The following is a 71,680-nucleotide window of genomic DNA, read 5'->3' as shown; positions in this document are numbered from 1 at the left end:
ATAGCCTCACATGTACTTTAACAACAACAACAATAATAATAATTTTATATACAACAACAATAATAATAACATTTTTTATATAACAGAATTATTATATAAATTGAGCCAAAATTCTATAACAATATTTAGACATAAGGAAATCTCATAATACAAAATGATATTGAAAACAGGTAATATATTACCCAACTAAAAATTAATTACCTAAACTATCATATTGCAGTATTGCACAAGTCATTACTTTTCTTTTTCACCTTTTTAACCAATATAACACTACTTAACAAAAAAAACTGTATTAAACAATATATTTATAATAGTGGAAAAGATGATTAAAGTACGCCAAAGGGTATGCAGCCTAAAGAAATCTATAGTACATATATATATATATATATATATATATATCAACCGTTACAATGGCAAACATTTCTCTGGAAAAAAAAAAAAGTGTCAAAGAATGGAGGAAAATCATTTGAGAGCCTTTTTGGGGATAATATTTGGATTGATGGTTATCCAAGTTGTGGTCAAATCAGAAGATCCTCCCCCTCCCTCTCTTTCTCCTTCACTTCTTACTCATCTTCCACCCTCTTCAGGTGATGAACTAATCACTGCCATTATTAATCTTTATACAAAATATCACCTTGGCACGAAAAATAATATACATTTTCGATGTATGATTCAAAATCTTGAAAAATGCATACATCATAAAACAGGAAAGGAGTTCGAAAATTGTATGGATCTTCAGATCTATGCATGTGTTAGAAAACACAAAACCGGCATACATTAATAATGTACTTTGATGATTCGAAATCTACTACCGTAAATGCTACATTAGGTACGTATAAAAGTGTTACTGTACTCTCTTTCTTCATTGATATATGATGAATATTGTTAATAATGGAGAATATTGATGGAATTTCAAATCTTGTTAATTGCTCAAACTTTTCATAAAATTAGATGTCAAATTGTGATAGAAAATGTGGGCATTAGTGTTTCATTAATTGTTTATAAGGCACTTATAGTAGCTCTTCTACTTGAGAATATTTGAGATTGTATAGATAGAAAATGAGGTTGAACCTTAATTATGAAGGAATGATACAAGATACAAATAGTGTGTCATATATGTGTTATGTAAATCCTATGTGGCTTCTAATTTTGAAATTGGGTTGCACCTATTAAAGAAAAAGTTATAGTGTTAGACTTTATAAAAAATCAATGTCAGGGAACCAAAATTTATGTTTAAAGAATTTGTTGCTACTTCGTCCATTGTGGTGGATTCTTCATCTACCGGATCCTCTGCAAGATATCCATGGCGATTCTCCAGCTCCTCGAGCGCCTTCCAGAGAACTTCAAGGAAACGTTCTTTCTCAGACAATTCCTCTTGCGATTCCCCAGATTTGTATCTTGTGCTAGAATGAACCTACATTGTGTGGATTTTGGAATTGGACTGTATACTCTTTTGGGATCCAAATGAGTATAAAAGTCATGTTTCAATCAATTCTTATTTCTATAGGAACTTCTATTGTAAATTTGTAATTTTTTTTTTTTAATAAAATTCACTTTGATCAATAGCCATTTGGTCTAATGGATGATAGGCAATTCATCTCCCTTTTGTAAGAGAAGTATTGAGTTCAAATATCATGTGCTTGTTTGATAAAAAAAATAGTGAGAGGAGCATTTAGGGCTTGTTTGACGATGCTTTTAGAAGTCTTAAAAATGCTTTTAAATAGTCAAAAACATTTTTTTTTTTGTGTTTAGAAGAAAAAAAAAAAAAAAAGCATTTTCAGATTATAAAAGTATTTGGAAGCGCTTCCAAGTATATTAACAAAAAACACTTGTAATTTTTTCAAAAAAAATGCATTTCTAGTGAAAGCGCTACCGAATAAAAGCTTTTCCTACATAAACACTCTCAAGAAGCCCTGAAGCACTCAATTATTTTTTTGCCCAATGGGTAAAATTCAAAAAAGCCACAAGGGCTAAAACAAACAATACAATTGAGGAAATTGATAGAAGAAAGAAACAAGACAGCAGAAAGAGCAAAACAACTAAAACAACATAACAGACCAAAGAAAACTAAAAAACTGTAGAAATAGTATTTGAGGATTGATCAAAGCATGGATCATAGACTGAGAATCAGATTCCACAATTATCTTATCCAAACTAGCTTTTTAGCATAACTCAAGCCTTCTTTGACAGCCATAGCCTCAGCAATCTCCACTGATTCAGCAAAACAACTCATATCATAACCACCAATCAGTTTACATCTTCTATCCCTTATCACAATACCAAGCCCAACCTCCTTAGAATCTTTAAACCAAGAAGCATCAGTGTTTACCTTCACAAAAGGATCATAAGGAGGATTCTAAGCATCAGGAATAAGAATATGAGATGGGTCAGCTACTTGCACTTTAGAGGTCTGTGAATTAAGAAATTCACAGCAAGCCCTTTTGATTGACAAAGCTAACAAATACTGGATCAGGTTAAGTGTGTTGAAACAAAGCTTTGCACCTATATTTCCAGATAGACCAGCAAATAAAACAGATCCAAGTCATAACATATGCTAAGTCTTCTTTCCAAGCATCCAAAACCAACAACAACCAAGAATCAAATGTGGTGATAAGAGCCTGCTGAATTTTATAGCCCAAACAATCATACCAGATAGGAACAACCCAATCACATAATAGCAAAATATGCTTTATAGTTTCTTGACACTTCTTGCAGATAGGGCAAAGGGAATCTGGAATTATTTTCTTTTGAAATAAATTTTCTCTAACAGCAATAGCATTTCTTAATACTCTCCACAAAAATACTGAATTTTTGGTAAAGTTTGAGCTTTCCAAATCAACTTCCACACTTTTGGATCAATCTGATGAGAATGATGAGAGGGAACCAAATTAGGGATTTGTCTATGAACATGTTTCCAATGGTAACCAGACTTTACTATGTAAGCACCATTGGATGAAAGGGGCCACATAAGCCTGTCACCCAACCTTCTAGGCGCTAGATGAATTTCCTCAATTCTTTTATGCATAACCTCATCAATATAAAAATTCACCTTACTGAAATCCCAAGTCCAAGAATCCCTATCAATTAATGAGATCAGAGACTCTAGTAGGAATATCGGAAGCACCAGAAATCTCAGAGTCAAACAGAGGAGACTTAGACCCTGGAATCCAATTATCAGCCCAAATGTCAACAAAGACCATTAGAAATCATCCATTTAGAACCAGAAGCAAGTAGGTTTCTTCCATCAAGTAAACTAGACCAAGCCCATGTTGCTTTTCCACCTTTCTTAGCATGCCAAAAATCTGAGTGAGGAAAATAAATTCCTTTCAAAACTCTGACCTATAATGAATCTGGCTCTTGTAACAACCTCCAGGCTTGCTTTGCCAAAAGAGCCATATTGAAATCCTCTAGATTTCTAAAACTCATCCCCCCCCCCCCCCCCCCCCCCCTCTTTTTTTGGCAACCCCAACCTGTCCCAACTCACCCAATGAATCTTTCTATGTTCATCTTTTTGACCCCACCATAAATTAGCCATAAGAGAGTTCAACTCATTACTTACAATTTGAGAAAACTTGAAAATAGCCATGGGATATGCAAGAACAGCACAAGCCACAGATTTAATCAAATTTCCTTACCAGCATTAAAAAGAAAGGCATGCCTCCAATTCTTAACTTTCCTTGCCACAAAATCTTTCACATAGCTAGCCTAAAGCTTCTCTCTTTGACCTTCCCCAAACAGTTGGCAACCCCAAATATTTACCTGGATTTGAAGCAGCAGCCAGATTCAAAGTTGAACAAATCTCTAAAACAACTTCTTCGCTTGTGTTAGGGCTGAAATAAATAGTTGATTTATCATAGTTAACTCCTTGACCAGATGCCTGACCAAAAATTTCTAGGATTTCCTTCATTTTCAAGCAACTATTATTTGAAGCCTTCAAAAAGAAAAGAGAATCGTTTGCAAGAAATAAATGCGAAAGAATAGGCCCATGTCAACTCAAACGAATGCCCTTGAGGCTACCATCTGAAATTGCATCTTGAACCATATGGGAAAGAACATCACCTACAAAAAGGTAGAGATAGGAGGATAGGGGATCCCCCTGTCTTAAACCTCTTGAGGGAACAAAAGGAGAACTAGGCTTACCCTTGATGGTGATAGAAAGTGAAACAGTAGACACACATTCCATGATTAGCCTCACCCATCTAGCATCAAACCCCATTTTCAGCATGGTAGCTTCTAAGAAATCACATTCAACTTGATCATAAGCTTTATTCATATCAACCCTCAATCCTAATTTTCCAGCAATACCATTCTTCTTCAACTTGATATGGTGAAAGCCTCATGAGCTATCAAGATATTATCTTGAATTTGTCTATAAGAAACAAAAGCCCCTTGAAATTGTGAAATGATATCAGGTAAAAATCCTTTCAATCTATTAGCGAGTACCTTTGAAAGGATTTTGTAAGAGAACTTACAGCAACCAATGGGTCTGAATTGAGTGAATTCTTCAGGTGCAATAACCTTTGAAATGACTACCACTAACATTTGGTTCATACTGCCAAGAATAGAACCATTCTCATAGAATTTCATTGCAGCTCTGTTAATAACATGTTGAATAATCTCCTAATGCTTATAATAAAAAATCTCAGAAAAGCCATCTGGGCCAGCTACTTTAAAAGCACCTAAATTAAACACTGCAATCTTGACTTCCTCAATAGACACAGGAGCTAGAAGAAAGTGATTCATCTCGTCAGTGACCACTGGCTTGACACACTCAATAGCTTTGGACCAGTCCCTAGGTCCATCTGAGGAAAATAATTTTCTAAAATAATGCAAAAAGCCTCTATGGAATTATGGATATCTTTTTCCTTTTCCTAGCCAAGAGCCATCCTCATTCCTCACACAAAGAATTTTATTAAATTGCCTCCTCTGATTCAGCTGTCCGTGAGCATGGGCTAGAGGGGCAACCGACTAGGGCCCATCTTCAAGGAGGGCCCAAATATTTTATATATATATATATATACTATACAATAAAAATATAAACTAGAATTAAAGATATGTGATTTGTACAAGCCCTATAAAAGTGTACAATACCTTATTTCTAAAAGGTCCAAATTTGTAAAAATCCCAAACTGATTTTTTAATAACTAACTAGTAAATCAATTTATGTTTTAGAATTTCAATTCTTCATTGAAAAATTTAAACATCAAAGTTTTCTTTTATTAGAAGAACGTGATTTCTTTCTCTCTCTCTCTCTCACTCACTTTCTCTTTCTCCATTCCTTGCATCGGATCGGATCTTAAATTCTTTAAGCTTCAGCCCGAGAGCTCTTCTTTGATTCTATCTCAATTTAGGGTTTCTCTTTTTTAGTTCCCATTCCATCTAAAAAAAAAAAAAATTAGGGTTTACAGTAATTAATTTAATTAGTTTGGGGTTTCTCTTTCTTAGTCATCATTAACTCTTCAAAGCTTACATGTTCAAAGACCCTGAAACTTTATTTATTTATTTTTTTTTTGCCAAGGGCCCTGCAACTTTAATTAATTTTGTTTAAAGCTTGTATGATCAAAGATCCCACAACTTTAATCATTTATTGTTCAAAGTATGTACAAACTATAATATTATTTCATTTTTTATGATCAAATTCTCATTTTTCAAGAAAAAGCAAATGGAAAACATCTCTACATAAATTTATAATATTTTTTTGAGAAAAATTTACAAACATGACACATACTTTGATGATTGTTTTATTTTAGAACATTAATTTTGTTTTGTGTTAATGAATGACACATACTTTCATTTTGTGTCAATTAAAGACCATGTTTTTTTTTTTTTTCAGTTTTTATCTTAACTTTGGCCTAATGTTAGATCCATCAAAACTCTACCAAATTCAGAAAAATTATATTGGGTTTAAAAATATGCATCTCCTCTTTACAATCATATAAAGATCACCCAAATCATATCTCTACAACTCCAGATAATTGACCCCAAAGTAGGGTACTTGAAACTATCCGATTTTTCAAATTTTTTCTCAGAGGTTCGATTGGACAATTTCAGGTACCCTACTTTCGGGCCAATTATTTGGAGTTATAGATGTCCGATTTAGGTGATATTTTTATAGTTGTAAAGAAGAGATGCATAACTTTAAACAAGTATAAGTTTGCTACATTTGGTAGAGTTTTGACGAGTCCAATGTCGAGCCAAAGTTGAGATAAAAAAAGGTCTTCAATTGACACAAAATAAAAATATGTGTCATTCATTAACACGAATCAAAATTAATATTCTAAAATGAAATAATCATCAAAATATGTATCATATTTGTAAATTTTTCTTTATTTTTTTTCATAAAACTAAGATTGTGTATAAAGGGGTTCGTTTCATATTTTCGCCCGGACATCCAAAAAGTCAGAAACGGTATTACTGGCTCTGAATGGTAGATAAGTGAAAGAACTCGGTGTTTTTATTACCATGCTGAAGCCAATTGATTCTTGAAACATTGCTTCCAGTATAATTTTTTCCCAACCTATAAACGCTTAATTTGCATTATAAGAGAACCAATCTTAGCCATATTCACTGAAGCACTCAATTCAGTGGAGGGAGAATATCAAAGCGCTACCTACATTATCCATAAACCCAACCCCTCGATCCCAATTTCCAACCCAATTGCAATTTAGTGGAGGAAGAATATTACAATACCAAACTCACACTCCAAAATTCAAAAACCCAAAAACTGGGGAACGTCATTTCCAGGCGCTCCCGCAGCCACCGGAGATCGACGGCGATGGCAGGCACCGCCTCTTCCGCCGCCGCAAAACCCCTCCCTTCCTTGCAGTTGTTGGCCGATTCTCCGCCGCCGCCGAGGCACCCACTCACCGCCGATCAGCATCAATACTGCTCCCAGGCTCTCAAATTCTTCAAAGACAAGCTCCAGACGCCTCACCAGATCAACCAGGAGTTCGCTCACTTACAAGTCTGTCTTTGTTCGCGCTTTATTTTATTTTATTTTTCACAAAATAGATTGTTAAATTTGTCATTAATACTAGGCCAAGAGGATAACACCATCTGAGATGAAGATAAATTGCACTGTGGCTCTTGACAACGTCAATGAGAGTAAAAACCGCTACACGGATGTCATACCATGTATGTGTCATCAATTTGGCTCTATTTGCATTTATTACATGTTGGGAATTAGATTTCGTAGTCGGGGTTTGAACTTTGATTTATTGTTGTTGCCTTCAGTTGACAAAAATAGGGTTGTTCTCAACTCTTGTAAGGATTACAGACCTGCCGCAAGGGGCTACATCAATGCAAGCTTCATCACGGTGAAAACTTTATGCCCCCCTAAATAGAAACTTATATGTTAATTTAGCTCATGTTATGGTGAGCAACACGGCCATGCAACGGCACGTTATTGGTTATTGGTGTGGTTGATTACACCGCATGCGCAGTTGTCCACCATAACATGGGCGAGCTTCCCGCCATACCAATTCTGTTTGGAACCATCTTCCCCTTATGACTTTTCAGTAATGGCTCTTAATTGTAGACTTGTTCGTCTGAAAGCATTTCTCGGTTTATAGCAACACAAGGTCCACTTCCGCACACCTATGAGGATTTCTGGGAGATGGTAATTGAGAACCGTTGCCCTGTGGTTGTCATGCTTACTCGCTTAGTCGACTATTCTAAGGTACTTCCCTGTGTTGAGTTACCAGGTGTCTTTTGTGACTTTGAGTCATATTTATTGATTTGAGTCTTTGGTATCAGCCATAGTTTGTCTATCCAAGACAGCATCTAGTTGTCTTCTTGTTTTTCCTTTCTTTCTTTTTTTGGTTACATTTGAAGGAATCGAATTCTAGACCTATCCTAATCCTCACCATTACCCCACCCTCACCATTTGGGCTAGCGTCTAGTTTTGTTTGACATGTGATGTTTGGTGTTTAAAGTCTCAAAGGTTCCCTTTGTATGATCATTCTTTTTATAAAGGCAGTACCTATTTAGTCCTGTAAAGAAGGATTTTTAGTAATATCTTTTTCCTCACAGTGCCTTCAAAATCCATTTAAAAGGCAATAAAATTAGGAATTCGAAAAATGGTGGTGTTAATAACTGGTACTGTGTATGCTTCAATTCTTGGCCATCTCCTCATTGGAAGATATACAGTTAAAGAGACCTTGGTTACCATGACAAACTGGAATAAGCATCTGTAATCTAGGTTTTGAAACCCTTCCTGAAGGATCCTACGAACTGATTCTCGAATCTCTATGACATATTTTCATCATAACAAAACATTGGTATTAGTGTAAGTTTGTTCTTTTATGATTTTGAGTTTATAACAACAATTTCATTTTGAGATTAGGTATGGATAAATAATTATACAATTTTTATTTTCTCCTGATTTTTTTAATCTTTTGCATGTATGTGCAGATGGTTAAATGTGGAGATTATTTTCAGGCAGAAGATGGCCCTAGAGAATTTGGTAATATATGTATAGCCACTAAGTGGATAAGAACTACTGACACTTCATTAGAATTGCGCCTTTTGGAGGTGAACTGTAAGGAGGTAAGGCATTGCATAATTTGCATTCCTGTCCAGGATAAGTATGGCTATTGAATCAACTGTAAAGCATATATGTAGAACTTATGCATTATAGAAATTTTTTTTATTTGTTTTTAAAGAAGTATAGATAGGATTGATTACTTCTACTATAGGAATTTGACAAGGTTTGATAGAAAATAGGGAGCCCTTTGGTACATATCAGGATTTAAATAATGCAATAGCCTTTTTTTTTTTTTTTTTTTAATTAATGGGGGGTTTCAGGTTTCAGGTTTCAGGTTTCAGGTTTCATTTAGTATGAGGTAACCTGAAGATTCAATGTCAGTTTTTGTTAGAAGAAATAAATGACTTATTAAAGCTAACAAAAAGCACACATCAGTGGACAAGGAATCCATTCAATGAACATGCAGAGAAAAAGAAAAGAACAATCCTAGAACCATCCCACGCCCCAACCAATACAAAACAGAGTTGAGACCAAACTTCCCCAACAATCCTGGCTAAATAACTCTTACAAACAGCAGTCTTCCAATTAAGGACTACGGAGAATAGTAGGAAGGGTGCTGTCTTTAAATTCTGTGGAAATCCCAAAGTGATGACCGAAATCTGACCCTAAAGTTCATCCTACCCCAGCCCTCTAAAATCTTAAAAAGAATCTTCAGTTTCTTCATCTTCAGCCCTCTACCACACTGCATCCCCACAAAAGTTTAGCTTTTTCCCACCTTTACAGACCAATGTTTTCACACATCAAAGAATAACAATCCTTGGGAATAACCCAACTCACCCCAAATTTCAGCCTTCATTTAAAAAGACTCAATGTCATTTTTAAATGTCATTTAAGAGTCTCTGTCTTTTAAGTGTGATTTAAGAGTTAGTCAAAGTCTCAAATAGGCAGTCTAATCGTTCATGTCAAGCGTTATTAAGAGTAAATGTAATCGGATCTTAGAAGAGCTCAATCTCTTTTTAAGTTTACGAATATTCTTATACTCCTTAATGAGTCTTTTAGTATTTCTAGGAGTGTTTTGGAGTTCTATATGAAGCTTATAAACAGCGCTCTCTCTTGTAAAGTAAATCAGATTTTGATGAGTAGTAATTAAGTATTGGTGAAACCTACCTGTGAAATGTGAGGCGATTTACTAGGGGAGCTGTAAGCCTTGTGGACCTCAAGTTTTATAACTGAAAATATATAAAAAGAGTTGAAAAATTATATTTGGTTTATCATTGACCCAATATAATAAAACATATACTCAAATAATTTAATCTCTATAAAATGCATTGTAGTAGTTTGTCAAAATCAGAAACCATTGCCAACACAATTAGGCCATAAACAAATGAATCTTTTTTTTTTTTTTTTCCATAGTATGCGAATAAACCTAAACTTTGTTTGAGAACAATGATTGCTAGATGGGCTAGTTTGAGGCCTCTCGACTTTGGTTGACTGGATTGAGTTGAAGTTTAAGTGTGAGTTTCATGGTGTTCTGTTTGCTGTAGAAGGACAGTTAGGCTTTCCATACTAGAAACCTCTTCGTCAAAGGTTTTGGTCCTATATCTCCTTTCTTCATTTTTGGCAACATCAAAGGGGAACCTCTCACCAAAAGTGATTTATAATAGGATAAAAAGGGGTTGAATAAAGTATGGAGCTGCTGCTGCACTATGGCATTAGGGAGCTGTCAACGATGGAACAAACAGAGGGCGAATGGCATTGGGCCTGGAATGATCAAGAAATTGGGGTTTCATTTTAGGTTTTTTGAATGCCACGATACCCGTGAAGCATATGCCTCAGGGGTAAAGGTGTGAGGCTTATACCAAAGGTGCTTCTGTTGCTTCACCCTAAGGCACACCTTGATGCCTTTAGAACACTGCTGAACCCTATGACATCCATCCTAGATATTATGGATCTTTGTTCATGGCTTTTGTACGTTGTTAATTTTGTTTTAATAAGTTTACCTAATTTTTGTAGTCAAATTTATTTTGGTAATCTCCAAATTTTGTTGGATTTATATGCTTGTATATATGGCACTTAATTTTGTCTAGTTACCTTAATGGGTATTTATGTGTGGTCTTTAAGTGTCTTTACCCTTTACATTTAGAAATGGATCTTAAGATGCCTGACCTTTAGTTCACATTCCGCAAGGCACTTTTAGATTTTGTTTGGAACCAAAAAAAAAAAAAAAGTGGTACTTTGGTTCTTGTACAATACATGTTCACTCAGCTTTTTGAGGCTTTTTGAGATACAAAGGCATTAGGAGCCACCTTCTCTTTTAATTAATATTAATAAATGTTTTAATGGAGGCATGTTAACCTTCTCTTTTAACTAACAACCCTAATATATTTTTATGTAGGCCTGTCATCCTATAACTTCATACGTTCAGTATTACTATTTGAGTGCATTGTTGTTGGAACTATGACCTTCATAGACTCTTTAAAATGTTGAATGTGCAATTGAAACCTACCTGGGTCTCTTTTTCTTTGTGGAACGATTTGATTGGTATTCCCTCTTATTCTATTTGTTATTGTTGCAGTCAGATGAACCACCCATGTCTGTGTTGCATATCCTGTACCCTGAATGGCCTGACCATGGAGTTCCCATGGACACAATTGCTGTCCGTGAAATCTTGAAAAGAACATATCAAGTACCACCAAACCTTGGCCCAATTGTGGTGCACTGCAGGTTAAACTCATTCTTATGACTTGCATATATGTTAATGATGTTTGGCAAGGCATATACATGTTTGTCTGACATGCTCACTCTCCTTCTCAGTGCAGGTATTGGGAGAACTGGAACATACTGCACAATTCATAATACAATCCAGAGAATTCTTTCTGGGGACATTTCTGCTTTAGATCTTGCAAATACAATAGCCACATTTAGGTCTCAGCGAATTGGAATGGTCCAGACACTGGTATCTTCCCCCTCTATTGTCTAAATATTACTGTTTCTCTATTAAGGTTCAAAGCGGAATAGCTTAATGATTACCCATTTCCTTTGGTTGAGTTATTCTCTATCTACAAATTTCTTGTAGCTTTGAGGGTAGAATAGGAAACACCATGAAAATATCACTAAAGTCCTAAGTAGGTTTTTGACAATCATACGAATTCCCCAATTCCTATCTCGAAGTATCTGTGCAAAATTAATTTCCCCTTGGGTTATAAATATATTCTGTGGCAACACCGTGGAGGTATGTCTCACTCTCTCAAAAGCTCTTTTATTCACCTCTGACCACTGACTTAACGAAATGAATGAGGAGAAACCTCCTATGGCGCCATTTATGTTTCTTAACAAACCTGCCATGTGAGCCTCAAAGGATAGCTAAACCATAGTTTGGCATTAATGTTGAAAGGAGCCAACTAAAGCTCCATAAATCCCAGGGAACTGGGCAATGCAGAATACATAATTTTAACATCATTGTGGGATATATTTGGGGTCTATATGAATATTATACATAAGCAGGGTTCTTTCTGTAATTTTAGAAGTCTGGGATAGTTTTTTCATTTAGAAGTGTGGAAAGCATTGAAAATTAAGAGTCACATTTGAACAGAGGTTTCCTTTAGAAAAAAGAAAAAAAAAAAAAAAAAAAAACACATTTGAATAAAGGTAGTAGTAATTATGTCAGAGGCATATGATCTGGTAACTGTCCATTTAAGTTTACTGTTTTGGTGGCCTCTGATTCTGCATTTGCCTTCCAAAAGTATGATGTGCATTTTGGAGGCACGGGAGATTCTTTGCATGGAATCCATGTTTTATTAGGAATTTGAACGTATGGGAGTTGTTTGAGGTGCTTTATGGGGGTAGACAAGTGGTATGGAAGAGGATGTTGTGATCTGGACTTCGGAGTTTATCCGAAAGAATGTCTTTGATGTGAAATCCTATTGTTGTCTTTTTCCTGGAGACCAGCCAGAGTTTCATTTCCTTGGAAGGAGGTTTGGGGTGCTAGTGTTATACCGAAAATTTGTTTTTGACAATCTAGCGCTGTCTCCTTCTGGTAATGCATTATAGGCTGTCTTCCTTAGCGCATGCACTTGTTAAGAGTGAGGGATTGTGCTAGTTGATTGCTGCTATATGTACTAGTGCTCTACTGAAAGTGTAAATGAGGTGCTAGGGATAGGATGCAACTATGCAATTTTGTCACTGTAGGGGGCTGTTTGGGTCATGCCAACATAGGTTAGTGTATAAAGTGTTGGTTGGCATGTCCAATTTGTGACGAAAAGTGGAAGCAAGGTTTGGATGGCCATTCCCTTGTTCCTATTGATATGACCGGAGATAAATAGTAGAGCATTTGAGTGGAGCATTTTTTCATGAAGATCAAGCCCAATCTTTTTTATTGTTATTTGAGTGGGACTTCGCAGATTCTTTATAGAAGAGATTTTTAGTAAAAGTGATTAACACATCTTTTTCTGTAACTGTAATATTCATACTACGATTTTCACAAAAGAGATTTTAGTAATACTCATACTACAATTAACAGTTTGGTATATTCAAGTTTTACATTTATATTCAAATTAAAAGTGCTTGTTTTGTGATAAATTTACGTAGCATCTTGATAAAATAATTATTGTAATTTGTAAAAGTTCTAAAAAAATGATTTTTTATCTTCTAGAATAGATATTCATAAAACATTGTAGGTTTTGCATCATAATTATATTAACCGTGATTTATATTGATCTATAATTAGTATTACTGAAAATCAGCCGAAAATATCGAAAATAAACCAAAAAACCGAAGCTACTGAAATATACCGAGCCTGAAAAATTACCAAAATCAATTTTAGAACCATAAAATACTAATATTACTAATATTTTATAATATTTATAGGTTAGAAACTTAGAACTGACCGAATGACCCTCCTAGTTTATACCAAATATTACTAATATAATAATATTTCATAATATTTATATTTTTTTTGTTAATATTTCAGAATACTCTTTTCTGTCTCATTTTCTGTGCCAACCTTTTCTTCAAAAATTATTCAAACTCTCTACGCCAACCTGTGTTTCTGTAGGATCAATATCGTTTCTGTTATTCTGCCATCATTGATGAATTGGAAGACCTCATCTCGGAGTTGAATAGTGAAACTAGCTCAAAAGAGGTATGTCCCAAAATTCATGTCTTTTAAGAAGATTGTCCACTGCATGGTTCAAATTACTTTTGTAGAGCAATTGATGTGTAGCTTTAGTGTGAATCATGAGTAAAATATCCGCTGCTGCTTTTTCTTCTCTCTTTGGCAGCCAGATCAATAGCAGCAATGCTTAATAAAGCCGAAAGTAGTCCATCTACTTGCTTATTGAAGAATTGTGTAATTCATCGTAAGCTTCTTTGCATATTTGTTTCTTCTCCAAGCAGCAATGTGATGCATCAATGTTCTGGTGGAACATACAACTGCTAACAGTAATTAAGTCTATCTCCCTTTATCATCCGATCCACTCCCTATGAACTCAAACACACCAGGGTGCTGAATAATTAGACATTTCAAAGGTCCTGTTTGTCGCATCATTCCGACAAGTCGACCCTGTACTTGTAAGGTTCTGTACATTGCTAATTGTCATTCATGGTGAACATTTGTTTGTTTTCTTTTTAATTTTTCAGTTAGTACAAAGGCTGGTAGTGAGGGGCGACCATAACGTGAACTTGTTACTTTCACATCTAGATGTCTAATCTTGATGTAATTATTCTATGCTTTCATATCATGGGAAGAGCTTTTGTCTGATGCCTGAGAAGTTTGTTGCACAATATTGGTTTTGTGAATATGGATTACTAAAATTTGGACCTCAGTCTCTTTAGCAAATATTTAGCAAATAAATATGAAAAGAGGAAATTACAGATTTGGTCCACTTATTTTATACCTAGTTCAATTTTGGTCCATAATCTTTTTTAAGTTCTGTTTTGGTCCACTAATTGTTTCATTTGTTCAATAAAGGTCCAGATTTATGACTTTAAATCCTTTGGGTTGTGTTTTCTTTAATTATAATTGAACTATAAGTTATATTTCATCATTTCTTAGTCATAAAAACAAATTTGGAGTATTATAATCTAAAAGAATTGAGATTGGGTGAAGTTTGAAAAATTGGCAGTTTCGGGTACCCTACTTTGGGGTCAATTATCTTGAGTTTTAGAACTCCAATTTGAATGATTTTTATATGGTTTTAAAGAAGAAATACATAGCTTTAAAACAAGTATATGTTCGCTGAATTTGGGTGAGATTTGATAGGATAAAAAGCATGCCAAATTTGAGAAAACAAATATGGACATTTACTGAACAAGTGGAACATTTAGTGGACCAAAACAGAACTTAAAAAAGATTGTGAATCAAAATTGAACTAGGTATAAAATAACTGGACTAAATCTGTAATTTCCTCAATATGAAAATGAAAATTGAAATTGAAATTAGTTTTAGAAAAACCATAACGTGGTTTTACAATCTCTCATCAAAACATTTTCTTAAAATAAATATATAATTTATCTCCAAATTGACAATTTGAGTTTGTTAAATAAAATTGTCTTAAGATTTTAATTAATATAAAATACATGTACCAAATGTGGAGTTTTCGGAGTAAAACACATAGACTAGAAATGTTTTTTTCCTTTTTTAAAACCTGCCTTCCACTAAATGCATTTGAATTTTGAATGAGAAACTCCTTTACAAACTTGGACTTTCTTGGATGAGAAACTCCTTTACCATTCAACGAGATGCAGAAAAATGGAAACAATCACAATCAGTGCCTTGAGAAATTGCTGGCACTTTGTTAACAAATTTGGAAACATCGAAAATAGTCATATTCAAGCATTAAAAAAAAACAAACAAACAAACTTAACCCTATCGAGAAATTTCCCCCAACCCATGATGCAAACAACACATTCCTTCCCACATCATTGCATCAAGTGACAACCTCTCAAACTCCATTTTATCGATCTTCATAGAAGATCAGGTCAATTGACTTTAGACCAAATTTTGTTTTTGATCATTGTAGTTTGAGTTAAGTTCTATTTTGGTTCATGTAGTTTAAATTGTGTTAATTTAGTCCCGTAATTTTCTAGTGGTTTCAATTTAAGGACACATGCATAATTTTGTCATTTTTATTTGACGAAACTAGCACGTGAAACACACGGGTAAGGGTGTTTTAGGTTTTGTGCATGGTTTAGTATCATTGTCACTACTTAAAATACCCCAAATCGTACATATCACGTATTATTTTTGTTGATTAAATTGGCAATATTATGCATGTGTCCTTGAATTGCAACCATTAGGAAACTATATGGATAATTGACACAATTGAAACTATAGGGATCAAAGTGGAACTTGGTCCAAACTATATGGACAAAAAAGAGTTAATTACACTTACACCCCCTGAGGTTTATTGTCTTTTCACATATACCCCCTGGGGTTTCAAAAATTACACATACACTCTCTGAGGTTTCAAAACTATTGCATATAACCCCCTACAAGAAAAAAAAAATAAACAAAAAAGATAATATTTGTATTGAGGTTGGACCTTACACCTTGAGTAATCTTATTAGGCCATTTCACCTCTTAGCATGCTTTTTTGCATAATTTCTCATCATTTTTCATCTCATATAGGGGGTTATATGTAACAGTTTTGAAACCTCATGGGGTGTATGTGTAATTATTGAAACCCCAGAGGGTGTATGTGAAAAAACGATAAACCTCAGGGGGTGTAAGTGTAATTAACTCGGACAAAAAATAAAAAGCCTTAACTTTATAACTTGATACTCTTGTGACAATTTGGTGTATGCAAAAGAGTGATGAATTTGGAGTTTCCTACTATCATAATAACTTAAGCATGCACTTTGAAGGAACAAAATATTAAAGACACTAACTATTATTCTAGCTTTTTCTTATCTTGATTGATCTCACAGTATTTCATTTTTTTTTTTATAGCACACAAAATTTCATTTATTCATATATCGATTAATTAAGAAATCTATTTATTTAAAATTTGTCTTTGGTACAATGACTATTTGACATACAACCATATTTAATGATAGAAAATCTATACCTAATTGGAAAAAGGTAAACTCATTAACATTCAAAAGTTAAAAAGTGATTTTATGATATACAATGGCTGTATGACAGAAATTTCTTTATTTATAAAAATATATAATGCTATATGTCATATGAGTTGGTATTCCTATTGGTATCTTGGGATAGTTAAGAAAATATGGGTTGTTGAACATGGAAGGAAGATGATACAAATTGAAGGAGAGACTAATTGGCATCACAAGTCCGAATGTCTTGGAGACTGCAGACTTCATCTAAGACTTTCTCATTTTTCACATCAAGTATGTCGAGTTTAAACATATTTGTCTTGAAATGAGTTTAATTGCCCATACTTTGGCAAATCTAGACAACACTTTAGACTCCAAAAAGCAGAATCCCACCTGCTATTGTCTATAAAACTTGCTTAATTTGTTAGCTGTTGACTGTTTATAAGCTTTTTATTTGACAAGGAAAAAAACCAAGTATGGGAGAAGACAAAGAAGGGCACAATTTTCGGACGAGAAGAAGTCATAATCTTGTACAATCTTTAAGTCCTTGTATCCATCTACACGATTCCATATAAATATTATTATATGCTTTGTCGATATCTATATACACAATAGATGACATAATAAAATAAAAATTAGGGAAATTTCCTTCAAATTTACATCACTTTCATTAAAACCCATGTATTTCTTTTTTCATGTAATAATCCATTTGACTAGTTGTCAAGTCGTTTACTTTCCATATATATTTCCAAGTTAGCGTTTTTTTAAATTCAAATATTATAAATCTCTTTTATACCCTCACCTTTTGTCAGACATTTTTTTTTAATTATTTGACTCTTTATTGTTGATAACTAATGTTATTGTTTGCTTAATCTTTGATGCTTTTAATGCTCATAATTCATTTTTTGGACCCTTTTTTTTGTTAATTTCAAATATGAATTTTTCATAAACTTCTAAACAACCTACACTAATAAAATTATAATTATGTAATAAGTAGGAATCTACGAAATATATTTCAACGCACCTACAATAAGTAAATATAATAAACCTACATACAATTCTCATAAATAAATAAATAACCTACAACAACAAAGGAACAAACATTTGTATTAAAAAATAAAAAATAAAACTAAGGAACTTACATGAATTATTCAATAAGAACTTACGTTATCATAATTCAATAAAGAACCTACATTTAATTAACTTACTATAAAGAACCTACATCAAAATTATTCAATAAGAAACCTACATTAAAATTATTTAATAAGGAACCTACATTTAATGAAAATACAATAACTAATACCCCTGCACCATCAGACAAAAAAAAAATCCTACAACATAAAATCTCGCATATCTACAATAAAAATAAAAAACTCACATATCTCTAATAAAAAAAAACTTACATATCTATTACTTTCTATATTTAAATACGAACAACCATAATTCTAGTAATTTAATGATTTCCTATAGTTTAATGATTTGTGGAAGAAAGAAATTTGAAATCCATATTAATTACATAATGGCAAAACATGTAAATAATATGAAACTAATGGATTATTGTTATCCTACGCGGCATAAAATTTTGAATATGGGTTTTAGCTATTAAAAAAAAAAAAAGTAATGGTGTTAGACTATCAAAAATTAATTTAAAGAGCTAATATCTAAATATCCCATTATAAATACCATTCATAATTACAGTATGAACAAAGTTTCAAAATCATGGCTAGGCTTAATTTCGGCTATTAGCCTATTAGTGTATAGAAAGTGACATTTTGTCACTCACAAACAATATGAGTATACTAGAATACTAGATAACATTATAGAATCATTTTTTATGATGTTGTAAATTTTTCAAACACAAAAGTCAATGTACCCACACCAGAAAAATAAAAATAAAAATAAAAATAAAGATGAAAATGCTCCCAATACTAGGTACAATGAAGATGCTTGTACAGCTTGCTAACAGTCTCCATCCTAGACTCTTTCATAATGTGAAGGAAAGAATGTCATACCAAGTATTGGATTACACACGCGATGTGTATAATTTGAAAATAGTTATAATAGAAAAATGAAAATATGCAGAAGAAAGTAGGATGAAAGTAAGTAGGTTCGTTGCATTGTAGATGCGACTCGTGATTTATTATCAACTTAATTTTCAATTCATTATTTTTCAGTATTAGCTCTCAAAATTGTAATCAAGCACTACACTTTTTAGCTCAATTATCTATTATGGACAATGTCGATTGGATTGAGGAGGAGCCTCCATGGCTACCCTCCACTCTCCAGGCTAATAAGGCTGTTTATTGGCCATGTGCCTTTTTAATAATATCATCTATGATTTTCTTATAAATAAATATTAAGGTCCCTTGGTGTTACTATGGTGTCCCATAGTTCACGCAAAACCAGCTGTGGTGTGGCTCATAGACTTGCTCGTTTTGTAGTCTTTATTATAGATATGCCTCTGGCTAGGTGGCTAGGTGGCTAGGTGGCTAGGTGAGTCTTCAGGACACTCTTATAGAGGATTTGTGTAATCTCTTATTTTGAATAATATAAGTTTCATTTTAGGGAAAAAATAATACTAAATCAATAAATAAGTGAGTAGGGTAGGCAGTGTGTAATGTATATATTAATTCTATTTTTTAAATCAATTAAATATACAATAAAAATATTAATTAATAAAATTACTTAATTAATGTAAGAGAGGTATAGTTGACATTTTCCTAGACGACCATAATTAAAATCTCTTCTCTTAAAAATATAGATAATTTGAATTAGGATGTTCGAACTTCAAACATTTTCTAAATTAGCATATTCACCTTTTTTTTTTCTTGGCAATTATACACGGCAAGCTAGCTCTATCTTGAATTTTTGGTGGACTTTGCCTCTAAACTATCCCTCTAAGAGTGTTTTAGTGGATGATAGCAAAAATTTTGTTTTTTGGCTAAATTTGACTCCTTTTTCGAGAAGAAAAAAACACGAAGCCCTAAAGTCTTTGTTTGATCTTCCAAGGTACACACTTTGACTAGGTCTTTGCTGAAAACCAGGGCAACAACACATCATATATAATTTACAATGCAAAGAAGGGAACAATACAATATAGTTGCATACATTGCATAATACATTGCATGTGGGCCATCACAAAAGCATGCAACGTTCACGATTTATTTGATGAAAAATGAAACATAATTAAGAATTCACACATTATATGGGTACTATTACATAGATCACATTTGTGCCAAGAAGAATCCAAGTGGGAGATCCAAGCCCATAATTTTCATAGGACCCTACATCTCATGACTTTTGAGTTGACCAGACAAGAGTTAATGATAAATCTACAAGAAGTCCTGCAACTGATTTTGGATTTAGTTAAAGACAAAAGCATAGCATTGCTTACAAGAAAACATATATAGGTACAATTATTAATTGCTGAAAACTACATCTTCTTTGGTCGCATTGTGTAAACCTAAAGAATATTGTGTTCTTTAGCAGTATGTATGTAGGTCCTTCTCCTTGACCTTATTTGCAAGGAATTTCCAGTGTTCATATAGCTATACCAAGACCAAGAATGAATGTGAGTATCCATGTTGACATCTGCCATTTGGCACTACTTTGCAATTCTTAAGGTAAATGTAGCATGCCGTATACGTACTATTGGCTAACTATAACACAAGATTCTTCTAATTAATGCTTTCATTTTCTTATTTTTATCTTTACGATAAATTATACACAAGCCTTGTGAACTTTGGGTCATCTCTCACTTTGCTCTCTAATAAAAAAATTTGATTCATAATACTTTGTTTTGATGTAACAAAATTTTAGATTGAATTGGACGAATGACCCACATTGCAGCTAAATCATAATTTAGGGGGCAACATGAGTTAATTTTTTCTTTAGGGTATAAAGCGAGATCGATATAGCCTAAATTTTAGAGGGCACGATTGTAATTCTCCCTTTTCTTTTTTCAGAGAAGGAGAGAAAGAATGAAACTCTTGTTATGGGAGTAGAAATAAAGTATTTTATCACTATTAATATTATAAGCTCCAACCAATTAATAACTTTAGGGGCTTTTAGCAATAGCCCCAAAAAACAACTATTTTTAGCAATAAACTCATACTTCCTTTCTATTTATTTTTAAGCAATGAAAATATATATAACTACTTTTAACTTTCTATCCAATCTTTCGTTAACTACTTTGACGTTCTTAGGGCTAGTCCAACCATTTTTTCTAACCATAAAGTGAAACCCTAGTTCAATTTCTAAATGACACTGATCTTAGAACTTAGGTTTGAATTGAATAAAACTATCTGTTATCACTCGATCTTTTTAGAAAATTCCATAAATCAATTAAAATTCTTTGATAATCCAACTTCTCTTTTTTTTTTCTTCTCATTTTTGGGAAAAATTATAGGGTATAACCGATATACCGACACGTGGTATAACCAATCTAACATATAAGGGTATTATTGGACGATACATTTATATTAGTAGGGTATAGTATTAATAACATCCACTCATATTATAACACAGACTGGTTATACCACGTGTCAATATATCGGTTATACAGAATAATTTCTCCATTTTTTGTACCTAAGCTCTGACCTATGTCCTAAATTAGCACGTAAACTTTTATTTGACCTAATTGAGTACAATTTTGTGTTTAAGAAGTACCCAATTGAATTTTTGTTAAAATTGTTAACAAAAGTTAGGTGCAATATAGTCACTTTAAAAAATTATATAATTTATTTATTTTCTTTTATATGTATAAGAGTTAAAAAAAAATTTATTTGCACCACCAACCCTAAGGGCACCCTGTTGTCCCAACTTTTGTCCCCCTATCCAACAACATAGAGAGTTGTTTCTTTAGGGTACATCACGCTCTCAAATTGATTATTTCCTCATCATCCCCTTTCTTTTTCATTCGTCTAGTGTAAATGGATGGGGAATCCCTTTATGTGTTGAGAATAAGAGGAGCCAACAAACTGAAAAATACCCTTGAGAGTCAAGAGACTATAGTACCCAATTTCCTAGACATCAAATCTCATTAGTTCACCTATTAGAACTACCAAAGTCTCACTATAAGCCTGTCATCAGAAACGTCGTTCCAATCTCCAATAGTCGTTCAATCACTGGTGACACTGATGCTCACCCGTTTGAGTTCCATGCCACGTGCCTTCCTTTAAGGGCGCCTCTGGATCGATGATTCCAACCATCTAATCGTGTTGTCACCCATTTGTATGGGCAGATTAAGGACAATGTTATGGGTCGGTTCGCCGGGAGGGGGATGATTTTTCCTTAATGTACACAACTGATAGGCATGTGCACTCTTTATAGGCATAGAGAGGACCAATTAACTAGTATGCCCCTAATTCTTTTACCATCCATCACGGTAAAAGGTAAGGAAACTACTTTTTTATTTGACCAATGACCAAGGCCTAGAACAATCTGCCCACCAAGAGATAAAATTGGTCATGGCGGAGAAATCGAAGTTCAAGTGTTGATATAACAATGGTCGATAAGTTTTGCATGGAAGATGGAAGCATTATTCATCATAGTCTTAGTAAATTTTGATCGCCCAACATCATGCATGTTATAAGAATCTATCAAAGGTATCGGTATGACTTTCCTAAATCCAAATTGACGGCCTACAGTCGAGGTCCAATAAAACTCACATCCGCATGAGTATAGTTGGAAGAAATACCCTTGTTCGATCAAATCAATGCAAGCAAGCTTAAGTATAGAAAATTCTCAAATGTGTGGCAGACGAAGTATTTGAACTGATCATAAGCAAAGACGATCAAGATCATTGGTTGTTGCGTGAAAGCTAATGCTAGGGTGGCGTGGGCTGTTGGTTGCCGTAAAAGCAGCACCTAAGATGGCCTGCAAATATGGAGTGGCCAAGCGTTGGTCAAAACTTTTTGGTTCGATTTGAGTTTGGTTGATCGATGCAGGCACTAATTAACTCAAGACTATTGGGTGTGAGATGTTGCAGCGTGTGCTAAGCTTCTAGTCGATGCGAGATGGCGATTGGTGAGTGCTAGGCAAGTTCGTTGCGAGCTAGGTTATGTGTGTGGGTCAAGCATTAGCAAGTTGGTCGGCATTGGCTTGATTCACAAGGTTGGGTGAGGTACACAAAAGGCTAGTACGGACAAAAGTCTTGGTGTTTTCTTTCGAAATAAAATCCAGTTAGAGCTTGGGCTTTGAGTTTGTAATGTTTGAAATAAGTAGGTTTAGCCAGTTTTAGGATTAAGAAAGAAGGATGAGATGAGTACTTTTGATAGTTTCAACTAGAGGTGTTAAACGGGTCGGGCCGGCCCGAGCACGACACAGCACGACACAATTAAAATAGGCACAACATGACACGATTAAATGGGCCGGGCCGGGCTGAAGTTTTTAGCCCATCGGGCACGACACGAGCACGAGCATGAGCACGACACGAGCCAAGCACGGCACGAGCGCGGGCACAAAATAGGCCCGAATTAGGCATGACTATTTTAACATTGTTTTTTCCATTTTTAGAGAACTTTTCAACAAAAATACTCAATTTTTATGAAAAATAATGTTAATATTTAATTATAAATAAGAAAAAATATCATAAGATTAGTTTTATCACTCTAAAAAATAAAAATAAAAAAAAAGTCTATGGCCCGGCCCGTTTAAGGCACGACACGAGCACGAATGGCCCGCGGGCCGTGCCGGACTTAGATCTTAACTATATGAGTCAGCCCGAGCACGACACGAAAGCCTGATGGACTCAACTTAAATCGGCCCGGCCTGTTTGACACCTCTAGTTTCAACTAGGTGGTCTATGTTTCAAAACATCTAGTTTAATCAGTTTTTTAAGTTAGATAAGAGTCGAGATCCAAACCGAAGTCTTTATTTGGAAGAAAATTAAAAAATTAAATGCAAGATCAACCTAATACCTACCAAGGGAAGATTTTGAAAAGTCTCGTGGCTATGTCTCGCAGGTGAATCAAGAAGTCAAGTTGATCATAGAAAGAATAATTTTGATCATCACGTACATGACCAACAAGAAAAAAAAAATTGTGTAAATTTCTTATTTTGTTAAATTAGAAAACGAGAATGTAGAGGTTCTCATAAGTCATACCCATATATAACACATTTACCTAGTGTTACTAATCTATTTGATAATGACATTTATACATTGGACACTAAAAATTAAAAAATAAAACTTAAAAAAGAAAAAAGAAATACCCTTCCAGTAAAATAATGACACATTAAGTGAAATACAAATGTGAAAAAAAAAATGTGGGACAACTAGCATTATTGAAAAAAATAATGTTACTAATCCATCTATATTATAATAACACCCAAAAAAACCCAAACATTTCCCTTCTCTCCTATTTTTCTTAAACATAATTACGCTTTTTTTCTTTTAAATTTCAACACTCAATGTAATGTTTTATTATAGCAGTGGCCAATGGGCGACTTCGGGTTTTGACCATCTCCTCTTTCTATTCTCCCAACACAACGAAAGAGACTGTTTTAACCACCATTGAGCAAACCTAGAGAGAGATAGAGAGAGGTTGAAGCTGAAAAAAACTGACTCTTACTGCTTCTCACTCACTGTTGCTCTTTGCTGGGTGTTTCATTCTATATTTTTCTTCTTTGTTTTGTAATTCTTTTTTTTTTTGGCCACTTTTTGTTTTGTAATTCTTCGTCTGCTCAGGTTAGCCTATTTTTCTTCTGTAGCTCTCTTACAACTCTTATACTAAAAAAAGAAAACTCAGCTTTCCCTGCCTATCACCATCATTGTTATCATCATCTGCGTTTTCTGAATCTATTGGAAAGTATTACAATCCAGAATCTCTTCCATCTTCTCATAGATCCAACTGTAAGCCCCCCTTCTCTTTCTCTCTCTCTCTCTCTCTCTCTCTCTCTCTCTCTCTCTAACTGGTATTCTTTATGACTACTATTTTTGGTTTTGTTTTGTAGCTATTTGTAAAATCTCAAATTATGCATTTCATAATTTTTATCTAAATTTTGGAAGTGGGTTTTGTAGATTTCCTCCTCATTGTAGTTTTATGTTGTTTTTGAGTGTTTCTGATTAGTGGGTTTTAGGTGTTTCCTTGATTCGCAGCTTCGTGACCCAGAGTTGATGGATTGGAACTCCAACAGTGATCAGAATTGGGTCTGTGGTAATCTTGGTTGAACATGGGTCTCCATATTAATGATTTCACAGCTTTGGAGTAAATCATTCTTATTTTAGAACTCGTTAAAGATGCTTCTGATTTGGCCACTGGTTCCTTAAATCTTGCTCTTCTGATAGATAGAAATATTGTGGTCGGTTGTAATTCTTCAAAAGGCTTCAAGTTGTTGGGCTTGGATTTTGTATGAAATCTACTTTGTGGTTTCTCAGCTCAATGGGTGGGTTTTGCTCCAAGTCGAGGAGATCCACTGTAGACAATGTCCCTGTAAATAGTGTTTCCAGTAGAAGCATTCCTATTGTTAATGGCGATTCTAGTAATGGGTCTCGTGGACTGCCCCCAAAAGTGAATAGCAATTCGATGCCGTCTCCAGTTTGTGATGGCATGGATAAGCAATTACGAGACCCCTTTGCGGTGCCAGAGACAAATGATATGGTTCCTTATGGGCTGATCCCGGATGATGTAAATGATGGGATTCCTCACCTGTCGAGGGCCTTATCGCACAAAACTGGATCTACCAAGACTAAACAGGCTGTTGCAAAGGTAAGCCTAACCTTGAAGTCTTGTTTTTTTTTAATTTTTTTAAATTTATTTTATTTGCTTGAAATTGTGCTACGAATGGTTATTGGATGCGCATTTTGTTTTCTATGGCATTTGGAACCACAAACCTTTCCATGGTGAGAGTGATGGCACTGTTACTCCAAAAAGTGGAGCCATTAGAATGAGTATAGTAAAATGTTGCAGGGATGCCAATTCATAAGTTCTTGCATATTGTATCAATTTATAATTAGGCTTTACTTAGAATATGTTATTGTGAAAACTTGGAATAGGGCGTATCGTGGTTATGGTTTATAGCTGTTGAGACCCTTTGCCTTAGGATACAGATAGAAAAGTTTACCAACATATTGTCCCCAGTTTGTTTGGATCGAGGGAACTGACTGGAAATGGAGGCAATAGAAGTGGGGTACTTTTAACAGGAAAATTGTTCCCATATTTGGATAGTTAGGGGAGGTGTGGAAGTGGTGGGTAAGCTGGAGGGAGCAACTTCCAACCTTCTCACTATAGTGTTGAGAAAGGGTGGGAAATGAGTTAATCCTTTTCCTGTTTTATTTCTAAGACATGCATTATGAATATAGAATAAAGAGACCAATACAATGGTTAATAATATAACAAGGTTCATATAAAAAGACATACTTATAAAAAAATAAAAAAAATTAGAAATACATTCTGTCTTCTCAATAAGCATCCAAATGCATGAAGAGATGCATTAAACTTATCTTTTGTCTGATTCTTTTTTCACCACTTGTTTCCATCACTGCTCTTCTGGTCATTCCCAGGTTACATATAAGATGAAAATGTTGTTTCAATTCAAGACCCTATTTTCGGTAGTTGAAGCCAGTTGTAAAGTGTCATTGCAATTCAAGATACTATCCCGGGTGGTGGTTCTAGATACTTCTTCATGGAGAGTGGAGATTAGTTTTCCCAATTACATCCACTTGATGATAACTCTCTAGACAGTGATTCATAAAGTAAAGCCCATTTAAAATCAGGGATTATTCTAGATAGTTGTTTTTGGTGAATAAATATGTAGAACAAATCATTAGAACGTAGGAAAGGAGGTTGTGCAACGAAGCTGATTTGAGGTGGGTTATTCCAGCATCTTGTACTGCATTATTTGGTGAGAATCATAAGGCTGAAGTTTTTATGGAGGTGCGGAGTGAAGGCTGTGTTTTGGGTTGTGTGAATGGAAATAAATAGAAGGATCTTTAACAGTTATGCATTCAGATTTCGGTATTCCTTGTGGGTTCGGTCTTTCAAATTTCAAGGAAATCCCATTTTTGATATATATATATATATTATTTTTTTTTTCTGATTGGAGGGCTGCTGTTATATAGGGGGAGGGACATGTTGTATTAGATTCTTCATGTTTGTTTGTTAATTGCTAGCTTTGGTATTCGATGAACATCTTGTCCTCTGTTTTGTATGATTTATCAATTCTAATAAAATCTTGTTTGTCAACAAAAAAAAAAAAAAAACAAGAAACGAAAGTAGGAAATGAAGAAAACCAAGTGATAGGAAACTATACTGCTCCTCATAAAAAAAAAAAAAATCAAAGTATTCTTTGAAAATTGATGAAGAAACAGGCAATCAAAGGATGAAAGAGAGAAAAACTGAAGTTCCGAAGAATTATATGTCATCTACTATGCTATAGTAATAAGTTTCTAGCAAAATGACTAGAAGAGCCGCAGACACAAATTATTTTACAGTTTGACTAAAGAATTTCAACTTTAATACATGGCACCATATATCCAGAGTTTTCGTCATAGATTAAACAGCCACCTGTATATACCAAGGACATGCTTGTGAGTTTATTTCTTTGAAGTAAAATAAACTAAAATAAACTAACATGGGTCTTTCCTCTGAAGCCGTAACTTGATCTAACAACACCTAGATCCCTGTTTCATGTTAAAATTACATTCAGTAGCATCTTCTGTTTGTGTTAAACTCTGACTTTGTGGCTATTTTACACGTTCACTTAGTTTCTTTATGTTTTATGTTCTACATGATTGAGCATATAAAAAGTAATGCAAACATTGCATAAATTATGAACATAGACGTCAATTGAAGGGTATGAATATAGATGTCATATTGAAGAATGTTTGCATTAGCCTTGGTGTAATCACATTCTGCATGTAAGTGGATAGAATTTCCCAGCTCATCATGATTGCATAAATTTTTGCTGTTTATGTTGTACTTTGTCTTTCATTTCAGTAGGAAATATGATAGTTGGTGTTTAAAATATATATTGAAGCAATACTGAGCCAATGCTACTGCTTTGCTGTTGGACAGATATACTAAACTGTTTTTCTTTGTTTTTTACCTTGTTTGTTATAGGTATCGGAAGTGAGCTCACTTTTGGGCAGGGCTGGTACTGCTGGCCTTGGGAAGGCGGTGGAAGTTTTGGACACCCTTGGTAGTAGCATGACAAATTTAAACCCAAGCAGTGGTTTTACCTCAGGAGTGACAGTGAAAGGGAATAAAATTTCAATTTTGGCTTTTGAAGTTGCAAACACAATTGTCAAGGGCTCAAATTTAATGCAATCTCTTTCAAAGGATAACATCAAACATTTAAAAGAGGTTGTGCTTCCATCAGAAGGGGTACAAAATTTAATTTCAAGAGATATGGATGAACTCCTGAGAATTGCTGCAGCTGACAAGAGGTTGATAATTGAATATTTCCATCTATAATTTTCTGGATAATCAGGAGAAGCTATAAATATCTTTGTTATTAACTTTTACTTGGCATTTATCTTTTAAATAATTTTATATACAAAGGTTGGAGAATAATAAATAATTTTGTGCTACAATTCTGGCAGAGAAGAACTGAAAGTGTTTTCGGGAGAAGTAGTGCGTTTTGGAAATCGTTGTAAAGACCCTCAGTGGCATAATCTGGATCGCTATTTTGAGAAGTAATCCTAAAAAAATCTTGTTTATTTTCCTTGTATGTGTTCTGTTTAGTTCCTTAGATGAGGTTCTCATACTGCCACCTGTGCTATCTTTTTCGGAATTTTAGGTTGGGTTCAGAACTAACACCGGAGAGGCAATTGAAGGCAGATGCAGAGACAGTGATGCAGCAATTGATGACCTTAGTTCAATATACAGCTGTAAGTTTCTTCTCAATATACAGCTGTAAGTTAATACATGTATAGAGAATGCAACCTCTCATTTGCAGTTGTGTCCATTAGTGACTTGCCTTAGAAGTTTATGTAACAGCGTGCACCACTGTTAAAGAGAATATAAGGATATGTTTCCTTTTTGTCTCTCCTTTCTGCTGAGATATATTAATTAGCATAAGAAGGTCATCGGATCAATTTTACTTTATTTTAAAAATTATTTTGAACGAGGATCTCATATTATCAGTGGACAAGGAGTCCACACCAGATCTACATAGAAACTCTACAATTAAAGTTGAAGCACTACCCAGACCAAGACTAAAACAAATATATAAACATCCAGCTGCTGCCTTCCAATCTAACAGAATAGAAGAGAAGGACAAGTCTTTAAATTCTACTGTAATAGATGCCCACAATGAAGCCCAAAATCTTACTCTATCCCAAATCTCCTCCACCTCTGCCCCTTTTTGGTTTTCTAAGATCCTCCTATTCCTTTCTCTCCAAATAACCCAATGCACAGCCAAAACACTGTGTCCCCAAAGAACTTTAGACTTCTTCCTTCCTCCAAGAACCACATGTTTTTCACTTAATGAAGAGTAGTGTCCTGTTGAGATCACCCAGCTCACCCCAAACTCCCTAAACAGTTTCTTCCACAAGTTTAAAGCTACCAAGCAATTCACAAAGATGTGATCTGCATTTTCCCCCTGCACCTTACAGATGATGCACCAATGAGGCAAAAACAACAATTTGGCTTCCTTTGTAGCAAATCACAGGTATTTACCCTTTCATATGCCACAAGCCATCCTAAAACCTTAACCTTAGGGCAGGCCTTGACTTTCCAAATTTTCCTAGTTGCCCAAAATTCTGGATAAGAGACATCTTTACTCAAAATCTGAAAAAAGATTACAAGAAAAAACTCTTTGAAGAGTACAAAAGGGTGGGAGCGGCTGAGCTATGGGAGAAAATTCGGTTTTGGGCTTGTCTTTAGGCTTCAATGGCTGGGGAATTCGAGGAGCTTTCTTTTTCCGATATATATTTCGATTGGAGAGCAGCTGCTCGTTGATGTGGTTTCCAGTTTGTTTACTCTAGAGTCTCTGATGTCGTTTTCTTGTAGCTTTTAGTGATGAACTGATGATATAGATGTGGACTTCTTGTCCACAGATTGTAAGCAGTTGTTTCCTGATTTAAGGTTTGTTTGGCAGTGCTTTTAGAAGCCTTAAAAGTGCTTTTAAATAGTCAAAAACGTTTTTTCTGTGTTTGGAAAAAAATAAAAGCACTTTTGGGTTATAAAAGCACTTGAAAGTGCTTCCGGAGGAAGCACCTGGTAGCTAGATTCTTCAAGCAGTGCTTCTAAATACATTTATAAGAAGCACTTGGATTTAAAAAAAAAAATTTTATTTTTTTCTAACAAAAATGCTTCTAGTGAAAGCGCTACTAAGTAAAAGCGCTTCCTACAGATGAACTCCCAAACAAGCCCTTAATAAAGTATGCTTCTTTTCTTCAAAAAAGAAAAATAAAATAAAATAAAATAAAATAAAAGAGGCTATTCCTCTTTGTTTCTTTGTTTATCTAAAAATTTCTTTTGTGTTTATTGACAAGTTTCCTTTTTGCATCTTGTCAGCTGGTAATCTAAGTCATATTGATTTTGGTTTCTTGCATGTTGAATGCTAGATATTTGGTAAATCTTCCTGAAAGATTGGTATGAAGCTTATTATTACCATTAATGACTCCAAACATGAGCCTCGTCATAGTCCTCATTCTGTCGAAGGGCTTTCAAGCTGCATATTTAAATTTAGCTCCTTTCAAATGGTTACTTGTAGATGTTAAAAATATTTGTAATTAACCATTGGAGTTCTTAGGTGTCGATAATTTCATGGGATAGAGAGAAAGAGAGAGTAGTTCTGCTTCTTCTTTGTACTTTCCAGGTCATTATGCCACACATGACCCAGTTACCTTCCTTGGGCTAGATCCAAGTCTTGACCTGTGTTTATTCACTTTATTTTGTGTTCGCTTTTGGGATAATCTTAAGGAACTTTATTTTTCTTAGTAATTGGAATTTCCATTTACCCCAGGCCCTTTATCCACTTTATTTTCTATGGAAAACTATTTGTCCTGTTTGTTGTCTTCGCAGTTCCTCTATGAAAGAATGAGTTGGTATTGAGAAATTTAAGTGCAAAGCAATGGATGAATAACATATGTGGTGCAAAGAAAGAGAGTCAACTACCGTGTTTTATTCTGGTTCCACTTATTCTTAATATATTCCTATGAAAAGAGGAAGGGTGTTTGGGAAGGGGGGGAGGGGGGGGGGGGGGGTGGAAGAGAGCAAACCTCTCTTTGCAACCTCTAAATTAGAAGCAAAATCACCAAAAACAGGGTGCCCTAAATCAGGTGAGCATTGGATACAATAGAGCGTGCCTCTTTGCAAGGAGTAAGATGCACCAAAGAAAAAAGGAACAAAAGAGATTATCTGTTGCAATCTGATAGTGTGATTATCTGTTCTGCCTGACTGTACAGTGGCAACTGTCATGTTTTGATTATTCATGATGTTTCAGCTCTTGTCTGCACATTATGGTGAGAATAAGACTAATATGAATCAAGAAGTTGTAGGTTTTGAACCAACAGCCTTTGTGCTATTGCACAACAGTCATGGCTAATTGACCTAACAGGCCAAAGCAACCATAATTGGTTTATTGATCAATTTTGATTTGAGTGTATATTAATTTTAGTTTTATTGATTGATTTTGGTTTATGATTGTGCTATGATCAAATTATGCAGTCTATTCCACTTGGGATTGGACATGGCTTTATTCTTTGCACCTAGGCTCTAAGAAACTTTGGTGCCTGAAGTGTGCATGAGCCTTTAACAGCTGGTACTTAAGGCTTGTAACATGAAGGGGAGGACGAAGATGAGTGGGTACTGTAGTTGAGAACATAGCAGTACACTTTTTGGAGCACAGATTATAATCCTTGATTGCTTGAAATTAGAATGACTACTCATGCTTTGGACTGCTCTGTATGTGTGTCTGTGTACCTATGTGAGCTCTGTGTGTTTTTAGCCTCTTTTTTCTATTTTTAGTGGATACACAAGCCTTGGTGTTGTTAAAAATTGTTCTAACTGCAAAACCACTGCTGGACAGATGTTAATCCTTGGAACTTTACTGAAGGAAAGACACCTTTTTCTTGGTTACAGGAATTATATCATGAATTGCATGCCTTGGACAGATTTGAACAAGATTATCGGCGTAAGCTTCAAGAGGAAGACAACTCAAATACCACCCAAAGAGGTAACTTGCATTTTGTGTTTCCCTTACAATGTCATATGAAAATTGTCTGCGTATTTTGGTCTTGTAGGTTAAGAAAGTTGTTCTATCTTATACATATCCATTGTTTGTTCGGATGATTACTGAGGGCATTAAAGATTTAAATCCATTGATAATGTATTCAATTCGCAGTTGCTACAATATATTTTGCATATGTTTTTGTGTGGATGTGTGTGCGTGTGTTTGTAAGGTAGGCATTTGCCCAAGGCCTAAGGTGGGCCCATGGCCAGTTCTGGCTGTGCCCAAGTCTAATAATTTTGCTTCATTACTACAAGTTCTGAAATTGTTCAATATAAAAGTGATTTATTGATATGGAAATATTTGTTAATTAATAGATACGTTTTCCTCTCAACTAAGGGACTTAAATTGGGGGAAAAGTGAGGGACCAGGCATTTAATGGCTGGATTCACTTTAATGAATTGTCGATTTCAGCTGTGCTGTTAAATTCAGCATTTAGAGATTTATCAGTTATCTGTCATTTTGTTGGATTGGAGAGCTGCGGTTGGGTAGGGATGGTTTGGTCTCTCAAGTGATGTAGGAAATTGATAGAGTTGCAGTCTTTGTTTGTTTTGTTTTCTTTTGAGAGTGTCTTTGGGTTGGTTTGTTTGTAACTAGTTTTTTTTTTTTATAAGAAACAGACTTTCATTAAAAGAAGAAAAAAACAATACAAATACAATGCAGTGAACAAGATGTCCACTATCCTACACTTTCCTATATAAAAAGCTCTAGGATGATAAAAAACCGAACATACAAAAGTTAGGAGAAAGTCTCCCACTCTCCCTAATACACAACAACCCCCCAATTAGACAAGATTACAGAAAGTGAAAAATCCCAAAAAATTGGAGTAACTGATGCCCATAAAGAAGCCCAAAATCAAACTCTCCCACAGAATCACCTCTTCCTCCCACGCATCATCAAAAATCCTTTTATTTCTCTCCAACCAAATTACCCACAAAATGGCTATCATTAGCACATCTCCCCAACTCCATCCCCTTCTCTTTCCCTTCAAAAAGCTGGAAACTCCCATCTCAAACTACACTCTTCTAAAGAGTCTCTGCCACAAAGATGAAGCGACTGGGCACTGCAGCAATAAGTGATCCAAACAGCCCCCCAATTAGACAAGATTACAGAAAATGAAAAATCCCTAAAAATTGGAGTTACTGATGCCCATAAAGAAGCCCAAAATCAAACTCTCTCCCACAGAATATGCACCTCTTCCTCCTGCGCATCATCAAAAATCCTTTTATTTCTCTCCAACCAAATTACCCACAAAATGGCCATCATAGCACGTCTCCCCAACACCATCCCCTTCTCTTTCCCTTCAAAAAACTTAAAACTCCCTGACAGCAAGGCAGTGACTATATCCTGTACCTCGATGTATTTTGTTGGTGGACATCTCGTTTCCTATTAAAAAAAAAAAAAAAAGTTTCTATATCCTGTACCTTGACGGTTTGTTTTGGTAAATATCGTTTCTTATTAAAAAAATCCAACCATTAAATGCATTGTCCCTCACTTCTCCCTCAATTAAAGTCCCTTTGGTGAGCATTTCTTCTATTTTGTCTAAGTTTTTCTTTGTTTGTACGCTTTAATGCTGTGCCTGGGCACTGAAATGCGTTTTTATCGGTGATCCAAGCCAGTACATCTTTAGTTTCGGTTGTTGGCCTCATCTAACAGTGTGCCCTTAAACCTTGTATGTTTTTTAAATTTTGTTTCCTTCATTTTTTTTTTTTTTTTTCCATTGAAATGACTACAATTATCAGTAAGTAACTTTGGTTTATTGTGCCTGTATATTCTTTTCACACGTAGAATGTTATTGTTTTTGGTTTGTTTGATGATCTGATGTAGTGGACTCCTCGTCCACTTATTGTACAGATTGGTTGGTTTAATAAAATTCTTTCTGTGTCTTCATAAAAAAAAAAAAAAAAAACTACGTAGGAGACAGCCTTGCAATCTTAAGAGCAGAGTTGAAGAGTCAAAGGAAGCATGTGAGAAATTTGAAGAAAAAATCACTCTGGTCCAGGATTTTGGAAGAGGTAGCAAGTCAGTATTTCTAATTGTGTATCTCATCTAGGTGCAAATGAAGATAACTTTTTTTTTTTAATTGAATGCTGTGCTTAAAAATTGGATGGTACATATATCGGTAGTTCCTATCGAATACTATCAACGGGTATGCATTAAGGAGCAGTTGTTAATTCTCACCATGTTGAATGATGGTTCAATAATAAAACTTTGGAAGCTTCTATTTTCAGCTAGAAAAATCAATAACCTATGATTTATTGAAATTTTTAATAGCAAAAATACCCTTCTCCAAAGTTACCAAACAGGATTGTTATTAAAAATAAATAAATAAATAAATAAACATTAAACCACTTTAAAAAGTTTGTTTAAAATTTGAAAAATTAAAATAGTAAAACAAGGCTGCTCTGGCTGAAATTTTTTTTATATTTTATTTTTTCTTAGGGATGTCAGGGTGTTTTGGGAATTTGCCAGGGTGTCTTATGTAAAAGTATTATTTTTAAAAATCTGGGTCTTGGTGTATTCAACAATAATCTGGGAGCAAATAGAATTTCCCTTTTAAGTTTTCTACAACCACTCTAATATCTCATATTTGCAGGTCATGGAGAAGCTTGTGGATGTTGTGCATTTCTTACATTTGGAGATTCATGAAGCATTTGGTAGTGCTGGTATGCTTCAAAAGCTTGTATGAAATTTGTGATATTGGTCTTCTAAGAGGTCTTCTAGTTCTGCTTTAGGAAAGTAGGCTGAGAAAGATATGTGGGCATTTCTTGTCCTTGATTAAATTTGACACCTTCAAAATAAATCCGCATATAACTGGGTTAGAAACAATCAAGTTGACCTTGTTAAGTTAATAAAAATAAAAAAAGGAAAACATTAATGTTTATGGCAGGACATGATTAAGATGTGGGGAAACAGATTTATTGTCTAATTTTCTGTGGCTTGTGAAGACCTAAACTGATGCTACATTGGAATCCGCTCCAATCTGATATGATAACGTTGTTACTTTTTGGGATTGTCCAAGTGCTAACATCTCTTGCATATATTTGCGAAAGCTGCTACATATAATATTGTGTATCTCTCCTAATATTTAATCTTGCATAGCAATTATCACTGTGTTCAATTATTAAGTGACTTTTATGTGATGCTTCTCTTTATCTGGTCTTGCAGATACTGATAAACCTGTGAGAGGTTCTCAGAACAATCAAAAAAAGTTGGGGTCTGCTGGTCTTGCATTGCATTATGCAAATATTATCACTCAAATTGATACTCTTGTGAGTTTATGTTATATTCATTGCTGAAATATTCCACCTTTGCAATAATATTTATTTTTTCCTTCTCATTTACTGTAAATATTTCAGTATGTAGTGTCTTCCCTTAACAACTTATTCTGGTAGTACTCTGCTAATTTAGAGGAAAAGATGAAAATCTAATTTTCCAACTACAAGCTAGCAAGTTTTCTGTTTCGATACTTAATTATTTTATTATGGTTCACTAGTCTGCTCAGAGTGGAGCAACCAACTTGGAATGTGAGAATGGGTTGTATATGTTCTTGTGAGATTATGCAACCTCTTATTCTTATGTCTCAAAACCTCTCTCTCTCTCTCTCTCTCTCTCTCTCTCTCTCTCTCTCTCTCTCTCTCTCTCTCTCTCTCCTGGCTTTTTTTTTTTTTTTGTTTTTTTTGTTTTAAGTTTTTGCTACCACTATTTAATGAGCAATTCTATGCCTTGGGGAATTTTTTGTTTTAGGTAGTTGCTTCCCTGCCAAAACCATCCAATATGTGCATGAGTTCACTTCCTTCCTAATAAACGGACCTATATACCTTGAGCAGTAGCTTTTCTTAACTCTACAGAGTCCATACTTGATTGTTGAAAGCTGAAGAAGAATCTATTTCAAACTTGAACAAGTTGGTGTTTGAAAATCACTGCTATGTTGACTCAGCAACTAATCTACAAAACAAATCTCTAGATGCATTTGAAGTTATAACAGCCCACTTTGTTTTGTTAGGTTAATGAAATAAGGCACTCTGATTTTGATTTTTCTACCATGCATGATTGAAAAGATGCTTGTGTCTACCTTTGTTGGACATGCCTTTGAATAAATGGAAAAGATGCTCTTGTCCACCCGTCAGACACTCCATGGATGCTTGAAAGACATAAACCATGATTTACTTAAAAAGAGCCCTGAATTATGAAGGTGTTGCGCAATTTTTGTCAGGAAGATTATGAGTGCTTGTTATTTTTGTAAGTGTTGTTAAATATATGGTTCTTTTCCAAGAAAACATAGAGTCTATTTTTCTAAGAAAAATAAAATATATATATATAAATATTATAATGTTGTCTAGATTTTTGGAAGTTGATGTGTGGCATGTGTCTAACACCCAATATCGGTGTTGACATATGATACTTGTGTCATTGTCCACAAATCATAACTGTTTCTTGACCAAGTAAAACGAGAACAGTAATAACCTACTTTAGTTCAGCTTCTTTACAGCTTTTGATGGGGTCTATATAAATGTGAGCAGTACCTGTGTCTATGAAGTAGAAACTTAATGTTATGCAAGAGTGATGATGAAGATATTGGATTTTTTCAGTTGGCTTCCATGGAAGATAGTAGGATGTGGAAATGTACATGAGTATGGCCATGATTCATGAGTTAGGCATTGTTTCAGTTTGCAAGCCCAACCATACATATCTTAGCCCGTTGCACAATGAGCCTGCCTCAATTTGACATAGGTCCTGCTCATATTTCACATGATTTAGTCATGCTTTTTTTGGGTAATAATAATTTGGGCATCCTATTCATGGAGAACAACTGTACTGATCAGTCTTATTCAAAAATGAAGGGTAATTCTACTGACCCGGTCAAAGCTTAAGAGTTGTAACTTGTGAGTAGTATGCACATTAAGCTAGCTGGTGAAAACAATATTTGCTGGTTGTGAGGTGCACTTATGACATGCATTTAGGATCTGGGATACTTCATTAAGTGTTTTTTTTTTTTTTTTTTTTCCATCTCTTTGATTTTTGTTTCTTGTGTATAACATAACTTACAGATAGCTGGTTATAGTAATTATCTGGACTATAGGTGTAAGTTCCCTATTTTTTTTCAAAACTCAATAGTCATTCTTCTTTTCAATTCAAATTTTATGTTTCTGTTGTGTACCAAAATAATTTATGTTTCTGTTGGTTGAGAATTTGGGAATTTTGTGCTTTATATCGAAACCGGTCAGGGCCTATGAGTTAACTTCTGAATGTAACCAATTACCAGGTGTCTCGATCAAGTTCTGTGCCTCCAAACACACGAGATGCTTTATATCAAGGGTTGCCACCCAGTATAAAGTCAGCTTTGCGCTCAAAACTACAGTCATTTCAGGTTAAGGACGAGGTATCTATGGTTTATTTGATGCATGGAATTATTTTACCAAAATTTTATTTTTCTTATTATTTTTACTTTTGCACTTCAGAGTGAGCTCTTATTTGTTTGCCCATCCATATACTAATTTATAACTATTCTTTTCAAATGCTGTTCTCGGCAGCATACAGTCCCTGAAATCAAAGCAGAAATGGAGAAAACGTTGCAGTGGCTTGTTCCCATTGCCACTAACACAACCAAGTAAAGCTTCAAGCCCTTAAAGCGATTTTTTTTTTTTTTTTGGTTTTCTTCTGGGGGGAGGGGGGTTGTGGAGTAGTCCTGAGCCCTTTTATAAATATTTAAACTCTATGGTTGAATTAGGGAAGAGGAAGAGTACTAGTAGTTTTCCTGTTATCCCTTCTTATGTGAAATGATTGACATAGATTCAAATTTATAGCACTCTTATTTATGACTATCATATTTTCACAACTTCTGTTCAATTCCCTTCAATTCTATTTACTGAGTTGTGCTTTTTGCAATGTGGTTCATTTAGAGCTCATCATGGCTTTGGATGGGTTGGAGAATGGGCGAACACTGGGTGAGTTCTGATTTGAAGGTGCCTTTTCATTTACTTATTGCTTCCTTATATTTTCCTAATTTTATCACATTATAATTCTTTAGGTCTGAGATGAACCGTAAGCCTGCTGGTCAGACCGACTTGCTGAGGATTGAGACGCTTCACCATGCTGATAAAAATAAAACTGAGTCTTACATTCTTGAATTGGTGGTGTGGCTTCACCATCTGGTCAGCCAAGTGAGGGTTGGAAATGGTGGAATCAGATCTCCTGTTAAATCCCCTATTTACTCCCCAAACCAGAATACAGCTGAGGTATCTACGAACAAGCCCAACTGTCCATCCCCCATATTAACGGTCGAAGATCAAGAAATGCTACGATATGTAAGTAAGAGAAAACTGACACCTGGGATTAGTAAGAGTCAGGAATTTGACACTGCAAAGACCAGGTTCAGCAAGCATCATAGGCTGAGTAAGAGTAGTAGCCAGTCCCCAGCAAGTGAAAGTAGGAAGAATCCGTTCCCCATAAGGAGGCCGTCCTCTGTTCCTGTCATTAACTTTGACATCGATCGGATCAAAGCATTGGATGTCATTGATCGAGTGGACACAATCCGAAGTATTTGACCTTTATGGCATATCATGATGCACAGGCGAAGCGGCCTTGTGTGTGTCTAATAGGTCCATCTGCTGCATTTTTCCTTGTTGGGTGCTCTTAGTTTGTGGCGAGGGTGATGTTATGTTAGTAAGCAGATGCTGAGTGATAAGCCATTGCCTTTTTGAATGTTGAAATTTAGGGTGATAAATGTATTGTTCAACGTAAATTAAGTTTCTGTAGAGATGGAAAGGATGTTGGGTCATAGTTTCCCTTATATGTACAGAATATTCAATTAATAATCGAAAGTTCATGGTCCTCTCTCTCTCTCTCTCTCTCTCTAGAACCTTGATCGATAATTTAAAATCCATAGTTTAATCTTTCGTACAATTTAGTAAATTCATATTTGAATCCAAAAGTGCCTAACTTTCTAGAGGTAAAACGCCTCAACAATTCCCCCACGCTTAAGGTGCATTATTTGGCTAGAGGAAGGTCGTTCATGGTTGAACTCTTTACTTATTGCTGATGTAACCAATTTACAAAGCTCATAATAATTGCACTCTTCTCTTGTAATAAAAATAAAAATAAAAGGTGCATTATTTGTTATGTGAAAATAACTGTAAACTACCCATCAGTCACTATAAACTATTAACGAATTTGACTCGGCAAATTAATTGGAACATGATTTGTACAAACCAACAACCATACATATATACTTTAGTACAAGATCGTATATTCATATTTATGTTTTCAGCATTCTGTGTTGTGATCACAATTTTTCAGCTTATAATTTTCAATTAATTGAACCCCCTGCTATTTCTCGACAGTCCGGGTAATGAATGGGAAGAAAGAAAAGTTAGAATTTGCTGCTTTGGTATTAAGGAAGTGGTTAGTTTGAATCTGTAGGCACTGGACCTTGGAAAAAGTCCGGGCCCACTTGAATTCTCGATGTAGATTCTCCATAGTTGGTTCTAAATTCGAATGCCTCCTTTTTCCGATCTAATTCCTCTATTGACTCCAAGTCGTTGAAGAATAGTGGCGTTGCAAGAAATCCATCTACCTAGTCTTTCTTATCCCATCGCTAGCTTAACTGGAGCTATAAAATAATAATATACGTATTTTAATCAGACGAAGATGAATTCGAATTTGGGACCTCTTAATACTACTGGACCAACAATTAGTTGTGATAGCAAATTTAAAACTTCACTTGCTATCATGTTTCATGTAGCTTGAAATTGGCACATTCAAAGGCTATGCTGCAAAAAACCCGAGAAAGATATTAAAGAGAAGCGACACATAGACAAACAATCTTTTTTTTACTTATTTATAAGTGTTAAAAAATAAAGGACAAAAGAGAAATTAATGAGAAAATTCAGATTTATTTTTCCTTTTCATTAGGCCTTTATTTGTAGGCTCCCGGATAACTAGTTTTATATCAAATCCAACTTTTAAACAATAATATTTCTTGAGATAAATAACCTAATTCTCTAGACTACAACAAATAATGTCATCCACAATATTTACAACACTCCTCTAAACAACTTTTGTCTAGATCATTGAAATAGCGTTAGATGCACTTAATGTTACCTCGTTAAAAAAGTAAAAGAGTATATCGCGCATATATATGTCATGTGATGCTACCAAAAAATAGCATCTGATAGTAAATTCATATGAGCTTGGTTGTATTTGGAGTGTTTGGGGGATATTTGCAAAAGACACTATGATGCCCAAGTTAGTAAAAATTCTTACAGGGAGAGAATTAGAAAGAATTCTAAGTATGAAATTCTCACAAATGAATAAGAATTGTCACAATGATTAAAGGTTCTAAGGGCTTGTTTGATATTGTTTTGTAGGAAGCACTTTTGTTAGAAATACATAATTTTTTGTTAAAAATCAAAGTGTTTCTAGTAATGCACCTGAAAGCGCCTTTTGAGGAAACACCTACATCATTTGAAAGCACTTTTAAGTTCTTTTATAACCTCAAAGCTCTTTTAACTTTTTTGTCATAGGCAACAAAAACGTTTTCCCTATTTAAAAGCACTTTTAAATCTTTCAAAAACAAGGCCACATAGGCCATAAACGTTACCAACAATAGAAGATTTAAAACCCTATTTATAATGACAAAGGACGGCTGTTTACGACCCTCTATCATGCCAGAAAATAGTCCCCAAGTTGACATGTCAAAGAAGCGATAGTATTCGGAGAAGATAACATAATCTATATATACCCGAATCCAAATAACTTTGAGTCCATATTTTGAATAGTGACTAATGTTCACGATTTCTTTGTTATGTTGGCCACGCATCGCACAACTGGTGTTGATTTTACATGGTTCATCAACTTCAAGCTTATACAAATTCACTATAGGATCTTTTGCGAACAAGATTCTATAGTGAATTAACACCCAAAAAAAAACCACTTACCCAAAAAAAATTTATACTGTTTAGAGAATTAACCGACAATATATATCAAATGTACAACTATTTAGACCAAATAATTGGGTTCAAATTTCAAATAGCCACCCTTTGGATAATATTAGTTTTTGTAAATATAAGTTAGGACAACACATGTATCATTTGGTTTCCAATATGTCTATGATTACATCATCATATATAAGGTATAATATTATCTTTTACATATATACTTTATTCTTAATAGAAAATTAGGATTAAATACCAAATATCAATAGTTTTTCAATAAGGTAGCATAACACTAATTTTTTTTAGTTTAGGTAATAACCTAGAGTAAGACATTTTGAATTAGATCACAAATCAGTTTGTTATATAGTTGTAACTGTCGAACAGTCACAGTTGTGATTGAACTGTGACTGTTTCAAATTTATAAAAATTTAAAATTTTTAAGAGTTTAATACTTTTGATTTAGGCTTGGGGAATAAAGTCATATAACCATTAAAGTTTAAGCCTTACAAATATTAAAAAAATAACAAATTAATAAAAAAGTTATGACCGTTAGCTGTTACAGCTCGATATAACTATATTTTTTAAAACTGGTACCTAAACTGAAATTTAGTACCTAAAGTAAAAATGACATAAATATTTTAGTAATTAAGATAAAAAAATATTATAATTTGATACCTAAAATCAATATACCTTATTCTTAAATCTTGTAAGTCAAATTGTTTTTGCCCCTCATATAATTTTTTTTCTAGAAAGTCACCGAAATATATAATATTAGTCAATCGTGGCTTAGGCCTACCCTTATTTGTTAAGTAATAGACTATTTGTCATCAATAATCTCTATCCACAGGTTTGTCGGTACTTGGTAACTGCGGAGAAGAATTAAAAAAGAATAAAAGATTCTTCTGCATTACAAAAACGCGCTAAAAACATGTTATCCCCCAAAAATCTTCTTAGTCTTTTTCTCTGCTCCTTCCATTTCTCATAACCCACAAATCTTTGGTGTTTACAAATTTCTTCATCTCTCTCAAATTAGTAAGCTTCTTAACTGTATTTTAGACAATTTGGCTTTGGATTATCAGCATTTACTCTAATTTTCTCCCTCTCTCTCCCTCTCTCATATACACACACCACTTCTAATTTCTATATTTGCATTTTTTTTAATTTGTTGGAACTGGGTTTAAATTTTGAGTTTATATTCTTTTATGTTTTGTTTGATTTGAATATTTCTGAGTCATGGGTTTCAGCTGCTTTCATGTTTACAGCTTAATAACTTAGAGCTATTATGGACTGCAGCTTCCCTAGTCATCAGAATTGGTGGGTACTTTGGTAGTCTAACGAGCACCCAAGGTTCTATATTATGTGTCATGATAGAGGGAGCTTCTGATATTGCCGCTGATTTCGGTTTCAATTCTTGGAAATTCTTCAATTGCTTGGCTTTTGTGTGAAAATTGTGAATAACAAGTCAACTACATTGATTTGGGGTGATTGACATAATGGGTATTCGAACCAAGGTGACAAGGAGGCCCAAAGTAGAAGATATCACTATAGCTCTAAATATTCATCATGTTAGTAATGGTTCTGATGGACTATCCCCAAGAACAACTCCATCCCTGTCTGTTGATGATGTCAACCAGCAATTACAAGTACCCTTTTGGTTTCCATGGACAAATGAGATTTCACATGGACCGATTCCAGGTGATATCAATGACGGGATTGGTTGCTCGTTTAAGCAGACTGCTGTTGCAAAGGTAAAGTGCAACCTCCTTTTAGTGTTGGAATTGTTACCATCTTACTTGATATACTATTGTGTTAAGAAGTAAAAATGGATGCACATTCTTTGTGGTTGTTTTTGTGTTTGTTTTGGACAGAAATTGGAACCACATACCATTGCACTGGGACAACCCTTTTGCCCAAAATGTGGATCCATTAGGTTGACGATGTCACTCTAGCAATCCTGAAAATTACATGAATATTCTTAGTCAGACCTGAATTTAAATTTATTTTACGCTTAGTATTTTTATTGCAATGCTAAGGAAGCTAGGTTAATGAGCTTCTTTCAAGGAAGTTAGGTTAATGAGCCTCTTTGTTCATTATGCTTGGGACCCTTTCCCATGGAGAGTTCTGTAATATCTATCTTTTGAACGAATTTGGTGATGCCAAATCCAATAAGAAATCAAGGTCTTACCATTTCTGATTTCTTTCAGATGAATGATTAACTTGGATATGTCTTTATAAACCAGAATTAGAAGAAAATATAAGAAGTAGGTAGGTTTTGAACATACTGGTTCAGAGTGATTTTTTAGCTTCCTACTGGAAACAGATATACTTGAAATTTCAAGATGAAGAGGGCGGAGAAATGATTGAAAAGAGGGGATAAAGTTTGTTCATGTTATATAAAGGAGTTACTTGTGCTATACTGCTATCTTGTTTGCTGGAAATATCATCAGACACTTTGTCGTTTAGTTTTTTCAAGTGCATGAACTTTAGTAGGTGATATGAAATAGCTCAAAGGAAATGAGCTATATTATATCACCTACTAAAGAAGGGGATATTCATTAGCTTCTATATCCTAACATTCTTTTCCATTTATGAAATTGCAAAAGAACTGTTTTTGGAAACATTGGTCCAGTGATGTTTGGAATATAATCCCTTTGTGTGTGATATTATGGAGAAAAAAAACGCTAGGACTTTTGAAGACGTTGAAAGTTCCTCTCTAATCTGAAGTCTTCTTCATCCCTTCATGACTGGTTAGTGTCCTTTAATTCTTCTTCTTGTCCCACTGCTGAGGATCTTTTGATTCAGCTAAATTTTAGGGTGTAGTTTTCTGGTGTTTCTGTTTATCCCCCTGTGTACGAAGATCACGTGGTTCTAATTAGGCTACTTTTTACTTTAATAAAAACCATTTAAAAGAGGATTGAAGGGTTGTTAGTTCATCCTTGTCCTAAGGCTTGTTTGCAATCGATTTATCATTTAGCGAGAAAATGTCTAGGCTTGGTTGTTTGTGAAAATTGAAAATATAATATTTGTCTCAAAACAATATTTAGGAAATGAAAGCAAATGGACCTGGAATTTGGTGAATGTGTATACCTTCACCCTTCCCCTGCCTTATTATATAAACTATTGGAGAACAGTTTGAAAATAACCAACCAATTACATTCTAAGTGTTTTCACTGTCTGCTCCCAAAATGCAAAATGGTATTCATTTGTCTTACCAGACCGGGGATAGATGTTCTTATGAAAAATTCACTTAAAAGCTTCCACGACATAGTGAGTTAGTTATTCATTGAATAATTCCTCAATTTTCTACTATAGGCCTTAAGCAAACAAGACTAATAGCTTGATTTTCTTCTGTGATTTTGTATCTTGATAATCAAATAATGGAGAATGTTCTAAGAGAAAGACGAGGAAAGCCCTAAGCCACTAGGGTTTGCTTGCCAACCGTACTCAAGGCTAAGAGTTCCAAACTTAATTAAAATTTAAATCATAAACCAAGATAAAACACTAAGCCTACTGCAAGTTGTTCTTTATCAACCTATAAAACCTATTATACTTATTCCAATATGCTTGGTTTTAAAGTTGCAGAGACTCCAACTTTCGAACCAAGCTTAGACTTCAACTTTACTTAAGCTCTTCAGAAAACCTTTGTGTAAACCAAGTTCAGTTTTTGTTTCCAGAAGTAACTTCAAAAATGAAAATACCATTAGTCCAAAAAGTTTAAATATGATTCAATGATGCAGAAAGAATGCAAATAATTTAATTGTTAACCAAAATTGTTCTAACCTAACCCTTGGACAGTCAAAGTCAAAATTGTCATATGAAGAATCTTAATTAAAATATTTGTTTCTCCATGAAGGGAGCATTGAAAAGTATGAAGAAACTCTTACCACTATGCCATTTTCTTTTGTTGTGCCTAAATTATGAAAACTTTGAAAACATAAACGGAGTGAACATTCCTTTGTGGGACTTTAAATGTAAATTTTATTTTTATTTTTGTAAACTGGAGTGGGAGAAATTTTTGTTATTTGTAAAATTCTGGGCGAAATTTGTTATTTGTAAGCTGGAGTGGGAGAAAGTTTTGTTGTTTCGTCTCAAACTTGAACTTGGATAACAAGTTCTAAATATCTGTTTGAAAAAAAAATTGATATCAGGTAGCCAATTTTGTTGAATCAACTTCCAAATCTAGTAGCTAACTCAGATGTTTTCATAATGTCTATGTTTAAGTTCATTTTGGTAAACATTATTCATTTTGATAGGTAGATGGTCCATTGAAAGATGTTGCTCCAACCTAAGTGGTTTGTTTTTGTTTTTGTTTTTTTAATTAAAAAAAAAACACAATTTTCATTAATTAAAAGGTGAAAAAATACAACGCAGGGGACAAGGTCCCCTGATCATCCTTTTAATCAACATCTACTTTAACTAAAAAGCAACAACATTCCAATCAGAAGAACTAACCAACAACAATCAAAGCAAAAACCAAAACAGAATTACATGGCAACAGAATTCCAGTTGAAAGAATAGAATGAAAAGACTAGCCCGTAAACTTGGAGGAAACTGAAGCCCACAAGGATTCTAGAAACGAACTCTATCCCACAAATGATCCACCTCCTTCCCTCCTTGCACCTTCAAAAATTATTCTATTTCTCTCCATTCACACCACCCAAAGAATTGCTAACACATCACATCTCCCTAGTACCAAACCCCTTTTTCTTCCTCCAAAAAACTTTAACTTTGCACTTAATAATTTGTCACTAGAATCTGGAATTAGCCTTATCCACAAGGAATATACAACAGGACAATGGAGAATTAGATGGTTCAAACATTCTGCATCTCTTCTGCACATTACACACCATTAAGCACGTCGCCTCGTTTGTCACATGTATTCACTTTCCCATGAGCAATAACCCAAGCTAAAATCCGTACCTTAGGTAGTACTTTAGCCTTTCAAATTTCTTGAGAGGGATTAAAAAAAGAAAGAGAAGAGTCTTCCAATAACTTCTGTGAATGGTACTTGCAAGACTCCCCGATGGCTCCAATTCCCAAATTCTTCTATCCTTCCTAGAAGGGACCAACACCATATTTTCTAGGATGACTTATAAATCAGCTAGCTTCCCTGCTTCCTGATCATTCAAGATTCTTTGGAAGCCAAAGTCCAAGATAAAGGCAGAGAAGAAAGAGAAGAAGATTGATTCAAACACAAGCTGGCAATTTACAGCTTAGTTCACTAGTATTTATCCTGTCGTTGCTTTGATTTCAGCTCATAAATTGTGCACTTTAGTGTGTTCTTTTGGCTGTTCATTATAAATGTAGAATAAAATCTTTGGTTTTGATATAAATATTGCAAATATTACCGATAAGTTGTTGAGTTGACCAAATAAGTAGTTTTTGTATTATAGGTTTCAGAAGTGAGCTCACTTTTGGGCAAAGCTGGCACCACTGGTCTTGGGAAGGCTATAGCATTTTTGGACAGGCTTGGTAGTAGCATGACAAATTTGAACTCCATTGGTTTCACCTCAGGGATGCTGATGAAAGAGAGTAGAATTTCAATTTTGGCATTTGAAGTTGCTAACACAATTGTCAAAAGTGCAAATCTAATGCAATCCCTTTCAGAGGATAACATCAGACATTTAAAGGAGGTGGTGCTACCATCAAAAGGGGTGCAAACTTTAATATCTAGAGATATGGATGAGCTCCTGAGAATTGCTGGTGCTGACAAGAGGTGGTTAATCAGATATCACTTCTTTATTATTTGTTTATGGAATAAGAGTATTTCTTTTTCTTTATTATCCCCATTAATGTTCTGGTTATATTTTTAAATGTCTTTTGCATTAATGAAATAATGATGTTCTGTTGTCCAAATTTGGGCAGAGAAGAACTGCAAACTCTTTTCAGAGATGTTGTACGTTTTGGAAATCTTTCTATAGATCCGATGTGGCACAATTTGGATCGCTATTTTATGAAGTAATACTAATGGAATCTTGTGACTCTATTTTCTTGGTTATGTAAATCACTTTAAGTGAGATTCTCATATGTTTAATCTGCAATTTTGTAATATATTAGGATTTGTTCAAAACATACACAGAAAAAGCATTTGAAGAAGCAAGCAGAGACGGTGATGGTGATGGTGATGGCACAATTGATGACTTTAGTTCACTCAACAGCAGTGAGTATTTAAACATTACTGTTGTATTGAAAATGCTGCTTTCTTAATTACAGTTGTATCTGTTAATGGTTTAGCTCTGAAATCCTATATCTGATTATCACAGTTGGAGCCACGCTTAAATAAAACAATATGAGAACACAATTCTTTATTCTTTTCTCATGATGTGCAAGATGTATGTATGCACATCACATTTTATCTTTTGTTACTGATATTGCTACTTGACATTGCATTTTATTTGTAACAGTTTGGATATAGAACACATTCATTATCTCATTTTCACACTTAACAGCTTTCCCTGGATTAATACCTATAGTAAGATTTGTTGTGTGATTACCAATATAGTCAGATTTGTTGTGTGATGGACTCTTGGAAGTGCATTCCATCCATCTTGTTCCATTATATTCAATTGCACAAACCCATCTCTAAGAAGTAATTTTCAATAGTACTGCTGTTAATAAAAATGCTAGCTATGTGTGAACCAATGTCATTATGTGTCTCGCCAAATCTTATTTGTATGCATACTATGAGAAAGGAATGAGTGAGAAATAGAGGAATGACTTTGTTATGTATTCAAACATGTGGTGCTTCACTTATGTCATTTAACAAGCCCCATTATTTTGTTACTTATCTGATGTTTTCCTTTAGCGCTTTGTTTTATGCATTCAATTTAGAAATACACAGGTTTGTCGCTGCTATCTTTTTCCAGCTATTATATTATTATTTGATAAAGGTTCATCTTGATTCATTACATGTTAACTTTGCATAGCATGCCGAATATTTATTGGTTTTATAAATTTTGACAATAAACACCTAGTTAGAAGGTAAACTGAATAGATATTTATAGTTAAATGGTAATTGAGGACTGTTGTAAATGATTGGCCTGGACCTTGGTCAAGCCGTAAAGTGTGAGGTGGGATTGGGCTAGCTCATAGAACCTAAATAGATTAGTAGTATATAATTAATAAAAATGTGATATAATAAAAAAGAAAATAAAAGAGAGGAGAAAACAAAAAGAATAATTTAAGAATTTAGAAGTAACTGTAGCCTCTGCTTAAACTCTTATGAGATTAAAAAAAGGCTTGAGAACACTCCCACATGCATGCCCATCATTTATGTCAGCCCAGTGTGTGTTAAGACTTAAGAGGGATTGCAGTGAGGTACAACAGTGCTTTTTTTTTTTTTGAAAACTCTTATGCCCATACTTTACCACGAAACAAAACACCTTCAACCACATGCAGCTCTGGGTACAAAAGTACACATTCTATGCTAAAAGAGTTCAGTTATTTGAAGTTTGATTGATAATTATGTGAACTTTTCTATAATTTGTTTTTATTTTTTTGTTTTGAGATTTTTTGTTTTAATATATTATATATATGGTAAATTGTTTTGGTTTATATATTTCATGATTTTTAAATGTTGGATGGATATACTAAGAAGCCATAAGTCAACAATAGAAGGGATACCTTGCCATGTAAGATTTTAAACCAAGAACTGTTGTGCTATTGCACAACACTCTTGCCATGAATCTAATGAGATAATAAATAATATGGTTAAATCATTGACTAGAAAGAAACTTTAATAGGGATTCCTCCAATATTCAAGTAAACACAAAAGTTATAGGTGGGGGAACTATGCTAGCGACCTACCTAATTTTGTTGTAGACATTTTTGGGATCAATCTAGTGTGCCTTATAAGTTGTTGATAAATGGTTTGACCATTAATTAGTTGAAGGCTTGTGAACTAAGGGGGAAAGACAAAGGCAATGTAATTTTTAGGGAACAAGTTTTTTATCTTTGACCACAAATAATAAGTCTGACCTATATAACAAGTTTTTTGGCTGCCTCTCTCTCTCTCATTTTAAGTATAGAGAAGAGGCATGATGTTGATGAGAGAATAGTTAACAGCATACTTAATGCTAGACATGTATTGTTCCTTGAAACTTTACTGAAGGAAAGACGAATTTGTTTCTTGGTTTCAGGAATTATGTCATGAGTTGCATTTGTTGGACAGATTGGAACAAGATTATCTGCATATACTTAAAGAAGATAGTTCAAATTCTGCTAGAATAGGTAATCTACGGCTTGGTTTTTGACAAAATTTTATTTTACTCACATATTATAGCCTTGTAGTTACAAAAAGAAAAATTGTTTCTAATTTGTATCACATCTGGTGTTTACTGTTTCTCAAGATGATGATAGGTTTATGAGAGATTGGAAATCACTGATAATGTATCAAGTTGGAAATTCTTGCAATATATTATCAAATTATTGAACTGGCCCTTTTTAATGTTCAAGCATGTTTGATATTTAAATGGTTCAGGTCGTCTCAGGCTTCACAACTCTCAGCCCATCATTTCAGTATTACAAGTTCTGTGAATGTCGATTGATATTGACATATGTGTGTGTGTGTGTAGACGATGAGTATTTTTCTATTATTTTACTAAGCCACCATATTGCCTCTAATTTCTGTTGTCAGCGCTGCTTGAGTCCAGAACACGGGCCTTTGTAAATATATGATCTGAGTCCTTCCTAGTTCTGAATTATACATTTATTCTCATGAATGATAACATCTTTTGTAGTTTATTTTTATTTTTTTTATGGCATAAATTCAATTTAGACACATAACTATATATGTTATTTCAACATGATTCACGAACTTTCAAATATTTCAAATATACACCTGATTTATTATCTAAATTGCAAATGAAATTTCGTCCATCAATTTATTGAGAGATCAGTTAAATGTCAGCTTGGCTTTTGTTAACGGGGATTAATTGGTGAGGTGACACCAATTCAGCATACATTTCCTGCCAAATGAGCAACACGTGTCCACTTGACACGGGCCCACACACCCATCACCTCTTTCCCGCTCGTCGAACGCTCTCCTGACCATTTAGTCTCCAAAAAACATCATGTTTTCTCCCAAATTCGAATATAAATCTCTCACTTGTGTTCAATGAGCGAGAAAGAGATGATGAGTTTGTGGACCCGTGTCAGGGGTTAGGTGGACCTGTGTCGCTCATTTGGCGGGAAATGAGCGACACGGGTTTACCTAATCCATGATGAGTTTGTGGACCCGTGTCAGGGGTTAGGTGGACCTGTGTCGCTCATTTGGCGGGAAATGAGCGACACGGGTTTACCTAATCCCTGACACAGGCCCACAAACTCTCTCTCTCTATTATTATTAAATTGTGGGCCCGTGTCGCTCATTTGGCGGGAAATGTTTGCTAAGATAGCACCACGTCGCCAAATAATCCCGGTCAGCAAAAATCAAGTTGTCATTTAACTGATCTCTCAACGAATCAATGGACAGAAATTCATTTTTCAATTTAGATAATAGATCAGGTGTATATTTGAAATATTTTAAAATTCATGGACCCCGTTGAAATAACTTATATAGTTATGTGCCTAAATTGAATTTATTCCTTTTTTTATTTATCTTTGTTGTTATAACGACAATCAGAACTTTTGCATTATATGGTTTACATAATTTCTTTACATGTAGCAGACAGCCTTGCAATTTTAAGAGCAGATGTAAGGAATCAAAGGAAGCGTGTAAACAGTTTAAAGAAAAAATCACTCTGGTCAAAGACTATTGAAGAGGTAGCAAGTCTGTTTTCTTAATGTATCTCTTCTAGGAACATACAGGAAGCATTATGTAGAATTTAATGCTTAGGAATATTGCTGATCAACCTTTATTGTTTCATTGTTTCCTGACACTATCATCCATTATGTATTTGCTCCATAATTATTGGGGTGAAAGTCAGTCTTTTTATCTTTTCCCAATCAATTGATCCTTGAAGTATTATTCCCGAAACCCTTTCTAAAATCTTGTGTTTCCAGGTTGTGCAGAAGCTTGTAGACATTGTACAATTATTACACTTAAAGATTCATGAAGGTTTTGGCAGTGCTGGTATGCATTCAAATATTTAATGAAATATCTAATTATGATCACTGGAATCCCTGCCTTGTTTATCCTTTCATCCTCTTATTACTGTCATTTATGTTATATTGAGAATCTGGCTGCAATGGAATCTAGAAGAATTAGATAGGATAATGCTCTTTTCCTTCTAAAAGGAAGTTATTTATTAGCATATCTTATTTTCCATTTAGATTCTACAAATCATATTGTTCATCTCTCCTTCTGCTCTCTCTGACTTTAAACAAAAGATAACAAATTTAGATGTTTTAAGTACAAGGTTTTCATGAGTGAATTAAAGTTTATGATGTCTCCCCCCCTGCAGATGATGATGAACAAATGAACAGTTCTCAGAGGAACCATAAAAAATTGGGGTCTGCTGGTCTTTCAGTGCATTATGCGAGTATAATTACACAGATGAACACACTTGTAAGTCTATGATTCGTCCGCTATTTAAAAGTTTCTTTACCTTTGTTATAATGGTTTTCGTTTCTCATGTTCTATAAACTTATATCTTCTCTACAATTTATTCTGCTATTAGTCTTTTAAAAGAGTGGATATGGAAATCAGCATAGCTTGCAGTAAATGTTTTTTTAGAGCTCCCAAGACTGTAAAAGACAAAGTTGAAATACACAAATTAGATTTAGTTTTGTGAATAGAGAGGAGAAAGAAAACTTTTGAGAAAATTGTGTGTATTCTCTCCCTTGGTAGTATTTATATATTTAGAGGAAATTGCACCATTGGTCCACTTTTTCTTTATAAAGTTTTATATTGGTTCACAATCTTTTTTTCATTCCATATTGGTCCACTAACTTTGTGACGTTTCCAATTGTGGTCCAAACTGTCAAATTAGCACAAACGGCCGTATATTTTAGTAATGTTCTGCTCACATGAGGCACTGTTGTGGTCCACTAATTCTTCACTTAGTTCTATATTGGTCCACAACAGCACCCCCACGTGTGCGGCACATGACTAAAATAGGCGGTTGTTTATGTTAATTTGACGGTTTGGACCACAATGAAACACATCACAAAATTAGTAGACCAATATGGAACAAAAAAAAGATCGTGGACCAATATGTAATTAAGTAAATAATAAATGGACCAATAGTGCAATTTCCTTATATATTTATTAAAAAAAAGCACAAGATATAATAATATCCACCAACAATAAAACATAAGTTATTCTTTAAAAAAGAAATAAAACATAAACTATAAATAATAAAGGACTGCAATTTAACACTCCCCTTCAAATTGGTGCATAGATATCACACATGCCCAACTTGCTTAGGATATTATGAAACATAGTGCTCACGACTCCTTTAGTTAAGACATCTGTTAGTTGCTCTTCAATATTTACAAGAGGATCGCAGATGAAGCCAAAATCCAGTCTCTCTTTAAAAGTCTGTCAACCTGAATGTTCTTGGTCCTGTCATGTTGCATTGGGTTATTTAGTTCTCTTTGTTGTCAAAATATACCCTCATAGGACTATCAAATTGCATTTTAACTTGTGTAACAAAGACTGAAGCCAAAGCAACTCACAAACACCATGAGTTGTACTTGTAGCTCAAAAGTCAAAATTTTGCCTCACCTGGCCTTTACCAATTGTTTCTTACTCCAAGCCACCAAGTTTCCTACAACCAAAGAAAGGTACCCAAAGGTAATTTTCCTATTAGTTACTGATCTAGCCATGTGTGCACCGATATAAGCTCCATGCTCATGTGATCATGTGTAAAAATCAATATACCCTTCCCCAGGCAGCCTTAAGATAATTAAAGATAATACAAACAACTTCCATGTTAGATTCTATTGAGAATATAAAATCTTATACGGGGCATTTTATGCCTTGCTTTCCAATGTATAAAATCATGAGTCTCTCCACTAATTTCCAATTGGTTTTGAGTTGGATTCTACAATTTTAACATAGTATAGAGCATAAAATTCATTCATGTGCTAGGCCCTGTACATGCTCCATGTCACCTACTATTATTGATTCATGCGTTTGGCTCAAACCAGTCACCCTTAGTGGGCATATCTTGAGAATATAAAATCCCACATTATCCATTTTAAGCATTTCATCACAATGTGTGGGATCCCTTCTAATGTGGGATCCCTCATTTAAGGGTATAAGGGATCTCTTGTGGGGACCCATTCCACATTATAATTTGACGATCAAAGTCGTCTATTTCTTAAGTCTCATTTCAAGGATCAAGTTTGCTTAAAATTAGATAAATCGGAAACTATCTAAATGTTTGATTAAATAGTCATCATTTCAAGTGTTTGTCGAAGATATTATGTTCGTCAATTTATTTGATCAAAATTATATATCTTAATGGTTTTCAATTTTTCTAATTTTTTTAATAGAGACTTACAGAAAAGACGGTTCGGATAATATAACATAGAATGGGCACCACGAGGGATCCCTTTACATTTGATTTTGAACATTACCGAATGTCTTCATTTCTTTGGTTTGCTAATGGGACCAGGTTGGATGGTTCTTGTTGACCATTGATATATATGAGAAATATTTTGCTCAACACGTTGTACAAATGCAGGTGTATTATTTTTCTTTATTTCACCGTAGTTTGTAGAAGAATGGAAGGTCCAGATTGCTCATTGGGGTTTTAATCTGGGAAATTAGATGATTTTCATATTATTTTTGAAGAATCTTTTTCACTTTCAAGTCAGAGGTCACGTTTCGATTGAGTGAGAAGATTAGAAAGGATTTGAGGAATGCTCATTATTGAATCTTGTAGATCATGACCTTGTTCTGATTTATTTTTTGAATGTAACCAGGTGTCTCGATCAAGTCCGGTGCCTCAAAAGATGAGAGATAGTTTGTATCAAGGGCTGCCATGCAGTGTAAAGTCAAAGTTGCGCTCAAAATTACAGTTAGTTCAGGTATTTCTTTATATATATATATATATATATAGTTAGAAAATTTATAACTATTGAAAGTGTTACACATTCTTAATTGTTGCACTGCTATTCCAAAATGATCTCCTTCTAGTAATTTCTCTTGAAATTTACCTCTACAAATGGTTTTCTTGCAGCTCACGACCCCTCAAGTCAAAGCTGAAATGGAGAAAACTTTGGAGTGGCTTGTTCCCATTTGCAGTAACACAACCAAGTAAAACTGCTAGACCTTACATAGATTATTTATTTAGTTGGGCTTAACAAAATCTGATAACCCTTTAAAAAGATAAACTTAATTCCCTCCGCAGTAGGAAATTTTCATCATTAAAGATAAACTTAATTCCCTCCGCAGTAGGAAATTTTTATCATTGTATGTGCAAATGAAATGGAAGGCTAAAACAATTGCTAACCTATTTTTCCTTTAACATAAAACTACTGCTGGCATACCCTTCCTGTGTTGTGGACCCTGTTTATGAATTCTTAAGTGGCTATTTTCTCTCCTTTCATATTTCTGTGGCAATTTCATTGTTTGAAACATATTATTGTTTTCTTTTAACTCTACTGATCATGATTGCTTCAATTTGGTCAATTTAGAGCTCTTCATGGCTTTGGTTGGGTTGGAGAGTGGGCAAATGCAGGGCTAGTTATCAGCTTGCACTTGTGCATTTCTCCCCTAATATATGTTTTAGCTTTTCCTTTTTTTCTTTTTTTTTCTTTTTTTTTTTTTGGTGCCTTTGGCTTTTCTAAATATTGAACTTTCAGGCTTGAGGGATGCTGGAAACATCCTGGCCAGACTGCCATTCTGAGGATTGAGACGCTACACCATGCGGATAAGGAAGAAACTGAAGCTTGTATCTTGAAACTTGTAGTTTGGCTCCATCATCTGATCAGCCAGGTGGGGGCTGGTGAAGGTGGCATGCCTTCGTCTACCCCAAACCAGAAAATAAACCTGATGAAAAAGCCCAACTGTTCATCTCCTATTTTGACGATTGAAGATCAAGAGATGCTTCAGGATATTAGTAAAAACAACTTGAGGCTTGGAACGAGTAAGAGTCAGCATTATGACACAGGAAAGATCAGGTTAAGCAAACACCATAGGCTGAGTAAGAGTAGCAGAGACTCCCTGACAATTAAAACCAGGAAAGATCCATTTCCCATAAGTCTGTTCTCCAGGCCCATTGACTTTGATATCGACCGGATCAAACTCTTGGATGTCATTGATGGAGTTGACACAACCAAAGGTTCTAAGTAATGGCACATAAACATGCGCTGGTAAAGTGGCCTCATGTATGTGTAGAGGAAATCTCAAGTATATGAAAAGTGAGCATACATAAGTACGAGAAAGGTGAGCCATTGGATTGCAAGATTTTAATTTAAATAAAATAAGAAATGGCAAGATTTTAATTTAAATAAAATAAGAATTTTGCAATCCAACGGCTCACCCTTCTCATGCTTATAAGAGAATTTTTTTGTATATGTAATAGTTTATAGTTTCATAGTTTTTTTTTTTTGCTTTCTCGGGTAGGTGTAATGGGTTCATCTTTTTCATTTTCCTTGTTGGGTGCTCTAAGTTTGTGCCCAAGGGATGTGAGTTTGAAGCAGATGGTGAGTAATACCAGTTACATCTGTAAATGTGAAATTAAGGACATTTTTTTATTCTGTTGTAGGATCAGGGAAAATATTGGTACCTAGACTGCAAAATATTTTATTGTAAATAAGAACGTAAAAATTATATCATGTGTATGAGGAAATTAAAACAGATCTATTACTTTCAAAGGCTTAAAAACTCTTGAAATTACTCAAAAAAATGAAAGTTTGATTTGTTACTCAAAAATACAGGATAACGTAACAATAAGGATATTTTTGACGCCTTGGCCAAAAAAAAAAAAGGATATTTTTGACGCATGTTAGGCACGTGCATTAGTGGATCCTAGACTGTCGAGCACTCGGCATAGATACCAATGCTTGGCAAGCTAATTGATTTTTTGATTTTTTCTTTATTTTTCTACTTGAATTTAATATTTGTGGATTTAATTAGGTTTTTTATAGTGTGTAAGTATGTTTTAGGGGATTTATTAGTTTAATATTTAAAGTTTGTTTTTCTTATTGAGTATGAATAGTGTAACTGTAGCTTACAATTGTGTTGCAGATGCATTTGCCGTAATTTGGCCTACAGGTGAGATGGACCTTAGAATCGAACTCTGGATCGTTGAGTGTGCTTGTGCTTGTCATTAGGTCTTGTTTTGAATTTTTTTTGAACTGTGGGTATCTGTAAAAGATACTATGACGCTCAAGTCAGTGTTTGTCTTAGTCACTGAATATTCAAGATGAGTAGATTGTTTACCTTTTCAAATGATTGTATTTTCATATTTATAATCACAATTTTTTGAGGATAAAACTTACGGCGTAATGCACAAGTAACTCTCTCCCACGCGTTTTCCATTCCGATGTTCACGCAAAGTAACTTGCCTCTCACGTCCACATTTGTATTTCATTCAACCACGTGGTCAAACCACACTTGGGCTTACCAAGAGGATGGACTTTACCTCAAACCTAAACTTAATTGGATTTTCAATAACAAGCTTAGCTCTAAATGAGTTCGTTTGATTAATTGGGACATATATTTAGATTTGGGCCGTGAAATATTTTCCCCCACAGCCGAGCATTATGCTTTTTCTCCTAGAATGTAATAACACAAGTGACTGTCCTTTTAAGTAATAAATTTAGTGGTTAGTCACTTACATTTAAAAAACCCTATTTATTTTAAAGTTTAAGAAGTTATTTGAGTAGTGCTAATAGTACACTAAAATAAAGTAAACTACACTTTGAGACTTAACACTATTCCAGGCCAAAATAGTCTGAACACTACTACATACACTTAAATGTGAAATGTGGACATCAACATATCAAAAAAAAAAAAATCAAAGGGAAAAGAACCTTCTTTCCTTCCCTCACCCAAAGTCCAACTTCATTTTCTCTCTTTGCACACCCTCATCAACAGACCAAAAAAAAAACACACACACCTAGCCCCTTCCCCTCCCTCACCCGGACCACCTCCCTCTCTGCTCTTTCCTTCCCTCTCTCCTCTCTCCCTTTCTCTGTCTCTGTCTGTGAAAAAGTTGAGTTGCACACCCTCCTTCGTCTCGCTTGCAACACCAATGGCTGAGCACATCGCCTCGAACTAGCTTCCCCATCGCCGAGCACAACAAGTCTAGTGTCACCCTTCTTCTCCGAGCCCGCCTGCGACACTGCGCCTCTACCTGCTGCAACCACATCAAAGCACCACTACCAACAAAAAAAATCGCAGCTGGTTCGACGACTACATGCCGAATGGATCGTGGATGTTCGATGACTACCTGTCGATTGGGTCATGGATGTTTGGTGGGTGATTGTCGAAGGAAACTCAAATTTTTGGCAGACCAATGTCGAACAAAGGAGAGAGCAGAGAGATAAAGGGAGGGAAGAGATAAAAAAAGAGAGAAGAGGGGGTTAGGGGTGGGGCTCGGGTGCTGCTCTCGGTGGTGCAGGAAACATCATTTTGGCTACCACACAATGTAGTTCGTTAATGAAAACCATTTATCTCTTAGGTTCATCTTTAAGAATTATTTAAAAAAACTCGTCATATTAAAACTATTAATCTTCAAAAGTATGCCGGTAAACAAAATTTGTTAAATAAAAACTAAAATGATGCTAATGAATTAAACTATTCCAATTTGACTAATTTTTAGAAAATATTTTTTTTATAATAAGGACTCAAAAGTGGAGGACTTTGATCATTCAACTGCTGATCAAGAGTAGGAAATTCAATTTGGCCCAAAAAAAAAAAAAGAGTAGGAAATTCAAATTTCTTTGAAACTTCTTAAAATGTGGTTCAAACATGTCTACCTACATCTAACATGGTCATTTTCAGTAATGACACAATTTCAGTTTCTATCAATTAATCCTTCAATAAAATAAATAAAAATCATTTGATTCCATGCCACGTCATTGTGACATGGATTGTAAAGGCAAGCAGGAAAATGAAACGTTTGCTTGGGAGTTAAAAGCATGTATGGAGGTCATTGAGTCTCACCGTCAAATCAGTTTGAAGTTGAAACGCGAGCCATGCTGCTCACTTTCTTGCAGACAAATACATGCCGCGACTACCAAACTTTCCACACATTAATTTAACCAACTCCACCTTTTCCCGCGCGTTCACTCTCCTCGTTCCAATATTCGCAAGTCCTTGGCCCATGTGTGTGTGAATGAGGAACAAAATAATATACTGAGTTTTTAAATATTAATTTTAAATTTGAATTTAATATAATGTGATAATGTATATATCAGTAATTAAAAATTTATTTTATTCTGTCTAGTTTTCAATTGAGCATATAGAAACTAATTTAATTTTATAAATATATATTTAATTATTGTTAAAAACAAATCTCCGATATACTTCACACTGATTAAAAACATCACCACTTAAAATTTTATTCCAAACTATTTTTTAGTTTGGCGTTTGAGTATTTGAACGCTATTGTAATTGTTATATGTAATTAAGCAACAAGGGTGTTGAGAATTTGAAAGCTTGCACAAAGTGTTGAATGCTCAACACAAATTCATTTGAACACTTAATAATTGGATTGGGTTGAGCTAGATTAATTTGTGCATGGTTCCTCTCGATCATTTGGATTTATATATCATTGACCCATATATTTTTGAGTTTTATAAATTCGATCTTGGATTAATATATATTGTTGTAGTTACTTTTCAATTTTTTTAAATGAGTTATTTTTCAATTTTAAATTTACATTTTTGTTCATCTCTTGAATTTGACGATGTTATTTATTGGCATTGCTTCTTAGGACACGCTACTTAGAAGAATGTATGCTCATAAGCACACACATTTTTATAAAATTCTAATACTTCATGCAAAAGCAGAAGTATTTTCTGAAGAAGCACCTGACATGTGCTTCTTAAAAAATCACTTAAAAGCACTTTTATAACTCATAAGCACTTCTATTTATTTGTGTCAAATGCAATTAAAAGCACTTTTGACATTTTTAAAAGCAGTGTCAAACTAGTCGGTCATCCCGGCTTGTTAAGTTTTAAAATAAAAACACCTTTAGAGAATTCGTAGTGATTAATCTTTATCATTCATAATCAGATCCTTTGATTGAATGCCACATCTGAAATCATTTGCATGTCATCATTTCTAATTTAGGGCAAGGAAAATGGATTTTTGCATACTCCAAACATCCACTGCTTGTGATTTTTGGTTATTTTTTTGGCTGATAATGATATTACCTACATTTTAGCATATAATTATCATTTAATGAAAAGATATTGCATATAATTATCTTACTTTTAAGTTTCAATTATCATTTAATGAAAATATATTGCACATAATAATCTTAGTTTTAAGTTTAATTAAATGTACGGAATTCATAGGATATTTTTTTGGCAAGAACTTCAAGTATGTTACACCTATTTTCATTGTACTCTGCCATATGGCGTGTCATACCACCGTACCCTCTACGCCCACCACCATGAAGGCATGAAGTCAATGGCCCGATCTTGCCTCCGATGCGGTCACTGTCGTCCATCACTACAGCATTCGCAAGGACACCGTTACGCTTGGTGGCTAGCGCTTAATTGAGTGATGTACAACTTGTAGATCCTACCGCCCACCACTATGAAGTCAACGGTGCCCTCCAAGTGCCCAACTCACGTATTGATACATTTAAAATGTAGGGTAAATTATAATTTAATACCTTAATTTTACTTTGAATTTCAAGTTAGTACCTCAAGTTCAAAAAGTTATAATTTTATACATTAACTTTAAATTCATGTCATATTGGTACCTCCGTTACTCAGACCAGGGCCGGCCCTGAGGGTAGGCGAGCTGGGCGACCGCCTAGGGCTCACCCACCCAAAGGGCCTCCAACTTCTAAGTTGGGCTTCTTAATTAAAAAAAAAAAAAAAAAAAACCTTTTTGACTATTCCTACTTTTAGTCTAGGCCTCATTCATCCATTGACTATTCCTCTAATCATCTTCCTTTTCTAACTATTCCTTGTCAACTATTCATTCCTCTTCATTACTCTCAAGGCCAGTTTGGTATTGCTGTGAGAAAAAACAGCTGTGAAGTAAAGTCAGCTGTAAAGTAAAACAATTGAGTGTTTGGTTAACTATATTTTCAAAAGTGTTGTCTGTTGTGAGTGCAAAAAACAGTATCAAAGTATTTGGTAAATATTAATATAAAAATGTTGTGACTGTGTATAATTACTAAAATGGACATAATGCTGAAAGTGCATTTCACTTATTTGTTTGGTAAAAATAATATGTTTTTTTACTTGTTTTTGAAATTTTTGACTACAAATTTTTATTAGCATTAATTTTTCTAAGAACAACATTATTAAATAAGTATGCCTATTATTTTTTAGGTATATTATAATTTTAATCCTATAAATAAAATATCATAATTAATTATCACAATATAAAATATAACTAACAATGGACATATTTTTTAATTTAAAATAAACAAATAAAAATTATAGAAATCAATGAGGGTATTATGGGTAAAATAAAATATTAATTGTTGTTGTGAGTCACTGCAGCTTTCCAAAGCACCTAGAAATTTGCTTTCTGTTTTTGTTGTGGGGAGTTGAGAATTGTGGGGAAAATCAGTTTTTTATTTTTTTACCAAACACCAAAACTGCTGTAGGTGATTGAGAATTGTCATCCACAGTAACTTTTGGGTCCTCCACCGCAATCACAAACGGGGCCTCAGTCTCATAGTCCAAGGCCTCCTTTATCCATTCGACTATTCCTTATAGTTGCTTTACACTTTGCCTCATTTAATTAATATCAAGGAGTAATGAAGCTCTCTAATTTGGTAACAAAAGTTTGTTAGTAGAGAATTTGGAATATAGATTGCCAAGAAGCTTGCTACTTGCCGCCTAAAGCTTGTTACTTGCAGTCTAAAGCTTGCTACATGTATTAGTTATCTTTAAAACTGACTTCAGCTTTTGTGTACTTAAAGATTCTCAATTAATTCAAATCAATTCTATTTTTTTAATTTCTCTTACTAAATTGATGGGTATCAAGTTAGAAATTGCTTATTGATTTTTTGGTCAATTAATTTTAGTTATTGAATGGGCAAAGGGCCTCAAATTTTTTTCTTGCCTAGCGCCACCTAAATCTTCGGATCAGTCCTGACTCTGACCGTCAAGAAGTCTGTTATTTGCCTACATAGCGCACACGAACCCAATCACTAACTGTTGACTTAATTTTAAAAAATTGTCATGTGGAAGAATAATAATAAAAAAAGTATAAAATGTTTAAAAATTAAATAAAATATATAAAAAATTGAATTAAAAAAAAAAAAAAAAAAAAAACCTAGTTGCCTTCCTCCCTCCCTCTCCCTCGCCCCCAAACCCTCCTCCTCTCTACCCCTCCCCACGTCCACCTCCCTCCGCCTCCCCTCGTCAGCCACCCCCTATCTAGCTAGTCTCGGCCCCGTCGCACCTAGGGGTGGAATCGTTTAGGTTATCGAACCGAAACACGCATATCGACTGCCAAACCGCCATAGGTTGAATGGCCCCTCTCAGTACCACCACTGTCACCGGGAAGTTGGTTTTCGACTGTTTCAGTGTCGGTTGTTGTTGGTCGGTAGAGTTCGGTGTCAGAGAGAAAAGAGAAAATGAGAGCGAGAGAAAGAGGGAAAGATTGAAAGATAGATCAATGTTGGGTTGCTGGTTTCTGGAGGAAGTGGAGGTGCTGGGTTTCGATGGTGGTGACTGGTGCTGGTTCAATGGTAGTTGCTGGTGCCGTTTTGATGGTGGCTGTGACTAGTGGTGCTGGTTTGATGGAGGTGCTGGTTCGATAGAGGTGCTCGGTTTTGATGGAGGTGCTCGGTTTCGATGGTGGTGACTAGTGAGAGGTTTGATAGTGGTGACTGGTGCTGGTTCGATGGTGGTTGCTGCCTTGCTAGTGCTATTTCACATCGATGGTGGCTGGTGCTGGTTTGATGGAGCCATCAGCCATGAAGGTTGTAGAGGAGGAGGTTTTGGTGTAAATTTCAGTTTCGGTAAACTGCCAGTGGGTGATATTCCACCTCGCCTCCAACGCTGAGATTGGCGGAACGATTTAGTATATGACCGAAATCGATATTTCACGAAGACTGCTTAGGTGGCTAATTTGAGTTCAAGTGGACAAAAGTAGGGTGAAAAGACGAATATATATTTGTCACGTCATCAAAAATAATGGTTGATTGACAGAAAGCTTAATGGATGTATTAACTTGAAACAAAATAAAAGTTGAGGTATAAAATTGTAACTTTTTGAACTTGAAATTCAAAGTAAAGTTGAGGTATTAAATTATAATTTACCCTAAAATGTATTAATCCGCGTATTTAGTACAACTAAAATGTACTAATCCCAAAACTATTACAAAATAAATGTACCAGATAACATATTGGTACCAAAAAAAAAAAATGTATCAAATAATGTATTGGTACAAAAAAATTATACCAAACGATGGATTGGTAAAAAAAAATAACGTATTGGTACCAAAAAAAAAAAGTGATACTTAGGTATAAAAGGATAGTTAAGTTTCATGTTTCGGGATGCGCCTTTTGAAGTTTATAGTTTAGGTTTTAAAACCTCATAAATAAAATGGGGACAAAATAAAAATTGAAACATTGGGGGATTTTGGATGAATTGCATGTGTAAAAACATTAACTAGCTAAACAAGAAATGCCTATTATTATTTTATTGGATCAATTACAAAATACCTACATTAACTATAGTATCACTTTCAATTTGGCACATAAGTTTTAAAATTTGACAAATAGGCACACAACATTTCCTCTATTTGAAAATTACATATCTTATGTCGCTCTTCTTGTTAGATTCGTCGTTTTTGCTTACATGTCTATATTAAATGCCATGTGGCACTAGTGCCCAGGACACATCTTTTCGACATTTTTTATTCTAGTTTACTCTTTTTCGTCCATCAGATAAGTATTTTATACATAAGAGTGAGCTAGAATACTCATCTGATGGACAAGAAAGAGTGAGCTAGAATCCAAAGTATCGAAAAGATGGGTCTCACTAGTGCCACGTGGCATTAAACGTGGACACATAAGCAAAACACGGCAGATCTAACAGGATGGGTGACAAAAGATGGGGTGATTTCGATATTAGTCCATTAAATTGCATTTTTTTAGAGTCTAACACAATTACTTATTTTTTAATAGTTAAAGCCCATATTTAAAATCCTGCTCCACGTAAGATAACAATATTTCATTAGATTTCTACTATTTACAAATTATGCCATTTTGTAATTAATATTTGTTTTCAAATTGTGTCACCCTTTAATTGCCATTAATTATCCAATTTTCCTAGAAAATAAATCCCCTAAAATTCATTAAAACACTTAATTTAAGGCGTGTGATATATATATATATAATTGAGTCAAATAAGGAACCTACAACTAAGAATTGTTTGTAGGTTCATTATAATGTAAGTTTTTTAATTCATATAGGTTCATTAATTTGTCTAGGTTATTATTACTAGAAAAACTAGTAGGTGCACAAAATAAACATGAAAAAAATTAGTAGGTGTACAAAATAAACATGAAAAAAAGGCTAGCAAGTGCACAAAACAAGTATCTTCGTTAATCTTATATTCTTTTTTGGGTATTTTTCTATTATTAATATTATATAAATTTGATATTAAATATGATATAGCAAAACTAATTTTTCAAAATAAAAAAAATGTTCAAAGTTGAAACAAGTAATCAACAATAATATTGTTTCAATAAAAAAACTGAAATATTATTAATTAATGGAGATAAATAGCATTAACTACTCATAATATTACCTAAATATGGTAAAAGGTATCTTAGGGAAAAACAAACTTTTAGTTTTAAATTAAACTGACTTATCCAACAATATAAGAAAAGTTGCTTATGTGGACACTAGTCAAAGGGTTAAACTTCCCAAAAAAAATTATATATGGTGGGTTACTCTTAGGAAAAAAATATATTTCCGGTAGTTTATCCTAATTTACTACAAAAGACATTTGATTGTCAAGTGGAACAAAATATGTGTACCTAATTGTCAAGTTTTGAAGCCTATGTACCAAATTGAAAGTGACCTATAATTAATGTAGATATTTTGTAATTGATCCTGTCTTATTTATTTGACAAATATTTCTAATTAAGCATATTTAGAATATGTCATATGCTTTGCAAGCATAGTAGGTTATATAAGAGGTTGCACATGGTAGCTTTATAGAAGATTTTGTTTGATTTGAATGAGGTTGGTCCATGAAAGCGAACGTACATGTAACATAGAATGGGGGCAAGACAACGATAGAGAAGAGAAGAGAAGAGAAGAGAGACAGTCAGTAGAAGCACATTTCCCAAAGTAACCAACACAAGTGTTGATGAATGATGATCCAATCAAGTGGTCTTCACCTGCATGTCAATGACACATATATCTCTGTGACTCTGAAGCTGCATGCAATACCTACTCTTCCGTTTTAATTGCTTTTGCAGTTTTTGGGGTTCCGGAAGCTCGCTAGCTCTCGATCGATCGCTCACCTCAGGATAATGTCAAACAACTCCACCTCACTGTACCTCATCAGCATTGACTGCCATGTATGCTCACCTCACCATCCTTATTATTGCTACTTTCGGTTTGGTTTTGTACATGATCAGTCAAACCATCTTCTTTACCGTGAAAACGTATTCACACACACAAACACTTGTGATTGCATTCCTGGTGGGCCCGCCCTTAATTTAATTCATTCTATATTTTTTCTTTTTTGCAGTCAAATATCGTCACTCTCTTTTTGACTTTTTAAGCTTGTATTCTAGCTAGGTCACAAACTCACATGTTGTTTGTGGCAAGTTCCACAGTACATGCATTGTATGGGTATTGGATCGAGTACTCTCGTGTTCACACATGCAATTCATAACACATTTTAGGTGTGTGAGAGTCCTTGACCAAAAAAAAAAAAAAAAAAGGTGTGTGAGAGAGGCATCATATAGAGTGGACAAAAACACTTGAGGATCCGATTTTTTTTATTTATTTGGAGGATAGATGATCGAATTTAAGTACAAGGTGGGCAATTTAATGGCATTTCTAACTGTATTACTCAACAATAACTGTAAAGATTATCGAATATATTAAATAATAATTAATAATTAAGTTGAATAAAAACTAAATATATTATACACATGTAATCGGTGTGCATTGAATATGTATGGTGAAGTTTATAGTAGGAATATTGTGAAGGAAAATGAAGAAACTAATAATGTGGGGTAATGTTATTGTAATTACTATAATATCATCCTTAATTAATTTTTGTAATTCTTACTATTTTTGTTACAATTTTAAATATTCTTATCATGATATGTAGTTTGATTTTTTTATCTTATCCAATAAGATCTAATTTTATTAAAATCGTATAAAATAAGAAGAGTGTAGTTCACGTTTTCTATATGAGGATTTGACAATAATAGGATAGTATAAATAGAAATTCACAACATTTTGCACCACAACATATTGCTTCCTCAAAACTTGTTATTAAAATCTTATAAAGCAAGAAAAGCACTCTTGACATTTCTATATTAGGATTGCCAAATGGGGTTCCTGTTTATAATTATATCGTGAAGGCTATTTCAGAAAAACCTTTATGCTCCTCCTCTGTACCAAAAAAAAAACCTTTATGCTTCTTTTTTTTTTTTTTTTTTTCCAACAAGATGTATCAAAGTCTTACTATGAGATTTACACTTGAGAGTTGAGACTTCCTCTAATAAAAGAGAGATAGATGTCACTAGACTAAATGGTCTAACATTCAACTATGTCATATGAAAAAAAAGAACCTTTTTTTATTCAATGATCACTTTTTTTTTTTAAGTAGTATGACGAGTAACACTCACTTTTTTGCCCAAATGCACAAACAAACTACTAAAAGAAGTACTAATACCACTAGACCGAATGATAATTGGTCTATTGTTTTAATGATTTAAAGTTAGAATTAAATAATATATTAGCCAAAGAATCAAAGAGATCGAAATAATGAAAAACATTCCAAAAGAATAAAAGAAAAGAATATATTTCTTGACTTGCTGACAAAGGATTTTAAAGATATATGGTAACAAATCGTTGTACCTCGGTTACCTTCCATTAGAAGCTAGATATGTCACTAAAATTTTAAATTTTTTTGAAATTAAGTGGTGCAGTTGAGTAGGAAAACAAGAGTATTAGACCATAATTAAGGCATTGTATTTGTGGCAGTGGCTGAACGTACTGGCTCTTCTTGAAAAGGAAGATATTAATGGCGATTGCAACACTTGGCAAATATGAATTACACAATTGAGACTCAGACATAACTCTAAACGGATAAGGGCGAGTCCAGCTTTTGCAAAGTTTCCTCCATGCAACACCACCACTGGCGCCACAATAAATTCCCATATTTTGCACATATTGAGGGCCTACTTATATATCAATTTCTTAATTATCTTTTTTTTTTTTTCAAGAGGAAACAGAGAGGATATATTAGGGCCAAAAAGGGATTCAAGCATTTTGACTAGGCTAAATCATTTCAATTAGACTTAAAAGAAAATTTTCATTATTGTCTCACACTCTCACTATATATTTTCATTATATATTTCCTCAAAATATCAAATCTTTAGTAACATTTTTCACAAAAATAATTCTTATCTTTTAATAATTGTATTTGTTAATGAGCCGCTCCAGTTGATTGAACTGTCAACATCGTTCGAACCTTACGATCGCTCACATCTGGACAAAGTTTTGTCCGGATACAAATATGCATTGGTCCGCTTTTAATTAGGTATCATCAACATGCTTTCACTTGCAACTTTATTGGAAAAAATGTCCACTTTCTATGTAATTAAGCCTAGTTTTCTATTTCTTGGGCAAAAAAAAAAACCCTAGTTTTCTATTTACGTTTTTATTACAAAGGAAGTCAAAAGGGCAACGATGGATGGAGTAATTGGTTAGTATTAGAATAGATTTATGATTCGATTTCCACCGATATATATAACCGGATTAATTGCATGATGATAAACGTCATTTTCATAAATGAACCATCCATCAAATAAGTATCAAAGGTTCCCTTCATGGAGTTTGAACCTCAAAACCTACTCCAAGGAAAGAGAGATTATTGTCATTTGATCAAATAATTATTAACCGGAGCTTGTATATTATAAAAATAATGAAAGACATTCAATATAGAACAATAAATAATCAGATATAAAAATAGAATGGATTAGTTCATGAGAAGAAAAATTAAGGCGATTCAAAGGAAGAAAAAAGAGCGCAAAGTACGTTAACAAATTAAGATGATTTTTTTGGATATTTAGTGCAGGTTGGCAAACTTTGGTCTTTAGCGTGATTAGTTTTGGCCTATAATATATCGATTTGAAGGGAATGAAGAGACCTTTTGCTACGTGGTTTAGTTTTTATGGGACGTAACAAAATTTTGTAGTTTTGTAAACCGATTTTCAGATCGAAAAATTGGAAACTAAAAAAAGTTGGTTTAGTTTTGGTAAAAATTGTTTAAGGTATCAAAATTGTATTTATTATAGTTTTTAGTAATATTTTTGTAAATTTGGATTTTCTATTCCGTTAATTTTAAATTTATAAAAGATTAGATTTGATTTCCTTTTTTCAGTTATAAGATTATATTTGATTCCCTTTTCTTATTAGGATTCAATTTGACCTGATTCGTATTCAAACCCTTCTTTCAGGCTCTGTTGATTCATATACCATGAGAGATCTCGCGTGGTCAACAATCAAGAATTCAAGACTACTTTCTCCGACACAGAATCTGATTGTTTTAAGGAAATAATTTCATTGTACCTTTAATTTTATTTGAAATTTGAAATTTTGTAATAGTGCTATATTTGATTGGCAAAATACAGTGTATTAGATCATAATTTAAGGCATTCAGACGCTGCTCATGAGCTGACTCTTCCAGATAAGGAAAACATCGAGTATTGATTTTTGTTGTTGTTTTTTTTTTTTTTTTCTATTAGTATCCCATTTTAGTAAATTTATAAAAGAAAAAAAATTATAATTAAATTTTTTACAAAAAGAGGTGAGAAAATAAGACAGAAAGGTGTGAATAATACCACCCCTGTAAGGAAAAATAGTATTAATTGCGATTTGCGATTTGTACACTTGGCAACAAAGATTTTACACAGCCGAGACGAGACTCAGAGGGAGGCATATAACTCTAAACGGATAAGACCAACTTTTGTCAGTAATTGGTTTCATGCAAACACCACCCCTTCTGCATCAATAAATTTCCATGCAATCCCACCAACTTTCTCAAGTTGCAAACAAAATCCAGAGCCTCACTCATTTCTGAGATTCCTTATCTTCTTCTTCGGCTTTCTTTCGCTGAGAGAGAGAGATAGACACAGTAAGCATACATTTAGCTGGCTATCATAGCATTATAGCCAGCCATGGAAGTTGAAACTGGGAATGAGAAGAATATGAAGCCAGGAATGGAGGTTCAATCAAGCCCGTTGATAAAGATCATCTTGGTGGCGTCGATCGCCGCCGGAATCCAATTCGGTTGGGCCTTGCAGCTGTCACTGCTTACTCCATATGTGCAGCTCCTCGGCATCCCCCACAAATGGGCCCCCTTCATCTGGCTCTGTGGGCCCATCTCGGGGATGTTGGTGCAGCCCATCGTCGGCTACCACAGCGACCGCTGCACCTCCCGCTTCGGCCGCCGCCGCCCCTTCATCGCCGCCGGCTCCGTCCTCGTGGCCATCGCCGTCTTCCTCATCGGGTACGCCGCCGACCTCGGCCACATCTCCGGCGACGACCTCAGGAAGACGATCAAGCCCCGCGCCATCGCGGTGTTCGTGGTCGGCTTCTGGATCCTGGACGTGGCCAACAACATGCTCCAGGGTCCCTGCCGGGCCCTCCTGGCCGACATCTCCGGCACCGACACCAAGAAAATGCGCACCGCCAACGCCTTCTACTCATTCTTCATGGCCGTCGGCAACGTCCTCGGCTTCGCCGCTGGGTCCTACAGGCACCTCTACAAAATTTTCCCCTTCACCCTCACCAAAGCTTGCGACGTCTACTGCGCAAATCTCAAAAGCTGCTTTTTCATCTCCATCGCATTGCTCTTATCCCTCACCGTTTTGGCTCTCACGTCCGTGAAGGAAACAACAGCCGCCGATCGAACGGACGACCAAAATGCCGGCTGTGACGAGACGGAGATAGAGTCACCGCCTGTGCCCTTCTTCAGTGACATAATTGGGGCTTTCAGAGGGCTACAGCGGCCCATGATGGTTTTGCTCCTGGTGACGTGTCTCAACTGGGTTGCGTGGTTCCCGTTCTTGCTCTTCGACACGGATTGGATGGGGAGGGAGGTGTACGGAGGGCAGGTGGGCCAGGGGCCGTTGTACGATTTGGGGGTCAGAGCCGGTGCGCTCGGGCTCATGCTTAACTCCGTGGTCTTGGGGGTCATGTCGCTCGGGATTGAGGTCGTGGCGCGTGCGGTCGGAGGGGTCAAGCGCGTGTGGGGCATTGCCAACTTCGTGCTCGCCGTCTGCTTGTCCATGACGGTGTTGATCACCAAATTGGCTCAGGCGAGTCGGCGACACGCTTTCGCCGCCTCGGGTGGCGCCGGAATGGATTCGCGGCCGCCACCACCGGGTATCAAGGCTGGTGCATTGACTCTCTTTGCCGTGTTGGGTATACCTCAGGCGGTAAGTAATCTTCATATTGATTATTGTACCCAAAAAAAACAAAAAATCTTCATATTAATTATAATAATTAATGAGATAGGTAAGTTTTTGGTGTCTCATATTGCTATATCTGATTTTCTTTTTAAAAAAATTATCTGACCTTTTTAATTATTAATTTATTATTATTATTATTAATTTTGTGGACAGTTTTTTTTGGTCAAAATTTGGTTGAAAATTGGTTGACAAATGATAGGCAGTTAGGTACTACTAAATGGATTTGATCACCTAGGAGTGTGGTGTGGGGACTCAGTTGCCTCGGTTTGCAAGTAGAAAAGGGTATGACCCATATATCAATGCCTTTTGGTTTTATCCATGGCCATTTAGTGCCATGCAGATAAGATTAGTTCTTAGTTCACATTTTACCAGACATTTATTACTGGATAAGATGGTATCAGTGCAAATCAATGTTATGAAGCACATTCCAGGACCAATTCAATTCTTTAGAAAATTCATTTATTGGATTTTGGAAAATTCACTTTGATTAATTAATTAGGTGATGCTTGCTGAAGATTGTGCTGCAGAAGAAAAACTTACCAAACAGTCGTTCTATCCATTTTTTTAATTCTATCCATTTTCTTTTACACAGGTGACCTACAGTATTCCTTTTGCCCTGGCATCCATATTTTCCAGTACTTCTGGTGCAGGCCAAGGTAAAGTTTCTACCTGTACAAAGTAAAACTAACTCGATCTATATATATATATGTTGATTATTTGAGAAAATTTTCTGAATCACCTACGTACTTAATTTGGATTTTTGAATTTTACAGGGCTTTCCTTAGGAGTCTTGAATCTTGCAATTGTTGTACCACAGGTAATTAATATTTACATTAATCCTTAGGAACACAAAGGCTCACACACATTTCGCATTAATCCCCCATTGGAGAACTATTCATATATATATATATAGTTACTTACCCATGGTTCCTCAATGAATCGAATTTGCAGATGATTGTGTCTGTAACAAGTGGACCATTTGATGCTTTATTTGGAGGTGGAAATTTACCAGCATTTGTGGTGGGAGCCATTGCTGCTGTAATAAGTGGAATATTGGCACTCACTATGTTACCATCTCCACCACCTGATCTTCCTAAAAATAAAAATGCAAGGGCTGCAGCTGCTGCATTCCATTGACCACTTGCTTGCTTGCTGAGTTTTAACTCTTTTAATTTGTTTCTATTTTGTTTTATTTTTCACTTCAATTTCTTTCAGTTCTTAATTAGTGGGGTTTGTTATAGGTTTTCTCCTTATAAAGAGCATCATCAAATTAATGGAATGCTACTACATGTATTGCCGTTTAATTTGTCCATGCGTAAGCGTGTATATGAGACAGTCGTACTAGCTTTTCCATCACTTCTTTTCTTTTTATTATTATTATTATTTTATGGTTTTTTTATAATTTACCCACTTAAACTTTGACCTATTTACATTTTGCCACCTAAAAAAAATTTGAATAAATGTGGCACATGAATTTAAAAAATTTTATAATGTACAACCTCGATCCGTTACATTCTGTTAATCTTTCCATTAAAAATAAAGGCATTTTAGTGTTTTCATATATAACCAAACCGATAAGTTTGGATAAATGAACATATCCATTAAGACCTTAACAATTTGGTTATGGTTGGCAAAACTACCATATATAGCCATTCATGACCTCCCTAAGAAATGACCCAAATCTTATCTCTGCCAAAGCCCAACTACAATTATAGGCAATTAAAATTTCCAACTAAAATTAAAAAGAAATTTTTTTTACTAGTGGGAAGTCACTCCAAAGGAGGTTTTCCTCCCTTCTTTGGTATGTCTCTCTAAAATTAGAGAGACCCCAAAAACTAGGGAGAGAAAAAGGGGGGAAATTCTAGAGAGAAAAGCTCAAGAATTGCGAATGTTGGTGTAAAGTGAAATGGTGGGGTTGAAGGGCTGTGATTTATTTGGGACAAAGTGCCAGGATTTTTTTTTTGGTCAAAAAGTGCTAGGATTGAATACAAGAATCTATAACCAACACTCAAAACAACGTAGCTTTAGGCTGGTTCCATACTCTTTTAACGCACAAGTAAAAAAAGGCGGGTTTCGGGTTGGAAAACGAGTACTGGGTTGAGTGCTACACGAATGTAGGAACTAGGGGTTGATGTTGTGAGAAAAAATGGTTCGGGTGACGGATTCGATTCGGCGCATGCGGGTCACTGGGTGTGGGGTGAACAACATGTCATTTGCAGGTCAGCGTATCATGCACGCCTTGTTGCATGA

At 34.7% G+C, this 71,680-nt stretch overlaps 4 protein-coding genes across 12 annotated transcripts; all 4 read left to right on the top strand.

Annotated features, from left to right (window-relative positions):
* Positions 1 to 6,459: 6,459 nt before the first annotated feature.
* On the top strand, positions 6,460 to 14,307 carry PTP1 (protein tyrosine phosphatase 1). 3 transcript variants are annotated; one of them, XM_086254959.1, is made up of 9 exons: positions 6,460 to 6,964; positions 7,038 to 7,134; positions 7,234 to 7,316; positions 7,538 to 7,678; positions 8,413 to 8,547; positions 11,061 to 11,209; positions 11,300 to 11,441; positions 13,539 to 13,625; positions 13,769 to 14,307. In XM_086254959.1, the coding sequence occupies exons 1-9, from the start codon at positions 6,776 to 6,778 to the stop codon at positions 13,787 to 13,789; spliced, it is 1,044 nt and encodes a 347-aa protein (XP_086111085.1). In that variant the 5' UTR covers positions 6,460 to 6,775; the 3' UTR covers positions 13,790 to 14,307. The 3 variants fall into 3 exon arrangements, 2 of the variants coding, with proteins under 2 accessions (XP_086111085.1, XP_086111086.1); XM_086254960.1 differs by having other exon boundaries at positions 13,765 to 14,307; XR_015123960.1 differs by lacking the exon at positions 13,769 to 14,307 and having other exon boundaries at positions 11,305 to 11,441.
* A 9,902-nt stretch (positions 14,308 to 24,209) lies between these two features.
* Positions 24,210 to 38,562, top strand: LOC147277403 (protein PSK SIMULATOR 1-like). Of its 2 annotated transcripts, none has more exons than XM_086255497.1 (13): positions 24,210 to 24,392; positions 24,639 to 25,248; positions 27,601 to 27,926; positions 28,083 to 28,175; positions 28,280 to 28,370; positions 31,570 to 31,663; positions 33,635 to 33,732; positions 34,314 to 34,383; positions 34,886 to 34,989; positions 36,984 to 37,100; positions 37,252 to 37,328; positions 37,621 to 37,665; positions 37,749 to 38,562. In XM_086255497.1, the coding sequence occupies exons 2-13, from the start codon at positions 24,892 to 24,894 to the stop codon at positions 38,263 to 38,265; spliced, it is 1,989 nt and encodes a 662-aa protein (XP_086111623.1). In that variant the 5' UTR covers positions 24,210 to 24,392; positions 24,639 to 24,891; the 3' UTR covers positions 38,266 to 38,562. The 2 variants fall into 2 exon arrangements, with proteins under 2 accessions (XP_086111623.1, XP_086111624.1); XM_086255498.1 differs by having other exon boundaries at positions 24,620 to 25,248.
* Positions 38,563 to 41,577: 3,015 nt separating this feature from the next.
* Positions 41,578 to 55,374, top strand: LOC147277402 (protein PSK SIMULATOR 1-like). 6 transcript variants are annotated; one of them, XM_086255502.1, is made up of 12 exons: positions 41,578 to 41,685; positions 41,947 to 42,401; positions 46,047 to 46,369; positions 46,519 to 46,611; positions 46,711 to 46,813; positions 48,792 to 48,882; positions 50,321 to 50,415; positions 50,656 to 50,725; positions 51,057 to 51,160; positions 53,527 to 53,631; positions 53,784 to 53,860; positions 54,409 to 55,374. In XM_086255502.1, exons 2-12 carry the CDS (start codon positions 42,147 to 42,149, stop codon positions 54,896 to 54,898), a joined length of 1,806 nt encoding a protein of 601 aa, XP_086111628.1. In that variant the 5' UTR covers positions 41,578 to 41,685; positions 41,947 to 42,146; the 3' UTR covers positions 54,899 to 55,374. The 6 variants fall into 6 exon arrangements, with proteins under 6 accessions (XP_086111628.1, XP_086111625.1, XP_086111629.1 ...); XM_086255499.1 differs by having other exon boundaries at positions 50,318 to 50,415; XM_086255500.1 differs by having other exon boundaries at positions 41,638 to 41,685; positions 41,898 to 42,401; positions 50,318 to 50,415.
* Positions 55,375 to 68,134: 12,760 nt separating this feature from the next.
* LOC147277401 (sucrose transport protein SUC2-like) lies at positions 68,135 to 70,567 on the top strand. Its single transcript, XM_086253166.1, has 4 exons — positions 68,135 to 69,397; positions 70,023 to 70,086; positions 70,204 to 70,247; positions 70,382 to 70,567. Exons 1-4 carry the CDS (start codon positions 68,135 to 68,137, stop codon positions 70,565 to 70,567), a joined length of 1,557 nt encoding a protein of 518 aa, XP_086109292.1.
* Positions 70,568 to 71,680: the final 1,113 nt, after the last annotated feature.

The sequence above is a fragment of the Dryas octopetala genome, chromosome 8 (genome assembly GCF_963921425.1).
Source record: "Dryas octopetala chromosome 8, drDryOcto1.1, whole genome shotgun sequence".
Lineage (NCBI taxonomy): Eukaryota > Viridiplantae > Streptophyta > Magnoliopsida > Rosales > Rosaceae > Dryas > Dryas octopetala.
Note: the sequence above shows the minus strand (reverse complement) of the source record. Positions and strands in the feature narration are given on the sequence as shown.

Excerpts from the sequence above, each read along its gene's own strand:
- LOC147277401 (XM_086253166.1), top strand. The coding sequence starts at position 68,135 with ATGGAAGTTGAAACTGGGAATGAGAAGAATATGAAGCCAGGAATGGAG. Across the intron at positions 69,398-70,022 it reads TGTTGGGTATACCTCAGGCG|GTGACCTACAGTATTCCTTT; the intron begins GTAAGTAATCTT and ends TCTTTTACACAG. Across the intron at positions 70,087-70,203 it reads TACTTCTGGTGCAGGCCAAG|GGCTTTCCTTAGGAGTCTTG; the intron begins GTAAAGTTTCTA and ends TGAATTTTACAG.
- LOC147277403 (XM_086255497.1), top strand. The coding sequence starts at position 24,892 with ATGAAATCTACTTTGTGGTTTCTCAGCTCAATGGGTGGGTTTTGCTCC. Across the intron at positions 31,664-33,634 it reads CTCAAATACCACCCAAAGAG|GAGACAGCCTTGCAATCTTA; the intron begins GTAACTTGCATT and ends AAAACTACGTAG. Across the intron at positions 37,329-37,620 it reads ATTGCCACTAACACAACCAA|AGCTCATCATGGCTTTGGAT; the intron begins GTAAAGCTTCAA and ends TGGTTCATTTAG.
- PTP1 (XM_086254959.1), top strand. The coding sequence starts at position 6,776 with ATGGCAGGCACCGCCTCTTCCGCCGCCGCAAAACCCCTCCCTTCCTTG. Across the intron at positions 7,317-7,537 it reads TCAATGCAAGCTTCATCACG|ACTTGTTCGTCTGAAAGCAT; the intron begins GTGAAAACTTTA and ends TCTTAATTGTAG. Across the intron at positions 7,679-8,412 it reads GCTTAGTCGACTATTCTAAG|ATGGTTAAATGTGGAGATTA; the intron begins GTACTTCCCTGT and ends ATGTATGTGCAG.
- LOC147277402 (XM_086255499.1), top strand. The coding sequence starts at position 42,147 with ATGGGTATTCGAACCAAGGTGACAAGGAGGCCCAAAGTAGAAGATATC. Across the intron at positions 46,370-46,518 it reads ATTGCTGGTGCTGACAAGAG|AGAAGAACTGCAAACTCTTT; the intron begins GTGGTTAATCAG and ends AAATTTGGGCAG. Across the intron at positions 46,612-46,710 it reads TTGGATCGCTATTTTATGAA|GATTTGTTCAAAACATACAC; the intron begins GTAATACTAATG and ends GTAATATATTAG.